The sequence below is a fragment of the Daphnia carinata genome, chromosome 9 (genome assembly GCF_022539665.2).
Source record: "Daphnia carinata strain CSIRO-1 chromosome 9, CSIRO_AGI_Dcar_HiC_V3, whole genome shotgun sequence".
Classification (NCBI taxonomy): domain Eukaryota; kingdom Metazoa; phylum Arthropoda; class Branchiopoda; order Diplostraca; family Daphniidae; genus Daphnia; species Daphnia carinata.
The window spans coordinates 3,927,780-3,992,821 of NC_081339.1; the positions used below are offsets into that span (position 1 = coordinate 3,927,780).

General features: G+C 39.7%; 10 protein-coding genes and 5 long non-coding RNA genes across 26 annotated transcripts; 7 read left to right on the plus strand and 8 right to left on the minus strand.

The window, feature by feature from the left end:
- The first annotated feature begins 1,939 nt into the window (after positions 1-1,939).
- On the plus strand, positions 1,940-3,571 carry LOC130688344 (uncharacterized). Of its 3 annotated transcripts, XR_009000418.1 has the most exons (7): positions 1,940-2,068; positions 2,303-2,497; positions 2,579-2,752; positions 2,815-2,997; positions 3,061-3,183; positions 3,311-3,367; positions 3,430-3,571. It is a non-coding gene; the product is annotated as an uncharacterized LOC130688344 (long non-coding RNA). The 3 variants fall into 3 exon arrangements; XR_009000417.1 differs by having other exon boundaries at positions 3,061-3,367; XR_009000416.1 differs by having other exon boundaries at positions 3,061-3,571.
- A 564-nt stretch (positions 3,572-4,135) lies between these two features.
- Positions 4,136-6,746, plus strand: LOC130688316 (5'-nucleotidase domain-containing protein 3-like). Its single transcript, XM_057511297.2, has 9 exons — positions 4,136-4,342; positions 4,478-4,653; positions 4,722-4,955; positions 5,042-5,173; positions 5,242-5,399; positions 5,489-5,675; positions 5,744-5,884; positions 5,980-6,131; positions 6,250-6,746. Exons 1-9 carry the CDS (start codon positions 4,189-4,191, stop codon positions 6,452-6,454), a joined length of 1,539 nt encoding a protein of 512 aa, XP_057367280.1. The 5' UTR covers positions 4,136-4,188; the 3' UTR covers positions 6,455-6,746.
- Positions 6,241-8,368, minus strand: LOC130688325 (heparan sulfate 2-O-sulfotransferase pipe-like). Its single transcript, XM_057511309.2, has 8 exons — positions 8,232-8,368; positions 7,903-8,151; positions 7,705-7,824; positions 7,522-7,632; positions 7,311-7,459; positions 7,122-7,251; positions 6,893-7,053; positions 6,241-6,832 (listed from the first exon to the last, which is right to left on the minus strand). Exons 1-8 carry the CDS (start codon positions 8,306-8,308, stop codon positions 6,669-6,671), a joined length of 1,161 nt encoding a protein of 386 aa, XP_057367292.1. The 5' UTR covers positions 8,309-8,368; the 3' UTR covers positions 6,241-6,668.
- Positions 8,369-9,271: 903 nt separating this feature from the next.
- Positions 9,272-13,477, plus strand: LOC130688307 (ATP-dependent DNA helicase Q5-like). 2 transcript variants are annotated; one of them, XM_057511282.2, is made up of 12 exons: positions 9,272-9,444; positions 9,531-9,724; positions 9,802-9,926; positions 9,984-10,148; positions 10,211-10,387; positions 10,456-10,638; positions 10,721-10,938; positions 10,998-11,243; positions 11,300-11,500; positions 11,561-11,771; positions 11,842-13,261; positions 13,327-13,477. In XM_057511282.2, exons 2-12 carry the CDS (start codon positions 9,616-9,618, stop codon positions 13,407-13,409), a joined length of 3,138 nt encoding a protein of 1,045 aa, XP_057367265.1. In that variant the 5' UTR covers positions 9,272-9,444; positions 9,531-9,615; the 3' UTR covers positions 13,410-13,477. The 2 variants fall into 2 exon arrangements, with proteins under 2 accessions (XP_057367265.1, XP_057367266.1); XM_057511283.1 differs by lacking the exon at positions 9,272-9,444 and having other exon boundaries at positions 9,452-9,724.
- LOC130688324 (palmitoyltransferase ZDHHC15B-like) lies at positions 13,400-37,504 on the minus strand. Of its 3 annotated transcripts, XM_057511307.2 has the most exons (10): positions 15,634-15,917; positions 15,536-15,562; positions 15,372-15,466; positions 15,186-15,306; positions 14,894-15,120; positions 14,698-14,827; positions 14,515-14,641; positions 14,004-14,171; positions 13,758-13,888; positions 13,400-13,679 (listed from the first exon to the last, which is right to left on the minus strand). In XM_057511307.2, the coding sequence occupies exons 1-10, from the start codon at positions 15,761-15,763 to the stop codon at positions 13,642-13,644; spliced, it is 1,194 nt and encodes a 397-aa protein (XP_057367290.1). In that variant the 5' UTR covers positions 15,764-15,917; the 3' UTR covers positions 13,400-13,641. The 3 variants fall into 3 exon arrangements, with proteins under 3 accessions (XP_057367290.1, XP_059352953.1, XP_057367291.1); XM_059496970.1 differs by lacking the exons at positions 15,536-15,562; positions 15,634-15,917 and adding an exon at positions 37,499-37,504; XM_057511308.2 differs by lacking the exon at positions 14,004-14,171.
- On the minus strand, positions 16,355-19,251 carry LOC130688311 (medium-chain acyl-CoA ligase ACSF2, mitochondrial-like). 2 transcript variants are annotated; one of them, XM_057511291.2, is made up of 13 exons: positions 19,091-19,251; positions 18,794-18,971; positions 18,609-18,737; positions 18,302-18,549; positions 18,119-18,236; positions 17,943-18,038; positions 17,731-17,879; positions 17,479-17,647; positions 17,302-17,409; positions 17,097-17,245; positions 16,890-17,031; positions 16,706-16,816; positions 16,355-16,632 (listed from the first exon to the last, which is right to left on the minus strand). In XM_057511291.2, the coding sequence occupies exons 1-13, from the start codon at positions 19,210-19,212 to the stop codon at positions 16,513-16,515; spliced, it is 1,839 nt and encodes a 612-aa protein (XP_057367274.1). In that variant the 5' UTR covers positions 19,213-19,251; the 3' UTR covers positions 16,355-16,512. The 2 variants fall into 2 exon arrangements, with proteins under 2 accessions (XP_057367274.1, XP_057367273.1); XM_057511290.2 differs by having other exon boundaries at positions 16,359-16,632; positions 18,794-18,980.
- LOC130688349 (uncharacterized) lies at positions 17,799-19,748 on the plus strand. The gene is made up of 3 exons (XR_009000424.1): positions 17,799-17,921; positions 19,488-19,603; positions 19,671-19,748. It is a non-coding gene; the product is annotated as an uncharacterized LOC130688349 (long non-coding RNA).
- Positions 19,696-22,494, minus strand: LOC130688310 (medium-chain acyl-CoA ligase ACSF2, mitochondrial-like). The gene is made up of 13 exons (XM_057511289.2): positions 22,359-22,494; positions 22,061-22,247; positions 21,872-22,000; positions 21,559-21,809; positions 21,371-21,488; positions 21,183-21,278; positions 20,975-21,123; positions 20,751-20,919; positions 20,576-20,683; positions 20,369-20,520; positions 20,163-20,304; positions 19,956-20,066; positions 19,696-19,888 (listed from the first exon to the last, which is right to left on the minus strand). Exons 1-13 carry the CDS (start codon positions 22,475-22,477, stop codon positions 19,763-19,765), a joined length of 1,857 nt encoding a protein of 618 aa, XP_057367272.1. The 5' UTR covers positions 22,478-22,494; the 3' UTR covers positions 19,696-19,762.
- On the plus strand, positions 20,493-23,883 carry LOC130688343 (uncharacterized). Of its 3 annotated transcripts, none has more exons than XR_009000415.2 (10): positions 20,493-20,730; positions 20,819-20,932; positions 21,009-21,498; positions 21,600-21,788; positions 21,843-22,166; positions 22,239-22,331; positions 22,397-22,511; positions 23,131-23,247; positions 23,338-23,427; positions 23,500-23,883. It is a non-coding gene; the product is annotated as an uncharacterized LOC130688343 (long non-coding RNA). The 3 variants fall into 3 exon arrangements; XR_009421806.1 differs by having other exon boundaries at positions 21,600-21,691; XR_009421805.1 differs by having other exon boundaries at positions 21,605-21,788.
- LOC130689260 (uncharacterized) lies at positions 26,672-27,167 on the minus strand. The gene is made up of 3 exons (XR_009000689.1): positions 27,054-27,167; positions 26,839-26,979; positions 26,672-26,777 (listed from the first exon to the last, which is right to left on the minus strand). It is a non-coding gene; the product is annotated as an uncharacterized LOC130689260 (long non-coding RNA).
- On the minus strand, positions 29,438-31,643 carry LOC130688982 (uncharacterized). Its single transcript, XR_009000599.2, has 5 exons — positions 30,829-31,643; positions 30,472-30,764; positions 30,209-30,362; positions 30,003-30,130; positions 29,438-29,914 (listed from the first exon to the last, which is right to left on the minus strand). It is a non-coding gene; the product is annotated as an uncharacterized LOC130688982 (long non-coding RNA).
- LOC130688981 (carbonic anhydrase-related protein 10-like) lies at positions 35,213-48,128 on the minus strand. Of its 4 annotated transcripts, none has more exons than XM_057512005.2 (11): positions 47,969-48,128; positions 47,838-47,884; positions 47,710-47,778; positions 40,395-40,442; positions 38,803-38,939; positions 37,191-37,388; positions 36,568-36,663; positions 36,438-36,504; positions 36,211-36,365; positions 35,809-35,940; positions 35,213-35,648 (listed from the first exon to the last, which is right to left on the minus strand). In XM_057512005.2, the coding sequence occupies exons 3-11, from the start codon at positions 47,738-47,740 to the stop codon at positions 35,577-35,579; spliced, it is 936 nt and encodes a 311-aa protein (XP_057367988.1). In that variant the 5' UTR covers positions 47,741-47,778; positions 47,838-47,884; positions 47,969-48,128; the 3' UTR covers positions 35,213-35,576. The 4 variants fall into 4 exon arrangements, with proteins under 4 accessions (XP_057367988.1, XP_057367987.1, XP_057367986.1 ...); XM_057512004.2 differs by having other exon boundaries at positions 40,395-40,445; XM_057512003.2 differs by lacking the exons at positions 47,710-47,778; positions 47,838-47,884; positions 47,969-48,128 and adding an exon at positions 43,202-43,770.
- A 557-nt stretch (positions 48,129-48,685) lies between these two features.
- LOC130688572 (N-acetylgalactosamine kinase-like) lies at positions 48,686-50,850 on the plus strand. The gene is made up of 8 exons (XM_057511557.2): positions 48,686-48,820; positions 48,890-49,031; positions 49,102-49,269; positions 49,334-49,641; positions 49,711-49,868; positions 49,927-50,182; positions 50,236-50,428; positions 50,494-50,850. The coding sequence occupies exons 2-8, from the start codon at positions 48,901-48,903 to the stop codon at positions 50,660-50,662; spliced, it is 1,383 nt and encodes a 460-aa protein (XP_057367540.1). The 5' UTR covers positions 48,686-48,820; positions 48,890-48,900; the 3' UTR covers positions 50,663-50,850.
- Positions 50,851-51,032: 182 nt separating this feature from the next.
- Positions 51,033-54,331, plus strand: LOC130688570 (sodium- and chloride-dependent glycine transporter 1-like). The gene is made up of 10 exons (XM_057511555.2): positions 51,033-51,171; positions 51,244-51,340; positions 51,424-51,729; positions 51,790-51,926; positions 51,988-52,232; positions 52,296-52,486; positions 52,659-52,786; positions 52,875-53,087; positions 53,433-53,585; positions 54,085-54,331. The coding sequence occupies exons 1-10, from the start codon at positions 51,076-51,078 to the stop codon at positions 54,289-54,291; spliced, it is 1,773 nt and encodes a 590-aa protein (XP_057367538.1). The 5' UTR covers positions 51,033-51,075; the 3' UTR covers positions 54,292-54,331.
- A 67-nt stretch (positions 54,332-54,398) lies between these two features.
- Positions 54,399-59,959, minus strand: LOC130688575 (leucine-rich repeat-containing protein 15-like). Its single transcript, XM_057511560.2, has 7 exons — positions 59,501-59,959; positions 57,524-57,741; positions 56,607-57,009; positions 55,609-55,665; positions 55,338-55,438; positions 55,025-55,232; positions 54,399-54,767 (listed from the first exon to the last, which is right to left on the minus strand). Exons 2-7 carry the CDS (start codon positions 57,671-57,673, stop codon positions 54,415-54,417), a joined length of 1,272 nt encoding a protein of 423 aa, XP_057367543.1. The 5' UTR covers positions 57,674-57,741; positions 59,501-59,959; the 3' UTR covers positions 54,399-54,414.
- Between the last annotated feature and the right edge of the window lie 5,083 nt (positions 59,960-65,042).

Here is a 65,042-nt window from a genome sequence, read left to right on the forward strand (position 1 = left end):
ATAAACACCAATCAACCAACTCACTTTTATTATTGCTCATCTTCTACAAATTTTCGTAGGCAAAAAAAAAATTGAAAAGAAATTTTTATTTCCATTTGTTGGGGCGTTTGTTCTTTTCACTCCCTCAATTCAATACTTTTGCATTTTAGAGTTGTAAACGGCATATTTTCACAAGGGCTATTGTGATGTCGCTCCGGGGAAAGTTCTTCTTTTGTCGCTTGAACGATTTAACATCCGCATACATAAGTTGCCTCCAGTTCGCAAGTTTCTTTTTTTCAGTAGCGGTGCAGAGAAATGAACATAAATATATATTTGGAAGCTTTAAATGATATCTAGCAAGATTTATTGTGATAAATTCACTTCCTATAATATTGAATATTGAGGAAAATTCTACGAGAAAGAAAAACTGTTATTATTGTATTGCCTGTACAATTCACGCAAAATCCCGTTTGCTGCGTTCACTTGGTGGCCATTTTAATACACTTCACTAAACTGCACGCACGTCGCTCCCTCTAAACAACGGTGGTGAATAAACAAGACGTGCCACACATACCAAAAACTAGTAAAAAGAAAAAAATCTTGTACATATACATCCTTCTATCTCTTTGTATTGGCTATCGTGAATGATCGAGCGTGACTGTGGTCACAACATTCCTTTATGCAAGGACAGCGTTGGTAATCGATTACGTCATTTCCCGTAAAGCAACGTAACGTACGCATGAGTGAGTGCCTCCTTTCTTGTCAGATATATTCATCATCCAACGGCTTATGTATCCCGACTGTATCTTACATCACGGTGAGAATTAGCACTCACGTAGTCAAACTTGTGTGCCAACGATGCGCGTTCTGCGTGTGTTTTATTCTCCGACAAATAACCCATTTTTGGGCTTCACAATGCGGACAAGAGCACAATGGCCAAGTGATTCAAACACTTCCTGTTTGCGTCCCTTCCATTTCCGGAATGTAGGGGCGTGTGTACGAACCGAAATATGTATATCTCATCATTTTTGCGTGAAATTCACTGTTTCCACGTCTTTGAACATCGTTTACCTGAAACCTTTGCATCCTTCGATGAGCCATCAGTTTCTCTTTTGAATATTCTTTCTTTTCCGGCGGATTTTTGCAGAACTTCGCCTTAGGAAATGCGATGGGATGACAGCACTTTCTCTCAACTTGTCGTGAATTTGAGAACAATGTGTGACATAAAGGGGATTGCTACAAATTGATTGCGTATTCGTCAGTCACATTCTGCCATACGTTCCCGTTTGTTTTCACATATCCTTTTTGAAATACGAAACAGACTTGGAAGTGGAAAACCAAAATTAAATGTAGATAAAATAATCTTCGTCAAGTTATTTTTCATTTATGTACGTACCCATCTACATCAAGTTTCTCGTAACTCTCAAAGTATCACGTTTCCGCTATGTTTCGATGCGGTCAATGAATTCATCATTTCGTCGAAACGGTATATCAAATTACATGATTTTTAGGTTTCGTATATCTACATTAGTACTATTGCTATAACTGTAAAGTTTAGTTAATCTTGTCATTGAAGAGTCGAAGTTACATGGTCTCACCGTTGTTTTACCCAATCGTTTTGCCGTTAGATGTATTGTGAGATGAATAAAACAAGCGAAGAAAATTTAAGGAAATCGAACTACTTGTTCTCTTGTTATTTAATTGTTTTTCTTTCGAGTTCGTAATTTATGTGATATTTTTTCAATCTCGATGGGATTGCATTGTAAAAACAGCGGCAACGTCGTAGCTCAAATTCTCTTCTGCTTTTTAGTGTTCTTTTCCTGTTGTCAGTTTTTCAAAATCTACTTCGAGGTAAGTTTATGTATCCTAACGTTCGTGCATGCAGTCTATTTATCTTAAATGACAATTCGTACTTTTCGTGAGCATTTGTTTTCTCGTATTAATGTATTTCATCGTCGAATCAAGGTAGGATTCAAGATCTTGTCGTGGCAGTGTACGTAGCTATGGTTAAAACGCGAGGCTTATTAGTGTCCAATTGAGTTGCATGTGGAGTTTGAGGAGGACGCAATCTGGTTTACATAGACAACAGGTATAGGCTTTTAATTCCTTAATCACCCAAGCAAAACCCTAGCTTTTTACTTGTTGTTTTGTGACCGATAATTTATAAACCATGAGTTTTTTTTATCCTCTTCCTCTTTTCCTCCTCCACCACCCTTCTTGCCTTTATCAAGTGATGGTTCATTTGGGGAGCAATATGTCTGCCATATGCCAATAAATGCTGTACGTGAAGTATTTTTATCAAGAATGATTTTATCTTGAGCAGGGGGAGCTTGGGATTTTTAGAAACAAACGTCAGATTACAACACAAAAATGTGAATCAATTTTTTCTGGAATCTGGTTCATGAGAGAACAATTGGCTTTGCCCTGAAGTTAAAGATGCTACAGAAGGAAGTTAAAAAAAAAAAAAACCGAAAAAGGGAAAATAGTGCACTGACATGTCTGAAGTGGGAACAATAAAGTAAGTAACTGACCCTTTTTACATTAAATTTTTATCCTTTAACTGGTTTTAACAGCATTGTTAATAATGATTGACTCGTAGAGCTGACAATCATCAGTAAATACCAATTCTGGTGTGGCTATTTCTCGATCCGCAAGTGAGATGGAAACAACGGGCTAAAAATTCAGTGCAGGAATCTTTACGTCAACCAGGAGGAAAACCAGCAAACGGACATCGATGGAATTAAACATAAAGGGCACAAACAGTTTCGCCGCGGTACTTGAATTGATGCGATTAGGCAGATGGAACTGCAATTAATTGTTATTTAAATTTAATAGGCCTTGTGTCACTTCCTGTCGGCAAACTAAAGGAAGTACGTTAGATTGCTTTAAACTACAAAAAGAATAATCGAGAATTCATGGAGTATCTGCTTACCGAATAGCAAATACTCCGTTGCGGCGTAACTGACATCAGTACTTAGAAACAGCCCCCTGATTTTTGTAAAACCACAGCATCGATCGGTAAATGCCTACCTATAGGATTTTGTTCACGATAATCACAGCTATGATATCTTTTGTTTTCAGATTTCATCATCGCCAGTTTCCTATATTTTGCTACGATATCTCAAGTAAAGCATCGAATTGGAAACACACTACGCAACAAGGGGCAATTACAATTTAGAACAACAACTGTAAATCCAGGCCACTGTATGTTACAGCAAATCTAAACCAGCTATTTCTTTTCTAATGGTGCCTATTGTTCCAAATTCCCTTCATCGTTATTATGTTTGATCAAACATATTATAATTTCCGGCGCGTTTCTAATACGTATTAGCCATTACCATTTTCAACATTGCGGATACTTGAAATAGGGAAAAATGGAAAACTTTGAGTGGGTTTACCATCATACAAGTGAAATTTATATAACCCATTATTTTGACTTTTGTTCAACAGGGCAGTTTCCGCGGGACCCGTGTTATTTGTTTACGGTCTATTCCCCATATCAGAGGGAGCTAGGACCGGCCTTGCGCTAATCGGGATGTTGTTTTGCCTATTAGGGGAGGCATTTCGGGGCGGGGCTTTCGGGGTGTGTTGCATTTGTGTTGCCTCATACACGTTTGGTTTTAATCGGGCTGCCTAATCGGACTGCGCACCGCAGTTAAAAGCTATTGATTATTTATGGAGTGTAATCGATCGTCTCCCTAGAAGTGACCTTATTGGTTGTTCCTTATTTCAAATGTGGTGCCATTTATTCCGCAATCTTTTAAAAAGGCGCTGGGGCTCTCGATTCCATCACTAGTCTGCCGAGATCTACCCTGGGGGAGGAATAATCCCGCCGATCGGCCCCGGTTACTGTTTTTGGGGCGGGGTGTGTTTTATGAAGACCTCCATACAGCCAATCAGAACCGTTCTTTATTCGGAACAGACAAAAGCATTAGATGCGCGCGAAAATCCAAATAAATTTTTTTTTTCATTGGTGGGTACCATCCTTATTTGTTTTATTTTTAAAAATACCGTGTATCTTGGTTATTGCAGAGGATTACTGCTTACAAATTTTAGGTCTTATTTTGGTTTTCTTGTATTTTTTTTCTTTAAAAAATTTGAAGTTTCCTAGTAAACAGACGTTTAATTGATCAACTTGGCAATAGCTAACATAATCTCAGAATCCATAATATCCGCTGCCACGTTGATTTTAGTTTTCTTTTCAAAGAAATGTGTAATCTAATGAAAAACTTAATGTTGAAAAACCCACAACTCCTCAACTACTTTTCCTTACCATCAAGTTTTTCTCTGTCCCAAAAATCTTTTTTGTCTAATGTGCCATCTTTAGAAAATGCATATGAAAATGCCAAAGCATATTGCAAAGGTAACTGGAGATCTAGTGTTATAGTGGAGCTCTTTTCTCATAACATATTATATTACATTCTTTCATAGATGTATATTGATTGCATTGAGCAGGTTCTTACAGCAGCGTAATTATAATTAAACCTATTACCTCCAGGAAAGAAACCACCGCCAGACGTTGATGTTGATGGAGTATTTGCCACAAATGAACTAGACTTAAAGAAAGTGTCTGTGTATGGGTTTGATTATGACTATACCCTGGCTTGTTATAAAGAGTCAGTTGACCACCTTATTTACAACCTCGGCAGAGAAACACTTGTCAGGAAGTTAAGAGTAATAACACAACATATTCACTACTGCAAGATTCTTTTTACGCTTAATCAATAAATTCTCTCATTTAGTATCCTTCAGATATCATGAAGCTGAATTACCAACCAGGTTTCGCTGTAAGGGGTCTTCACTTCGACATTGGAAAAGGATTACTTCTTAAGGTTGATTCCTTCCATCAAATTCAGTTGGGATGTGTTTACAAAGGTCTTACACCACTCTCTGATGAAGATGTCCTGAACCTGTATGGACAGCACTATATTCCAGCAGATTACCTCGAGTCCAATGTTCACAATGGTTCTCATCAGGTTCGGGTCTTGTGTTCATTACTTACAAAAATAATATTCTTGTGATGTATACCTTCTTACATTCATATTATTTGTGTGGTTTGTAGAGTTCATCAAAAATGGCCCATCTTGCTGACCTGTTTTCGGTGCCAGAAATGTCATTACTGTGCAATACCACAGAATATTTTGTGAATAATAATTTAGATTACCATCCTGATATTCTCTTCAGAGATGTTAAAGTACTCCTAAATATTTATCTCAGCTATGATGCTCTACACGATTCAAATACTTCTGTTGTCCTGAACAGAGTGCAGTGCAGAGTATTCATCCAGTTATGCATCAAACTGTGCAGAAAAACCCTGAGGATTACCTAGAGAAAGATCCTAGGTTGGAGCTATTCTTTAATAGACTAATTTCTGCTGGGAAAAAGCTATTTCTTGTTACCAACAGCCCTTTCAACTTTGTGTAAGTATTTTTGTTCATAAAATGGTTTTTCAGGTATTTATCCTTTAACAATAAAAAACCACCTGCATTTCATTTGATCTATCCAACAGAAATAAAGGTATGCAATATCTTATCGGCGAGCATTGGCGAGATATTTTTGATGTAATAATCGTACAAGCACGAAAACCTAAGTTTTTTACTGATGAGAACCGCCCGTTTCGGGTATACGATCTCCATCAACAAGATCATGTATGGGATAAAGTTCGCAACCTCGAAAAAGGACGAGTTTATTGTGAGGTAAGATGATCACAATATTCAGATATAATATGAAGTATATAGACAAACGTTAAGATATTTCTCCCCAGGGCAACGTCAGACAATTACAGGCGATGACCGGTTGGAAGGGAAGATCAGTGCTTTATTTTGGCGACCACCCCTATACTGACTTGGCAGACGCTTCACTAGTTCATGGCTGGAAAACTGGTGCAATCATCAAGGAGCTTACCGTAATGTCCTACTACTTCATCGAAAGACTGCCCTGTGCTTCTGTGAAAGTACTATACAAACGATAGTTATTAAAAATATTTTCTTTTCTATACAGTCTGAGATTAAAACGCTCAATCAACCAGAGTTCAAATGGCACGTCAATTGGCTTCAAGTCTTACAACAGTTGATTGAAGAGCATCAAGACGCCGAAGACGAACCATCGCAACAACTTGTTAAGCAATGGATTGTTGAACGCGACGAGCTTAGGTGAAGTTCTTTGTTTATTTGTTTGTTTCTTTCTTTAAAGAAAATTATTTTTTTTACTGCCTTTAGTCTTAATGAGACGTAATTTATTATTTTTTGTTTACTTCTTTTGTTATTACAGGAAAGAAACAAAACATGTGTTCAACAAACAGTTTGGTAGTTTGTTTCGAACTTACCACAACCCTACGTACTTCTCACGACGTCTTTTTCGCTTTGCCGACGTTTACACGTCAAATGTGACTAATTTATTGCGTTTCTCTCCCAAACACACTTTTTACGCTAGACGAGGTGCCCTACCGCATGAATACCGATCTTGGTTCGTCTAAATGACGAAAACTAAAGCTCTCTTTTGACTGGACCCAACAAGGTCTTCCACACTCACACGAAGATGCCACATTTGCTGCCCTTTACCCCCCCTTATTTTTGGTGCAAAGAGCGAGGTTATTCCTCACTCTGATGACTTCTAATTTAAACTTCCATGGTTTTAGTTAAAGCAAATCTGTGTTCTTGCAGCCGATCAGAAGTGACTTTAACTTCGTTTTAATGCGTGTTGATGGTTTGCTGGTATTGATGATACAATCGCTGTTGACAAAAATCGTACAGCTCGTACTCGTCCGACAGCGAATCTCTCAATTTCGCCAACACCTGGTCGCTTAGAGCCGGCTTACTCTTAATGTAACGGTTTTCGTGCCGCCGGCCGTAACCTAAAGCAAAGCAAGGCTATACCCATTAAAGCGCAGTTATGGCTCAACAGTTTCGCTTACCTCTACTATAGTAGATCTTTGCTGAACCTGAGAAGAAGCGCGGTATATAGCGCTCGAGGACATGTAGCGTTTCGTTCATTTTATCCAGGATTCCCACTACCGAGTATTCGTGTTCAATAATGAATTTAGCTCTTTGTAGGGCCCACCGGCTGCGAGGGACACTGAAAAACGAGAAAAAAAACTACAAATCGTGTGTCGTGATTACTAATAAATTTGTTGTAGTATTTACAGGCATCGAGGATCCTGGCCACAAAAATATGGGATCGCACGGCTGAAGGTGTACTCGGACGAATTGAAGGCACACTCCTCGTCCTCATCGAGAATGCAGTCATCAAATGATTTCGTGTACCATTCCATCCCTACATCAATGAAAATATCAACACTGATGGACAAGAAGATGCATCTTTCGATCACCAACCCGTTCCAGCGCCGGCTGCATCCCTTCGTTTGATCTCCTGAGTGATCTGAAGTGGATCCTGCGACCTCCTTCCACGAAAAGCCGAATATTCTCGCTCAGCTGGATCACGCACAATGTTCATGTAAGTGGGCCGGAGATTCTTAGTATACCTGACATTTTGTTAAATAATTGACATATGTTTCTTTTTCAACATTTTCAATTAGTTACAAACCGCTGAAACCGAGTGAAATTGACATGGAGGAAATGGCGGTCATAGCTTTTTGCTTGGTGTTGATACTCGAACCACGTAACCAAATTTTTCATTTCTTCTTCAATTAACAACCTATGCTGATTTAAACCGTAGGATCCTATAAGCAACAGTATTTCTTCTTTATTTTTGTTAAAGATATATCACCTGTTCCAAGGAGTCCTATATTGATGTCGTTGGTGGGCAAATCTGTTAACTTTAGCCAATTCCTTCATAAGGAAAACCATGGTCAACCCACCGCATCTCGGTACTCGGTTATAAATTAGCCTGAAAATCAACGAAAATAACACAAAGAAGGTATTAAAGATAAATAATTCATTTTTTGTAGGCAAGTATTGACTGCACCAAATGGAGGAAGGGTGTGTGCGGTTAGTTGCTGTTCCCTCAATTTCCGCTTCCTCCAAGTTCTCTAGAATTTTCCAGTAGCGTTGGTTGTCCATCTCGTCTTTCCCTATCGTGTCCACAGCCGTTACTGTCATTGAGGAATCAGCTGACAGAGCTCCCATTCTTTGCGGATGGCTGCGCTTATTGGACGCTAGCAGCATCATGACTATCAGCTTCATGGCCACAAGACTAACAACATAAGGAAGGAATCTGCGAACAGCGATCAATCAAATGCTCTATAAAAGACCTGGCGGTTCTAGCTGTGTGACTCTAAAATGACAAAGACTTACTTGTTCTTTGGGGTGATTCTTCGAGGGCTGCTTTCGCAACGTGAATTCCAACACCATCTTCGAAACGCTAAAATCATTGCCTTATTGGTAAATGCGTTGAATTCCAAAACACTTTCGGAAAAGCAACAATAATAATGAGAGAGACTAGACGCGTCTAGCAGGATGGCTGGCGGAGTATCCTCTGTCTGGAGAACGACTGCCGCCGACGAGCAACAAGACCAAGAAAAGAAATAAAGCTCCAAGCAAAACGCCAACACAGTACGAAAGGTAGAACGCCGGCTGATGGAGTGGAAGAATAAGCGCGTTCGTGAGCCATGCTACACGAGGTGAGTGACCACCTGTTTCTATTCTTTTTCATCGTTCCGTGTAGGGGGTAAGGAGGAGGAAGAAGGCGGTAGACAGACTTTGAGGAAAAGAAGGTTCTTCGAGCGTAGCGACTGAAGGTGAAAAAAGAAATAAGACTCAGCGGGGTCTATACAAATGTAAACTAAACGAGCGCGCTGCGGGTCGCTCTTCATCTTTTATTTAAACCAGACATAGTTCAACAGCCTCAACAACCATAATGTTGGCGAGGCTTTTCCTCTATCGATTTACATTTTGAATCGATATTCTCTCTGACAAAGAAGGCAATCTCGTTTGTTAATTTAAGATTAATTTCCCTGTGATTTTTTTTGCGTCAAAAAGAAGTCTAGTAGATCTCATTGTTACATGTACTGTTGAGTCTCGTTACGCTGCGTGACTACCCTAAAGCGACGCCTTATCACTTTAATTGGATTCGTTCCTGGTTGAATTACGTTCCAAGACATGGCCTCTCCTAAATCTTTTGCCTAGTTATAGTTGTTATTGGAAAAAAAAGAAACCTTTTCCTTGGTCCTGCAATAGTTACATCGGTTCCTTCAACAGAAATCGTCTCTGCAATTTGCAGTTGCCAAACCGTAAAGTTGTGCACCTCCCGCGTGAAAAGTGCATTAAACCAAAATCATAACATCTGCCAAAAGAAGATGTGGTGGGTCAAAAATGATTTCTTTTAAGAAATGTTCAATTGACATGTATTAATTGTTTGTATGCTAGACGTAAAAGCTAAGAAATTCCGCATAATTTTTTAACCCAAACATCTAGCAGACGAGAATTTCCCTTGCGGAATCCAAACAGCAGCATGGGAAACACTGCTGGCCGACTTAGGATTTCTTTTGGATCAAATTTAGAACGCTCGGTATGAAATCCTATTGCCCATATTCACCATTATACTGATTGAGAATTAAAGAATGTAAATCGTATTCTTTATTTTCACGTCCCAAGTCTACCTCCCAGCCTCAAGAGGAAAGCACTGGGACGACGTAAACAACGTTCATAATAGTCTAAAACTGCTCAGTACTTAGTAGCCATGGGAAACGATACTTTAGAGACTGTCCATAAAACTCTCGAGGAAAAATTTGGTCACACTGAGTTTAAGAGTACCCTTCAAAAAGATGCAGTGTTGGCTGCTATCGAAGGTATGTAGTTAATTCATATTAATTGTGACATTTTTGTTTACCTGTAAGAATATTTAAAATTTCTGATTTATTTTCAGGGTCGTGTGATGTTTTTGTATCAATGCCGACTGGTTCAGGAAAATCACTTTGCTACCAGCTCCCTGCTGTGATAAAAGAAAGATGTGTTGCTGTAGTTGTATCACCCTTATTAGCATTGATAACAGTATTCATTTCTTTAGATTTATTTAAAAATTACCAATTAACATTTTTCCATTTCCAGGACCAAATTGAACATTTAGTGAAAAGGAAGATTGTAGCAGAGACTATCAACTCCAAAATGTTAGTGGATGATAGGAATAGGGTCTGCAATGATTTGAAAACCAAGTGCCCTAATACTCAGCTCTTATACATTACTCCTGAGCAAGCTGCTACTAGTAGTTTTCAGGTAAATAAGATATTTTGGGCTGTTAAAATTACAAATAATAAAACTTGTGTTTCTTTACATAGGAAATATTAGCTCATTTACATAAACATAAGCAGCTTTCATATTTTGTTGTTGATGAAGCACATTGTGTAAGTCAATGGGGCCATGACTTTAGACCTGATTATCTAAAATTGGGGTCACTGAGAAAAAAATATATGGATATCCCTTGCATCGCGCTTACAGCCACTGCAACAGCCCAGGTAATAATGCAATTAAGCAGCCTGCATTAACACGGCCATATTTTAGAAAGAATTTATTTTTTCTGTAGGTAGAAAAAGACATTTACGAGCAACTCTCTCTCAGAGCCCCTGTAGCTCGTTTCAAGACTTCCTGTTTTCGGCCAAATTTGTTTTACGACGTCGTATTCCAGAATACGTCACCCGACCCGGAAACAGATCTTGCTCTTTACGCGTCCGAATGGCTGGGAGATGATTGGGATAGTCAACCTTTAGTGAGTAATCTGTCTCGCTGTTTAATTATCTTAAACGTTTAGTTTTTTCAGCAAATTTACTATGGTTTTTTTTTTATTACAGAAAACGCGACCTTGTGGAATCATTTACTGTCGGACACGAGAAACTACTTTTACCCTGGCTGAAATGCTTACGACCAAGGGTGTTCCTACGAAAGCTTATCACGCTGGTTTGAAAGACAAAGAGCGTGCAGCCGTCCAAGACGACTGGATGACAGGAAAGATTCCTGTCATTACAGCCACAATCAGCTTCGGTATGGGAGTAGATAAGGCATCAGTAAGGTAAGACTTTAAATCAGCTATTTTACCTTCTCATATTTTAACCGCTGGAGTCTTCGTAGGTTTGTTGCGCATTGGTGTATGCCACAGAGCGTTGCTGGTTACTATCAAGAATCCGGAAGAGCTGGCCGCGACGGAAAACCTGCCGGCTGTAGGATCTTCTATTCTCGTAAAGAACGTAACTCTGTGGAATATCTTCTGAAACAAGACATGGCTAAGAAATCGAAAAAAGGGAAAAAATACGAAAAACAAGCACAGCTTGCCATGAAAAGCTATGAAGCAATGGTTCGCTATTGCGAAACCCCCCAGTAAGAACTATGACACACTGTCCATACTTTGTTTCAAGTTGTATATCTTGCTACAGGTGCCGTCATGGGGTTTTCTCCGCGTATTTTGGTGACAAACCACCAGATTGCAAGAAAAAGTGTGATTTCTGCCAAGATCCTAAGGGTACTGAACAAAAAACTCAAGCCTTCTTCTCTTCTGACGTTGGGAAAATTCCGGCCCTTAACTTGTTCGACGACGACAGTGATTTATACGGCGGTGGGCGACGCGGACAGGAGAAGTAACTAGTTTAACCTTGTGCTTTCGGAATCAATCAAATAATAAAATTTTGAACATATAGGGAAGCGGATTACTATCGCAAAAACAAAGAAGACAGTGGAACAAAGAAAGACAAAAATTCTTTAATTGCGAAACAGTTTTCGATTCGCCGAGGGAGTGGCGGTAGTGACGAGGCACCTCAAATTACGCCCGAAGAACTTGAAGCTATTCGGAAATCCGTCTTAACAGCTGCGGAATCTACCTCAATCAAAATAGCGGGTTTGAAGATCACTGTAAGTTGAGTTAGTAGTCATTTAATAGCATTTCCCACTTACTTAAAAAAATGTTTTCGTGTTTCATAAGAGTCGCGAAAGCTATTTCAAGCTGTTGCAAGAGGCATTATGGAAAAACTACGTCCAAGCCCGAAAAGTTGAACCCGATCTGCCAAATCTCAGTGAAGATGAAATAACGCTCCGTGCATTAGAAATCGAGTACGCGGTTTTCTCGGCCACGACGGTTATAACAATATATCGCCGTAAAATGGCATTGCTCACAAGCGAGATTAAAAAGGAAACTGACAAGTCTAACTTGTATGTGCATGCACCTGACTCGGCTGTTACAGTTTCCGGGGCTTCCTCTGATCTGGATACAGAAAACAGTAGTTCCAGTTTCGTCAAAGCTTCCGAAATAATGTTAGCAACTCCAGCTGATGATAAACCTATAAAAGCTGAAGTTGTGCAAGACTCCACAGTTCAAACTCCTGCCTCGCCGGTGGGATCGAGTTTATTTGGGAAGAAACGGGTCTCGAGACTCGTAGCAAGTGAGAATGGAATTGTTCCGTTCTCCACGCTGCCTCCTCCACCGAAACCTTCAAACTCGGAGTCAGACCTTATAGCGAGAGCTAAAGAAGTGGAAGCACGGCTGTCGACCCAATTAAGCTTTATGAGCAAATCTACAGGCGCAGATTTGACTGTAAAGCAACCAGATTCAACAAGCGGCCAAGATCGTTCGAATAAATCAAGAAATGGGTCGGGCAAGGAGTCACCGAAAATCTCTTCAAAACGAACCTCTCACAAGTCTTCCAAACGCTCGCTTGAGAGCCAAACTAGCCTAGACCGCTTTTTTACCTCCAAGAAGCAAAGATTGGAGTCGCAACCAGATAATTCGGAAATTGACACGATATCAACGGAAATAAAAACAGAAAAACAAACAATTCAGCCTTCCACCGAATCGCCCAAAAAGGAGAAACACAGCCATCGGCATGAAAAGCCAATTAAGCATGAGTCTGGCGTTACACCTTCTAAAATTGAAAAGCCTACAAATAGTAGGACCGATGAAAAAATGAAACCGTCCTCGAAAGACGACCAAGAAATAAGTTCGTCACTCACTCCTGTTGAGAAAGCGGAGAAGCCAAAAGGCATGAGCAGCTCTGCGGAGAAGTCAAGAGGTAGCAGCGCTTCTGCAGTAAAGTCAAAAAGTAGCAGCGGCTCTGCCGAGAAGCCAAAGAGTAGCAGCGGTTCTGCAGAAAAGTCCAAAAGTGGCAGCGGTTCTACAGATAAGCCAAAAAGCAGCAGCGGCTGTGCGGAAAAGTCAAAAAGCGGTTCTGCGGAGAAAAAGAAAAGTACGTCTTCTCCAGACAAGAGCAAGCAAGATATAGCCAACTTGGTAATCCGATGCCTTATGCCTCACTATGCTGAGAAAAAAATCAGTTCACGCGACCTGTTTAAGGCATTGGCTCGTCATTTGTCGCACGTAGTACGCAGTCTGAATCCGCCGTTGACAAGTAAACTAATGTTTCTTAAACAATTTTAACCTACGTGTCTAAATTTTTACAATTATCTTCAACAGGTGAAGCTGGTGTAAAAGAGTTTATTGAAAAATTCTTCCAAGAACGAGGCGGAAAGATTAATTCAGAAGAGGATTTTAAGTAATACTTTAATTGGGTTGTAATATTTATCTACATCACGCATACACACACATACACAAAAGAAAGCAGGAACGGAATCATTGACAAACTGAAATTGCACGTATGAACGCGTGAAGCCGTCGAAAGTCGGACAGGAAAAAACGCCATGATGTATTTCTCCCAATCAAAACACAAATCAAGCTCGTGTATGATGGGATGAGAGAAAAAAACCGCCACATTCCATTACAAAAGAATCTTTAAGCTGTTTGAACTAGAGGATCCAAGTTCACTACATCTGATAAAGGAATGAGAACAATGAGTATTTTAAATCATGTTGTAAAATTTTGAGGTGATATAGGTTCTGCAATCTTACGATAAGGATTATTTTCGAGACGCGTGTTTTCGGCGCCACCTTCCTCTATCCAGCGTTGGCTTCTCACACCCAACAGCGAGTCCTCATCTTCATCCATATGTCGTTGTGGGAAAGTTACTCCGTCACCCATGCTAAAAGGCAAAGGTAAAGAATTTTGAGTAATCCCAAATTACGAATTAGATATAGAACTCAAGAAATTAAAGGCGGGAACAACAAGCATGAAAACAAAAATAGTGAAAAGCGTACTTCACAGCTATCTCCGTCGTGCGCTGAGGGTCGGGATTATGAGAAGATAAGGTGTGAACAGTAGCAAGAGGAGAGCTATCTTCCATAGAACTGTAGATTGTGGTGGGCGTGGAAGCTACTATAGGCGTGGCCAGGTGACAACTTTTATAAATAATGCCATCGCCCAAACTAAAAATTTTTAATAAAAAGATGGAATAAAAGAAAAGCAAACAGTAGCCAAATAAGATAAACAAAACAATAAGCAACTCTAACCAAATCGCCCGCTTTATCTACAGGGAAAACAGATCTACTCTCATACTAGGTAATCCCTGATTAAACATATATGTACGACACAGCCTTTCTCCAAAATTAGAAACACGAAGAATCTAATTCCACGCACAACATGGACTACAGAACGAAAACGATAAAAACATATAATAACGTAACAAACATTTAAAAAGCATCTGTTCCCAGATCTGCGGAATTTAAGTACGTAAAGCCAAGCGTTAAAAGAGAAAAGTTTGACATATACCTTGTAAATATTGGTAGAAGCCAATATGATTTTCTGTCACCGAATACTTCGACGAAGTTGTTATACTTTCCTAGGTTGAAACCGTCCTTATCAGGGCCACTTCGGAATATGGGCGCACGGAACGCCTCTGAAAAAGTAATAATTAGTCAACGTTCATTGTAAACGGGGCTGAAAACAACCTACCGAGTGTTGATCGATTGTGCAATACAAGGTAGATATGATAGCCCCAAAGGGAAACCAACGAAATAGAAAACATTATCGATACGAAGAAAAGAAACAGAACGTGGAATCTACCAGTGCCCGAAATTTCGTTCTAGAAATAAAAAAAAGAATTTAAAATGGAAATATCGTTTCCATGACCATTTATGGCAAGTATTACCGGTACTTTCCAGAACTGAATGAAGTAGGGCAGCGAGGTAAATGCAACGAAAATACAGTAGATGAATGCATAGCCCAAGAACAGGATGAAGAATTTATAATTAGTGAATCCAACACAGTTGTTCACCCATGGACAATGATGATCCATTTTTGTAACGCAAACACCACAAACGCTGCAATGGTGGCAACGATCTGGTTTGATATGAACGCATTTTTCACAATACCTTGCTAACAAATATTTGGGCACTGTTATTTTCATAAGATCTACTCACTTATAACCAGAATGAACTTACGTCCAATTGGTGTTCTTGTCAAGGCAGGCAAATTTCTTGCAATTTGTTCAAGAATTTGCTGATGTGCTTCTAAACCTTCCGCTTGTTCGAACCTTTCGAGGTCTGCAGCTGACAGCCTGAACTATTTATTAATGATAAATTTGAGTAAATGTTTTTTATTTCAGCATAGTGGGACATAGTAATTACCTGTTTTGGAACTGTCCCAACTGGCGAAAAAATCGTTTGCCAGTAGGACCAACTGAGCATCACCAAGAGTACATGATATATCACAAGGTAAAAAACTGGGAAAAAAGAAGTGAAATTTATTGCATGTATATGAGAAAGTCTGTAATGTCTGATTAAATTATTACCTTGCTGGATAACAGATGCAGAAAAATCTGTATTTAAAAAAATCAGCGAAAATTTTAATTTACTAAATAAGTTCCCAGACGTTTAAGAGTGTACTTACTGAAGCAAAGTTGAACAACGTACGCGTAGTAACTCCATACTATGACAGTAACTATAAAAACAACCGGAATCCATTTTAGGGCATTACCACACGCCACACAACTATTGACGAACTTGTTCACTCCAGCCATTTCTTGCGAATTCTAATACTAATACAAATGCTTATAGATGAAAAACGTGATGAAGGTGGACACATTGATATCAATATTTTCCAGTTAATGAATACAAACAGAAAACTGACAGTTCATTTTGGTGCTCCTCCAACACTAGACTCAATAATACATGCAAGAAATCCGCATAGTTGCCAGATGACAATCAAACGAAATACGCTCTATGAACACGAAATTTCATAAGGTGTCTGCAATGCGAGCTCACAGCCTCACACCTGTGTCTCTGTCCCGTAAGGGAGGTTATTCTAAGGTCGCAGTCCTTTGGATGATGAAAAGAATTAAAATGGTTGTTAACCTGTTAGAAAACTGTTAAATCACCATTTCGATGTGATTTTCGAAGGATACGCTGGTTGTAGCGAGCGATGTTTGGGATTCAGGACGATTGTGAATAACACCCCTTACCTGACTCGCGGATACTTTTTCGTTTGAACACGTGGTTTGAAATATGTTTTCTGTGTGCTTCATGGTTAGTTAACCAATAGTCTTTATTAAGTTTCTTTCGTTTATTCCTAGCTGTGTCACTAAATTGTAAGCCTTAACGTCTGAATAATCGTAAGTGAAAATTATCAAAAAGTAAGTTATTGCCGTGTTTCTGTCGTATGCTTGACAATTCAGTAAATTATTAAGGCGATCGATGATAATGTTATTATTTATGAAGATAGCGTTTTAACCTCTGTACCATTGTTTTAGATTGCACATTTTTCCTAGAATTAAAGACCCAGCTCTTTAATGGAAATGTCTTTCATGATAAACTTCTGCACTTTTCCAGTCACAGTGAGGGGAAATTTGTCCTTAAACACCCAGTATCGAGGAATTTTGAAATAGGCCATCTATGTTTCATACAGAAGGTGTGATAATTTAGCTGTTATACAAAATTTAACAATTAAATAAGTCAATATTTACCCTTTCAGAACAAAAATTCTTCAGTTCAAGAGGATCTGCAGTAGCTTGGGATTTGAGTCGAACCCAAGCACAAATTTCTTCACCTAGTCTTTCATCAGGCACCCCTATAACCTAACTCATTAAAAATCGAGCAAGCAGAGGTAAGATTTCAACATCATATTGTCTCGGGGTAGAATTTGCTAACCTGTGCCTCCTGGATGGAAGGGTGGGTGTGAAGGATCTCTTCAATTTCGCGTGGATAAACGTTCTCTCCTCCACGTATAATCATATCCTTAATCCTTCCAACAATTTTACCATAGCCATTCTCATCGAGTACTCCTATATCTCTAGAATCGTCCAAAAAAAATATCAGTTAAAAATGGCGCATCTTTTGTGCAAAAATTGCTTATACCCGGAGTGTATCCACCCGTCCTTGATAACTTCGTCAGTCTTGTCTTGTTGATTCCAATACCCTAACATAGTATTGTAGCCTCTTGTACAGATTTCTCCTGGGGTGTTAAGAGGCAGGATCTCATTTGTGTGTGGATCGACGATTTTCACCTTAAAATAGAATTCATATTGGTCAAGTTAATTGGACGTTAGAACTTGCATTTTACTTCGACGTGTTCGCAAGGGTAACCAACTGTAGAACAGCGCAATTCGAAACTGTCCGTAGGTAATGTCATGAATGTCGTCGGGCTGCATTCCGTCATTCCATATAAAATCTTTGTAAAACTATCGTCATTAATAATTATTCTGAAACACTGAAGCATAAATTTTTTAAAATTAGGTACCGCAAAATCCTTCATGTTTAAGTCAGCTACGGTTCCTTTGGCTATTTCTTCTGGACATGGTGCTCCAGCCATAATACCAGTATACAGGCTTTTTAGATCGTATTCTTTTAAATTATGGAGATTGAGGACGTCGACAAACATTGTAGGGGTGCCATACAAGGCTGTACATCTTGGTTGTTTGTTTTTTCCCAATTAAAAAATATATATTAATTTATAAAATAATAATGTTGTTTGATTTTCAGGAATACCAACTTTTCGTTATGGATTGCTTTGACTGCTTCCTTTGCGCTAAAGACAGAACTTGGAAAAACGCAAGTTGCCCCATGTGAAGCTGCAGTTAATACGCCAACCACACATCCAGCGCAATGGTACAGTGGGACAGGGATGCAAATCGTTTGGAACTGAATTCAACATAATCTTGTTCCAGTTAACAAGTTTTTCTGGTAAATATAAATTTTTTTTACTTTTTTGTCATAGCCTAATCTCAGTCCGACAAAATAAGAATTGTTTACAATATTGTGATGGGAAAGTGTTGCTCCTTTTGGGTTTCCTGTTGTTCCCTTGTGCAACAAGAATGAATCTTCCCAAGTAAACAAACAAAGCGTATCTATTTGAAAGCCAAGAGGCGATAAAAGCTTACCGAAGTGAATTGGATGTTAGCAGCTTCATCAACCTGAATTTTTCGTTGAAGGTTGTGGACTTCAGCGATCTGAGCTGGATTCGCCATGTTCATCAAATCTTGCCAAATTATTGCCCCACTAGGAACAAGCAAATTGTGATTCGTTTACTAGGCCCATTTGCCCATTATTTGTTGAAAATTGACCTGTATTGGGGTTCATCCGATAGTATAACTACTCGTTCAAGGCTTGGTACCGCAGCGCTAGTAACGTGGATTTCATCACTGGAAACGTTATCAGTGGCACCTTGTCGTTCCAGTTGCGGAACCAACTTGCTTAAGATATTTATGAGGTCCGTGTTACGAAAAGTTTTTGCCGCTACCAACGCTTTAACTTCAACTTTTTCTAGCGCGTAACGTAGTTCTGCAGCTTGATATGCGGGATTCACGTTCACCTGGGATTTTCCAAAAGAATTATACTTAGGTCAGGAAAAGGGTAAAATTGCGCATTTACAAGAATCAGTCCTGCTCTTGCTGCTGCCCATTGCGTTAATAGCCATTCATAAGAATTAGGACCCCAGATACCGATCCGATCGCCACGTTTCAATCCTAATGAGCGTAGTCCAGCCGCTATTTTATCGGCCTTAAAAATAATAATGATTTCCAATCTTTTTTCATATTCAAAGAACATGATCCTACTTCAATCAGCACTTGATGAAATGTCTTTCTTATGTTTTGATGAACAAAAACAGCAGCTGTTCGGTCTCCAAATCGGTCCGCAGCTTGCTGAAGCAACTGGCCCAAGGTTAGCCTAAGCAAAGGAATATGGCGTGGCCCACTCAAATAGCTTGTTTTGAGTTTTTCATTTTGCTGGCGGCTGGATGTCCTTGGAGTTAAGGGCAAAGTCAGTTCCCAATACGTATTAGAACTCTTTGGAATCGTTTGTTTTCCATCAATAGCTAAACTTGGGTCGGGATTAAAAGCTTTTACGCGTACCTTTCATTTGTGTAGATAGATCTACGTTTATTTCCATCCAATCCAATCCTTAAAGGAATTGAACTTGTTGTTTTTCTTAAAGAGATAAACCTCTCACTGCCACGAAGATAACCCGTCAACATGACGTACTCGGTGACTGCGTTAGCAGCAACTGGTTGGATTTCATGTTTACAAACAGCTTTTCCCAACGTTCAGCCATACTAACAGTATGGTTTTGCAACTTTTATTCTTAAATGCCTGTGCTGGTAGCACTTGGTGGTAGTTGCTTAACCTTAGGCCGCAGCGACACTTTCGTGAATATAGCGTTTGAATTTTGTATATGAAATCGCTAAGTTGTTAAGTCCAGCTATTTTCTGATACTTAATCTTCTTTTGTTTTATGCTTTGTATTTAAATAGATGCCTAAATATGGGAAAAAGAGATTTATTTGCAAGGAAAGCAGAAACAAGGACGGGCCGCATCCTGGATCAAAAAACATTTTCCGATTTTATTGGTTCGGGAGGGACCAAGTAGGGTAAAAGATTGAAGGCAAAAGTATTCCTTTTCTCGCTAAATAACTCAATATATATATATTTTTTTAGGTTTCGTCATAATATATAAAAAATCCTTGGGAACAATTTAACGTGACAATATGACAAACCAGAAAATTCTTTGTACCTGTAAGGTCTACCTTTTAATTTTTAAGATTTAATTCTTTTATAGAAATCTCTCTCATAACAAATTTTTGTACTTTTCCAGTCACAGTGAGGGGAAATTCCTTTTTAAACATCCAATATCTAGGAACTTTGAAATAGGCCATCTATCATTTTCAACATAAGTATTTGTATAAACTTGTGATACAATATCAGGAGGTAATTAATTATTACCCTTTCTGCACAGAAGTTCTTCAATTCGATAGCATCCGACTTCGTCTGGGATTTGCAACGGATCCAGACGCAGATTTCTTCCCCCAGTCTTTCGTCAGGAACTCCTACAACCTAGTTCATAAAAAAAGAGCCAACACAGGTAAAAATTCACATTATCGATATTTATGTAAGGCTGGACAAGATACTTGTACGAGACACTTTGTTTACCTGTGCCTCTTGGACTGAAGGGTGGGTGTGAAGGATTTCCTCAATTTCGCGTGGATAAACATTCTCTCCTCCACGTATGATCATATCCTTAATCCTTCCAACAATTTTACCGTAACCATTCTCGTCAAGAAGTCCTATATCTCTAATTTTGTCCAAAACAATCAGTTAAACGAGGAAATTGTTATGCCAAAAATGGCAACCCACACCCGGATCTTATCCATCCGTCCTCGCTGATAATTTCTTTAGTCTGGTCTGGTTGATTCCAATAACCTAACATAGTATTGTACCCTCTTGTACAGATTTCCCCTGGAGTGTTGATAGGCAGGATTTCATTCGTGGCTGGATCGACGACTTTCACCTTTTGATTTTAATCGTTATCTATGAAGCGAATTGGATGTGAAGCAGCATATTACCTCGACGTGTTCGCAGGGATAGCCAACAGTGGAACAGCGTACTTCAAAATTATCTGTCGGTAACGTCACAAACGTACCTGGACTGCATTCCGTCATTCCGTACAAAATCTGTGTGGAATATTTCAGCCATTAGTCTTCATCTACGACAAATCGATGTAGGTATTTAATAAGACACCGCAAAATCCTTCATATTTAAATCATTTATAGCTCCTTTGGCTATTTCTTCCGGACATGGTGCACCAGCCATAATACCTGTGGACAGGCTTTTCAGGTCGTATTGTTTCAAATCCGGCAGGCTTAGGATGTCGACAAACATGGTCGGTGTACCATACAGAGATGTACATCTACAATGAAATAGTATGTTGTTATTCTGCCTTTTCTTATTATTAAATTTGCAACCTCTCATAATGGACTGCTTTGACTGCCTCTCTAGCGCTGAAGACAGGACTAGGGAAAACACAAGTAGCCCCATGTGAAGCAGCAGCCAGTACCCCGAGACCGCACCCAAAACAATGATAGAGTGGAACCGGAACACAGATGGTATGCGGCTGATGAAGGAAGCTATGGATTAAAGATGACTGTTAATCAGTCTCGTAAGCATTTGTACCTTTTGGTGATATCCGATTCTCATTCCAACAAGGTAGGAATTATTGACAATGTTTAAATGGGAAAGCGTTGCTCCTTTAGGATTTCCAGTCGTTCCCTTACATAGAAAAGGAGGAATTTATTAAATTAAACCTGTCCAACATGGTAATTCATAGCAGCCAAAATGGTAAACAAAATACGATGGCCTACCGATGTGAACTGAATGTTAGCCGCCTCATCCACCTGAATCTTTCGCTGAGTATTATGAACTTCAGCTATCAGAGCTGGAGTGGCCAAATCCATCAAATCCTTCCATCGTAAAACTCCTCTATAAACAGGTTAATTATGATTCATTATATTTTACGTAATTCAGAATGTGGTAACAACTTATCAATAACCTATTTTGTAACTGATCTGACATAACAATCACTCTCTTTAGAGTAGGTACCAGGGGACTTGACATCACTAATTCATCGCTAAGTCTTTGTTGATCACTGGTGCAGGATGTATCGAGCTCCGGAATTATCTGACGTAAGATGTCCATGAGATTCGTTTTTCGGAAGGTCTTAGCCACAACCAAGGCTTTGACTCCAACTTTATTTAATGCATACTGTAGTTCTGCAGCCTGGTAAGCCGGATTTATATTCACCTGAAAGTTAACGAAAATGTTATATTATTATAGATTCAACAAAATGAAATACGAAGGGTTACAAGAATTAATCCTGATCTTGCTGCCGCCCATTGCGTCAAAACCCATTCATAGGAATTGGGGCCCCAAATTCCAATTCGATCTCCTCGTTTTAAGCCCAAAGATAATAGTCCGGCAGCTGCCTTATCTGCCTGAAATGTAAAACCTTTTTACTTATTTCGGGTCCAGTTCAAATTTTCTACTATGCTTACATCAGTCAGCACTTGATGGAACGTTGTTCTGATGTCTTGGTGAACAAACACAGCAGCTGTTCGATCTCCAAAGCGATCCGCAGCTTGTTGCAACAGTTGACCCAAGGTTAGCCTGAGCAAAGGCACATCTTGTGGCCCAATCAAATAACTGGTTTTAAGTTTTTCTTTTATTTGACAGCCGAATACCCTTGGGAACAAAAATGCAAAGTCGTCTGCGTTGTTAACAACATTCCCCAGATTATTGACACCTAAAGGAAGTGAACGTATAATAGTATGGAATTTTAATTGAAGAACAAACCTTGATGTGAAGTAAGATCTAATATGATTTCTTTTCAGTTGCAGACGCAAAATGTTGGATCGGCCCAGTTTTATCACCTCGAACATTACCATACTATTTGCATTACCACACGTAATCATGGTGTTCCAGTAGGACAGCTTTGCAGCTACTATAGTGAGTTGTAAAAAATATATAAAATGTGTTTACTATCTTATATTCTAAGCCCCTCCTCAGAGCTGTTATCTGGCACTGCTTATCAGAACCCACGCTCGCACATATTGATTTCAGTGGTGTTCAAACAAGCCAAAGTTCATATTTTCCTTCCATTTAAGTGGAAATTCTCAGATGCCAAGATCATGCGGAGTATAGGATTCTGGCATCTGGGCATGTCCGGTTCAAAGTTAGATGGGGTTTTTTTCCAGTAAATTCCGCTCCCCAGTTCAAGCGTTGAATTATGTATGGAATGCGGTAGATTCATTGTCGGTTAAAACATCAAATAATAAGCTTATCAGTACGTAAAGGAAATATCTATGCTACCAAAAACGAAGAAAACAGTGCCTTTTACCTATAAGAAAGTTCGACACTGAATGGATTTTGATTCTAATTTCTCAATTGAACTAGCTTAAAATAAAGAATAGAAAATGATAACTTAAGATTCGAAATACCGTTAAAATCAATATATGAAAACATGAGTACTGGTAAGCAGCGCTGGGTTTGGTGGAGGAGGTGTTTGGAATGCTTTGTAATAGATGTATGTCTGTTAATTTTTTTTTTTTTTTAATTGCTAAAATAGTTTCAAAACTTGCTAGAACATTGTGTGTTGTCATGCAAACAGTATGGTACTCTGTGACATGAAGGAAGTGCCATGTATTAAAACAAAGAATCCAATCAGATCTCTTATTGTAACAAGGTTAGTTCTGCATTCAAATTTCGAAAAGTTTTATATTGATTTCTTTTTAAGCCTTAAACTGTTCGATGACGTTGATGATTGTTGAGTTAGATTTGCAACAATGGTGGTGTCTGAATATTCCCAATTATTCCGTTCCGGTGTAATGAAAGAAACTGTAAGGGATAGCAGATTTGAAAAGAGGTATTCGTAAAATTCAAAAGTGTAGTTTAGTTGATGGTATGAATATGTTGAACTGGCCATACTCCTTTACAGTCATATTGCTTGTCTATGCCATTAGCAAAGAAGACGCTGACATGTTTGGCTAAGGTTCCTAACTTGAAATTTATTTGCCGTTCCGAGACGCTAAGTGGACTCGCGTGAAAAAAAAAGTTGAATGAGAGTAAGTGAGTGCTTTAAAGAACTTTTCAATGGCTATTGAATTTTATTTTAGTTACAAAAACAAAACATGTTACAAACAAATTTATAGTTGTTTTTGCTTCTCCTCCGTCTTTCCCTTCCTTTTTCGAAATCACCATGTAAGATTGTCTGTTAACAATGAAATGCATTCCTCCCTCCGTCTCCAATGCATTGGTAACTGCACCTTCAAGAAAATATGTGGAGAATAGTTAATACAAAATGACACAATTTGTAATGAAACCTCATCTAGCGAACTGTAAACACCTTGTCCTCGCTCGTTATCAGCGTAATTGCACCAGTAAGTATTTCACCCTGGCTATGGTCCATAGTTACTGCCAAGTAATTGTGCGAAGTCCCAGTTCAATCCATAGTTATATCCTAGCAGCCAGACTAACAAATCACTGCGAAAAATATCGCCGTTTTCGAGATCCTCACATAATTTGGGTGGAGCTTATGGGTCAAAAGAAAAATTAAATATCGCACATTTTGTCAATTCTGGTTGTTCGCTAAAAATAATTCGTTCAAGCCCTACATGTTATAGGAATTCCGAATGTCTGATTCGTTTTGTTATGTGCTTCGTATTTCTGAAGTTACTGGATACTTCCGGTGTACTTCCGTAAAATTTGCATAAAAATACGTTAACTTAAAAATCAAGTCGATTATTCAGTGTGAGTGTATTCAAATATTTTTTCCCTAAAATTCCTTTGTTGCGCTGCTTAAAACAAAAACCCTTAAGGTTTAATGCTACCGTCGTCTGTCATGTCCGCCATTAGCTATGTAGACATGGAAACATTTTTGCTCTGTTGTTTTTTAAAGTTTTTGTATTGTTTTGTGCATTTTCTTCAACAAGTAAGTTACATTTGTTCACTATTCTTATCCAAGCATTGTTTTTTTGCTTTATTAGCAAAATTAGGAAGGTGGAAGTCTGTTATGCTAACAAGCAATGATAAGTTGAACGGATATAGCAAGCAAGTCAATGCTCAGATTGTGCTTTAATAGTCACAATCTTCTAATTTCTCTGAGTTTAAGTGTCTCTCACCTCTTCTCCACAGCATAGTGGAGCATTGGTAATTTAATGCTAGAATATTATTTTGCAATGAGTTTTATGAATAGAATTGAGTTGACAAAAATTGGCTAGATTGTTTCAAGCTTAAGCCCATTTTTTGAACTCTTACTATTTAAGACATCTGTCTTAGTCATCTATATCTAAAGGTTCATGTGGTTTATTTATTCTTTTCATCTTTATATTCCACATCATGACCTTTTTTGGGTGTACTAAATGCTCCCTTATTTGAACAACTCGAATCTTCACCCAACTAGTAAATTGCTGTCACAATTGTTTGGGATAAGTTCTTTTTGTAAAGAGTTAAAGGTAAAAAACACTTGATGACTGTTTAGCATACAATGTTTTTTAGGAAGAAAGGCTGTTCTACAGAAGTAGTTTTCTCTTTTCAGTCAGCTTCATCATTATGGTCCTAGTAATCTCTGAAAATCACCCGAGCTAGCCTTTTTTTTTACTTGTCATTTTTTAAAATCCAACCAAACCATAGGCATACTTTAATGTCTTTTTTATCAAATGTTGTTGTTTGGTCTGATTTATTTACATCTATTACGCAGAGTCAATGAGAAACTCCTGGTTGTCGCCTCAACGCCGTCTTCGACTTTGCCATCGTCTCATTGCCGTTTTTCCTTTGCCTCATCACCTTCTTGGCCATCTTCGCCTTTGTCTCATCACCGTTTTGGTCGTCTTCGCCTTCTTTATCTTCGTCATTGTATCATCGCCGTCTTGGTTGCCTTCGTCTAATCGTCGTTTTCGTACCCGTCTCCATCTCATCGTCGCCTTGGCCGTCTTCGTGTCCATCTCATCGCCGCCTTGGCCGTCTTCGTGTCCATCTCATCACCATCTTCGCCATCACCGTCTTCGCCATCACCGTCTTCGCCATCACCGTCGTCGCCATCACCGTCTTCCCCATCACCGTCTTCCCCATCACCGTCTTCCCCATCACCGTCTTCGCCATCACCGTCTTCGCCATCACCGTCTTCGCCACAACCGTCTTCGCCATCACCGTCTTCGCCAACACCGTCTTCGCCAACACCGTCTTCGCCATCGCCATCTTCGCCATCGCCATCTTCGCCATCTCCTTCTTCGTCTCTGCCATCGCTATCGCCTTCACCATTCACAAAAAATCGGCTACAATAGGGCGCGGCTCATCAAACATCCCACGGCGATGGAGGGAGTTCATCGTGGATCGTCTCCGTGGTATTATTTTATTTTGTAGTGTATAATGTGTCTAGTATGTAAGTTAACCCGTTGGCTGCCACGCCGTTTGGTCCCATTTTTTTTTGTAGATGTAGGGACTTGGGCGCTGTTCTCCTCATGGCCATGGGGGGAACAGTCGCCATTGCGCCTAATGGCTTTATGCCATTAGGCGCTAGGCAATGCACCATTAGGGACTTCTCTTTGTCGGCACGGTGAGAGATATCCTGGGGTGTGCATTACCAGAATGGACTCTTTCACCGTGCCAGCCCGGGCTTGTCTTCGGACAAGCCCCACCTTGGTCGGGGATCCTTCCGACTCGACGTGTAGCGAATGTAGTTTAAGCAACCTACGGGTTGCATGGCGTGGCAGCCATCGGGTTAATTTAGTTAAGTGTTTGTATGTATTTATGTATGTATTTGTATGTATATATATGTGATGTAAAATAGTGGTGGAATTGAAGGGTGGAGGTGGGACAATAAAAATAATTTCAAATTTATATAATTTTCTCGTGTATTTCATTTTACTTTATCAAGTTAGTTTTAATAGTAAACACTTACCATGTATATAAATGAATTCAAGATGTTGACAATATTTAGTGAACAGCCCTTTTCACAGTCGAATAAAGACATTTCCTTTTTGTCTACAAAAAATCCAAAAAGATCTTCACAATGTGATAGACTTGACTACCCACTAGGGAACCTATACAAGGTTCTTCTGGAACTCCTCTTTGTTTCTTGTGTGTGGAAGAATAATTCAACAACACAACAATGGTACTGGATGCCTTTTATTACAGTAACACAGAATAATAATGATATTTATTTCTTTCCCAAAGTGATTCTGCGGCCACTACAGCATCCTGGTAAATCACTAGGACCTAAAAGAACAGTAACAAAGCTAAAACGATTAAATTAAATAATACCATCACTTAACACTACCTGATATACTCTGGATTTAAGACATGCAGGCTGTGATATCGATTGCAAAGGATTGTCTTCGTGTAGCACCCTTGGTCCCAAATGGGTGTATTCGACTAACCGAGATCAAAAACGTGGTGGCTAAGCCAATCAATGCTGCTCCTTTGAATAATTTAAAATGTTTTACAGAATGCTTTTGGACACCAATAGTTGCCATAATACCTTTACTAACTTACTTCACCTTTAAGCACAGATTCAATTCACGAAATCCAGGTCTAAACACGATGAAATCAACGGTAAAATTTCTAGAAGGAAGACGTTCATTTCATGCTTCCATCCTCAGCCAGACGCCACGCGAAATAAAACAGCTGATAGAATAGCGTGAAAGAACAGCTGACGTGGTGGCAATGACAATGGATCGGAATTAGTCACTTCTCCACTAGATGTCTTGAAAATATGCAACATAATTTCCAGCGGACGGTGCTGCAAGTTCACCAGCCTCTAACGGCTGAAATCGAAACTGTTTTTTGACATTTGATTCTCATTGTTTACTTTGTTGTTACGTTGAAAGCGTGTATTTGAGTTTACTTCGTCGGAATTGCTTGTTGTTTTTACCTCCACCACTATTAGTGATGTGCAAATTTTACGTTGCTTCGTTACAAACACAAAATGTAATCTTTTGGGCATAGAACAAGGTAATATTAACGTACTTTTGGAAAACCAGGTCTCATGTTGTATCATTCTGGATAAAGCCATTGTTACAAGCGTGGTAGCATTCATTTCTCAATGCAACAAAATATTCACAGTCTGTAACAGAAGATTTTTTTTTATTGGAATAAACCTTCAAGAAATTCTAACAAGATGTGCTATTTGCCATCAATATTCCGCAAGAATTGGATCTCCTGTTTACTTTTTTCTGGTAAGAACCTTATCTGTTCCACTATGGCCTTAATTCTGATGGCTATCAAATTAAGGGGATGGTTTTGAAACATTTGTTTTGATTATTATGTGTATGGTAGTGCTTTGAAGTGGTATACAGCTCGTACCTGAAAACTGAACTTTACGAACTTTGAAAGGCCATGTTATGTTAATTTACTATAGTTTACGACTGAAACTATGCAGATCTTGTGTACCTTGTAAAGGAAAACATAGTTCATTTTTTAAATTTGCGAAATTTTAATTTTCGGTATAACTTCCGGTTTGAAATTGCTTAATAACTCACTATCTGTTGGTCTGAATGAAAAAAGAACCACATTTTGGTAATTCTCGTGAAATTTGGGGTCGATTCCATGTGTCAGTAGAAAATACCCGAAAATCGTCAAAAATCGCAAATTTCCCTTAGTTCAGGAAAAATCGCAAATTTCCCTTAGTTCAGGAAAAATCGCGATTTTGGCCAAATTGGACTTTTCGCCAAAAACAGGTCAAAATAGGTTAGACACACCTTAAATTTCACGAGGATCACGAAAATCAAATTTGTTTTGTTGTGGGCCCAGTATTTCTGGAGATATAGTCTACTTCTGGTCACTTCCGGTAATTTTTTTTTCAATTTCGCAAAAACTAAAAAATGAACATTAATATGCCAAACATTTTAAGCATTATGACCATATACAAAATGGTGTAGTGGCTTCTTTCGTGCTTGTTTGTTTATTTTATTGTTGTTTGAGTTATTACTAATGACACTACTTCGTTAACAGAGAGTATTAGCATTATGTATCACGCTAATGGGAAGGTATACCTGGTAAATATAGATCATAGCATGAAGATATACCACATACTATTATTATAACCTTATCATACACGGCCATTTGATGTACAGTCAGGTTTAAAAATAAACCCGACTTTTTCTTATTTTACGTTACGCTGTAACTTATTAGCACGCTACGGGAAATTATGTAATACTAATAGCTCTGAGGTAGAGCGTCTGACTACGAGCATCAAAAGTCAAGAGTTCGAATCACGTATGGATCCTCTGTGCCAGAGGATTGAGTTATGGTTCCCACTGTAGACAATATTTCTTTGTCCAAAAACTGAATTACTCTATTGTATTTATAGGTGACATTCCGAGACGGAAATATTAAATTGAGTTGGGACGCACAACAATATTATTACAAGTGCAAATAGGTTTCCTTCAAAAGACATGGAAAAATAGTTACCTACTTGACAAGACTCATGGCTCTATGGTTGAGCATCGGCGTCGCACGCCAGAATTCAAGGGTTCAATTCCCCAAAGAGTCAAAGTGAAATTAAATAAATATATGTATCTCAAAATGTCAATTTAGACACACTATGTATGTATACAATTCAACATCATTAGTGCACTAAAAGTTGTAGAATCTCCATGAAGTAAGATTAAAGTGCATCGTTCCATAAATAATGAAATCGCATAACGACGAAATATTCTCCCATAAGGCGCAGCAAAAATTGAAAATATAACGTGTATGTGCATAAAATGACATTGCGAATTAAGCAAGGAAATGTTCACACCAGTAAACAGAGAAACTTCACGAAAGTAAAAAAGATAAGTTTCGATTTTTTTTTAAAGAATTTGTATTGACAATATTCAGCACAATTTAAACACTTGCAAATTTGAAAGGGCAAAATAGCCGATTTCAAAGTTGCTGTCAACCAAGGTAGGGGGAGACACTACCTCAGTTGACTCACCGGGGAGATTACCCGGTGCGTGGCTAAGAGAAGCCGGAAGAAGAGCGAAGGTCGCGGACAAGCTTTTACGTGAGCGATTAACCGTTAATTCGGATTTTTGGGCAGCCCCACAGCCCTCCAATGATATCATCGAACCATGGGGACCCCCACGTCCCCTTTCCGGACAGCGCACTCACAACCGTTTACTGCTGATCACAGTAGGGGCATGACCCCCTACGGGCTTATTAAAAATTTAAGGGAAACGGGGCCACAGAAAAGAAGGGAGCCCAGATATGCACTTCAATTTATATAACTTTTAATACTTTGTTTTCGGGCTGCAGCAACGACTGAAGATAATGGGCAGGAAGCATTTTTCAAAAATTCCTTCGGGCTTCCAACCGTTATTATGAAATTTGGTTCGACTGGATACCTCTTTTGATTCAGTATGATTCTTAACCTATTTAAAGAAAACGAAATATGAATCAATTTTTAAATGTTTGTCTATCAATATATATTCAATAAGGATCTGTGCAATCCTTCTTTACCTCTTGTTTTGGTGAACTACTGGTATTAATTGTATTCGGCTAATGGTTTGACAGACAGTGCTTGCTTGGATGGTAAGTTGACGGGCAGCGAAGAAACTCATCATTAAGCGACTTCCATTTTCTAATACCTATGCAAATAACACAATAAATGGCATTTTAATTAGTTGTAATCATGGGTTTCCAGGCACAAAAAAAAAAAGACAGACTTATTGGCTGAGACGGTTCAAAACGTTCCAACTTCTTTCAGGACCCCTGCATCAGAATGACAGACTGAAGATGAGTTCGGAATTCGCGAATTGAGATAGCGAATTTCGGTAATATACTTGATCTCTTTCATGCTAGGCATGTAATCTAAATTTGCTGTACAATGTACAACAAAAAACAAAGCAGTAAAATAATTCTGTATAAAAAATTTATAAAATTGCATTTTGTTACACCTATTTGGCTTTGTTAAGTGATAGTAACTTACAACATAGTCCTGTGAAGTTGGTCACCGGGCATGACAAGCAATACATCTTCGATATAAACTGAAGCAGTCTGATTCAAGAATGCTTCCGTTGTCCAAACACACTGCATAGTGACTGATGAAACAGCAGAAAATCAGGATGTAGATTAACTGATTTTCCAGAAATAAGTACTTTTGACGTTCGAAATTCTGATCAACTGTTTTTGCAGTTCGCATTTTTCAAAATTTTGAGCACATACTTAAGGCCCCCACAGCACAGAATTTTTTCCAGTTTTGCAAAGATACCATCACATCATCTATGAGGAATAGGACATGTTAAAAGTTTTCTTTCTTTAAAAATCTATTTATTTCATAACATACCGTGATAAGCTCTTCTTTTGTAACGGGCAGCCCTCTCTAAGTACTTGCATAAGTAATACTTCAATACTAGGAACAGCTGAAACAAGTGGTTGTGATAAAAAAAAGTATCAGCACCACTGGCAAGAATGTAAACATGAAGACTTGTTAGGGAAAATATCTACAATTGGTACAAATGATAGATGGGGTGAAACCACAATATGACGAAATATCCTGACGACGCAAAGTACGTTACAGCGCTAGCGCGATGCAGCAGAAAAATTCGGTGAGTGTATGTAGAGAATTACCTAGAAATCTGACCGGGAGGTGGCGAGAGCAGTGAAACAGAAAAAAAGACTGATATTTTTTTTGATTTTGGGTAAAACGGATTGCCATACCCATACCTTCTATTTAAAGTTAAGACACCTTGCCCAATTTACAACAGGTTTAATTCTTACTTGTAAGTTGTTATTGCAGAAAAATGTAGCGACGAAATCCGCCGTCTTTTTGTTGTCGACAAAAACGATAGTCTTGGCATCACCGAGATCTTGTAAAACTTCGATCAGCTTAGCTCTCTTATCTCTTTTCGAGCACTGAAAAACAGCTGTTCAACATCCGGATTGGTGCCACCGACAATGCCTGTTGTGACGAATATGTAGTCTTCCATGTACGCCGCAGCCAGCGCTTGTACTTCATCTAGGAATGTAGCCGAACACATACAAACACGACGGATTCCCTACAGAGAAACAAATAGTATTACATCAGTTCGTTAATTTGACGTTCGTCTTCCGACTTTGTGCAGCACCATTGACTCATCTTATCAATATTATTTCCAAAATGTATTTATTCCCGCTTAAAATGGTAAAAAAAAAACCGTAACGTCGAATCCTCTGAATAATGCATAAAGGAAAGCAAGATTGAGGTTAAGTTTGATGGTGATGAGACTTATTAACTACTTACTAGTCACGGTCTTAATTGCTTGCTTTAATCTTTTACAGTTTTGATAAAATGATGGACCGTCAACATTATACTGAAATTCTCATCACAAGAAAACAATTTCGCATAATTGATGGCTGTGGAAGACTCCTCCCTAACTGGAACATTTAAAACTTCTGAAAAGAAATCTGATTAAATTTTAAAGAATATTAGTGTAGGAATGTCTTTTTTATGTTATTGTAATTTAAGTTTGTCTTACCAGATGAAACAGGCAAAATCGTCATAGCTAGTGGTTCTGATTTGCCAACATTTCGCGATTCGGTTAACTTAAAGAGCATTAGATTAGCAGCCTGGATCATGGCGAAACTGTAGAAGATACAGGAAATAAAATGGTAACTCTGAAAACTTTTAAGTACCGTAAACTAGCATTTCTTCCTACGCTAGATGTCATCTGCTCCCACACAAACATACGAAAGTCGTTGTTTCGCAGCAGTTCATCCTCAGAAGATAAACCCAAACTTTTGGGGATTAAACTTGTGCTTTTGGCTTCGCAACTTCGTCCCACATGAAATAACTATCCAGAGCTTACGCAAGATTAGTTGAATTATTAAATTAGAGAATCTGGTACAACTAAGTCAAATGAACTTTGAAACCATGCGATGGACGCCCGCTCGCCAGTAGGTACCTACCACATGGGCACACGTTTCTTTTTACAAGCGGCAATTTGAGTTTTCATGTCCACACTGTCATGTTCATCCAAAAACTTTAGTCACACAATATAACACTAACTTCAAGGTGTCAGAGCGATCCTGAAAAAGGAAAAAAAAAGAATGAGAAAGACTTTAGTTTCAATGCCACTCAACGATGGCCCTTCATCTTGAATTATCTTTACCTCTCAGCTAAGGAGGCATGATTCAATCGTATGCCTCTCGACGTGAACGTGGGCTATCTCCAGATTTCTGGGTAGACATATTCGAATCCATATATATGTGCACCAATACAACACGGCAAAGAGGGACAATTGAAGAGAGTGATGTAAAAATCTGTAATACAAAAAAGGCATAAGAAAAGAAAATTGTACCATACCATCGCTAGTGGGGAAGACAAATTGAATAGACGCATCATCTCCAAAAAAAATAAAATAAAATCTACGTTTCTCTTTCCCTGAAACGATATGCATGCATAAAAAGGTGCACTTGATCGGTGCTATACTTTGCAGTGCGCATTATTTTCGTAGGCGATTGCGTTTGATCGTTGCAAACAAGTACGTCGATGCGGTCCATCATGACGACGCATCGATGAACAAATTTAACGAAGGTGATGTTACGAAAGACACAATAAAAAGAAAAAGGTCCATAAAGATTGACGTTATCAATTGCCGTGATAAAGGATGATTGGCGTGCACATCAAATGCGCTCATCCGATAGATTGAGGCTGTAGAAAAGAATTCGCTTTTGTTACGCGTGATGGAAAGACAACTTTAAGAGACGTTGATTCGATCGCACAGAATAGAAGAAAAGCAATCGAGAAAAGTGTTCACTTTCTACACGCACACGGATGACATCTTACATATAAATGCAACAGAATGCGACACAATAACAGTTGGCCTGTTAATCCATCAAAACCCTATAACAGCTGGCAGTCCATCTCTTGCCCCCCGAAGATATGGGGCACAGTATGTGTGCTTTAATACATAAAAAAAGGGGGGGGGGGGGGTAGGGGAAGAACTGCGTGAAAGAAGAAAAGTTTTTGTTCGCGACGATCAGCGAATACGAGACAAAAGTTGACGATGCCGGTCACGTCACAAGTCAACTGCCAGCGGGAACACAAACTTTTCAAGAGGTTTTTCTTGTTATGTTTTGTTTCTTTTTCTTGTTTAGTTAAAAAAAAAAAATGGAAGAAGATCCTATCGATATGTCGATACATTTTAAAAGAGGAAGCGGGAAAAAAATAAGGTTGAAACGCGAAAAGATAAAAGGAATAAATTCAACATGTTAGGCAATTGGGTTACGACTCGACCGGAAACAACGCGCTCCATCCGACGCTCACCCGATGATAAACTTGTTCATTTCATTCACGTCGCCTCAAAATGTGCAACTGCCATCGCTTTTATTTTTTTGAAAACAAAAACAAAAACACGCACACAACGAAAAACCTAAAACAAATAGACATAACCTAAATAAGAAAGACAAGCTAACCTCAACTAGCGCAGAAAAAAACCGGTTGCAGGTTAAGCTTCTTCTTTATTCCGTTCGTCGTCTATTATAGAAATCGATTTCTACACACGCATTATACTCTTAAGCAAAGAACTTAAGTTTTCAAAAAGACTGGACACCGATAACGCTCCCGGAGCCCTACTTTTTTTTCCCCTTCTTCACTACTCAAGTCAATAATAAATGACTGAAAAGGTCGTCAACAAACCAAACATGCTAAAACCATTTTAAGCCGTTTCGACAATGTGTGTACCGCGGGAATTCCCTTTACCTTCAATATAAATAATTCTGCATAAAGCCCCGCCCTTTTTAAATGGGGGGGATCTTTTACCCTTTATTTTAAACAAGGGAAAGGTTTCAGTTTTTTAACTATTATCTGCGTGACTCTTCTTTCTTAATTCAATCTGTTTTTTCGTGCTACCTGAAAGTGTTTGTGGCGTGTTGGGGAACAGAAGTTTTTTCTCTTTCTACAGGGTACTACTGTCGACGAACTCGTGTTTTACTTTCTTTTTAGATATATATTTAGAAATGATAAAATGCTTCATCACGTTTTTTTTCACTGGGAAAAAAAAAAGTTTCTTTCTTTGAACATTTCTCCTCCTCCTTTGCGACCAAGAAGGATCGTGCGGGAGTCGGGCAAATAATACATATTAAAAAAAGAAAGAAAAACAAGACACAGAAAAAAGTTGATGATAACCACCATCTCATCACCTTTTGCTTTTTATCGCCGCGTGTTTTTGTTGAGAAACAAAAAAAAAAAAACGGACGCACCCAAACTCTGTTTTCCCTACTTTTGTTTCTAATGTCACACATCACACGCTATACACGAATGAGAGCCGCATCACGAACAGTCCATTGATCTTGAAATGTTACCATCCTAACTCGACACCGTACGTAAGCATCAAAGTTTCGAGCATTAGAATAATGGATTCCCTCAACCTACACAGTTTGTTATCAAGCGGCCTCGTATAATCGAATTCAATTTCGAAACGAAAAAAAAAAAAATAAATAAATAGTTCCGCGAAAAGGATTTTCAAATCGTACGTAATTGTAGGGTATCAAATTGGCGCTTACCTTTTTTTCCTTTCGCGATGAATGGCCCGAGGTAGCAGACGCTAGGTGTTGATGCTTCCCGGCACCTGTCAACCAATCGATACAGAAAATAGATGTAGTATAGTGTGGATATATGGAAAGCAAATACTTGACACATACACACAGCAAGGAATAGCAAGAATTTGATAAGATAGGCACCGTCAAAGTGAGTGAGTGAGTGTATGTATTGTAGATATGTACAAACAGAATGAGAAGAAGGAAAGTGCACACAGTTAGACAAATAAAAGATTCTTTTTTTCTTTTGCAGGAGAAGAGGAAATAGAAGGAGATGACGTCGTCGTATTATTGCAAATTATCGATTCCCAATGAATGAAGGAAAAAAAATAAAAGGAAAACGTACATACCAGGTACCAGCCAACAAAAGACAATTTCAGCGCAATTAAATTGACTTGTAATTGATCATAGTCTTTCCCCTTTTTTCTGAGTTCAACGAAAGAAGATGATGGTACTCTAGATTTGGGAACAACTCCCTCTCCGCCCTAACAGTTTCACTCCTGTAAATAAATAAGATCACGTTGTGGCGATGTTCCACGAATTGGCCTTGTAGGACAAGTCGGATTTCATCGTAACACAGCCCCGTTCCTGGCAACAACACAACAAATCAATTTCAAAATGTTTCCAACCAACGCGATAAACATCTAAAATGGGAAAATTTCGAATAGACTATCGCTACTTTAAAGTAGACACGCTGCACATAAAAGAAAAAAAATATATATATATACATATATAAATAGAGACGTACCATTGCATTGGTGAAATCGATGTTGGTTCTGACTGTACGGTGATGGAGCGGCTGGAGCGCCCGAACGTTGTTGCCCAGTGCGCCTTTGGGCGTTTCGCTGTCCCCTTGTACCAAACGACGAAGGGCGTACAACTGTTATTTATTTTCCCCAGTTGAAAATTACGATTCGTTCCACGGAAGAAAAAAAAAAACGGCGTTACCCCGCGGAAAAAGAAAGTAAAGGAGGAAAAAGTTTTTTAATATGACAGATGAATGGCTGCAATGCGCCTTTTTTGGGGCTGACACATATTCAACCTGGTTAGTTGAATACGTGAATAAAACATATAATAGATGGATAGGGGCGTAGGCGTAAAATCCTATATCCGTTCCATTGCATCGGCAGGGAAAACCTGCTTTCCTTACCTCTTGGCGGGTGATGTAAATAGGTTTGTTGAAAATGATCCAAGACGTTGTCTCCCAACAGCCCGGATGCGTGGTAGAACCCTCGTACGTCATGTAATGTTCCGTCTCGGGTAGGAGGGCATGAAGAGAGACATGCCGCAATTCCGCCGATTGCCCTAATTATGTAAAACAACATCAAAATTTACGTGATTCATCGTTCTAAAATTCAGACAAAAAAAAAAATAAACCTCGATAGATGACTTGGCCGAAAAGAGAAGATAACGAACGCAATTCTGAATTCGGAGTATCGCCAATCTGAACAATAAATAAATTAAGGATAACGCAGACAACAGTTAAAAAAAAAAATGGATAGAATACCTGGACCATGACTGCGATAGCGACAAGTCCTTGTGATTTATGACGGGCCTCTGACGCGTTCGCGTATAATTCCGCATTGTAGCCGTAAAATTGAATCTATTAAAACACACAACAATATTAAGCCATTCATTAACAATTAAAACACGTTCAGTTTTGCCAACAATTTCCACATAGGGTGTAAAGAAAACATCCGTTAAGTTCAGATATTAATCCGCTTTTTTCTGCTCGCTTTACGTGCGTTAGTGACACTCCATCTCTAAACGCATCGTACCTTTTACCACCACCGCCACCCTTCTTCAAAAGGACTGCAACGGCAAATAAATAAAATTCTCGAGTTGATTACACGTCACTTTCTACTCCCCTTTCAAAGAGTTCGCCTTTGCTGGATACCTGAGCACGTTCTTCTACACACAAGAGGTAAGGTACTCCAACGCCTTGCTCTTTCATTGATTAAGTACTAGGGAAATGAGGGGCGCGTGGCGGATCAAACTGATTATTACATTCTTTTTTTAAAAAATACTTTAGCGTTCAATATTCAAATGGTTAAAATTTATACTCTACTATCTGCAGGGCCGAGCGTGCAAATCGTTAGCGTGAACGAAAAAAACAAAGGAAATTTTTACCTCGGCCGGGAACGCGTTGCCCTGGATGCGATGTTCGGATCCGTGCGAATTGTCCGTCCCGTAGTGCAGAAAGACTTCTTCAATTTGGTAGCGGTAGGCCAACGGGCCGGCGGAGACGTTGACGGCCAGCGAATGCTTGGGACCCGTGTCCGGACGGAAGACGAGTGACTGGCCCGTGTTGTGCAAGACTCCAGAGACCTAATACGCACATCATCATCCATAAATGAATTACATCATAAAAAGTATCCATTTTTTTTTCTCTCTTCGTTACAACGAGATTGCTTAACACAAGACTGATTGACTCAGACCTTGCTGGACAAGTCCCCACGTTCCTGTGTGTGAACAGTTTCCTCACGTTCCTCACGTCTTTCCGCCCTCCCTCAGTTTTTTTTTCTTTTCATTAAATTATTTTCATTTCCCGCGTCCCTTCACGCACGGCCATCCTCACCAGTTCCTGCAGAGGAAAAATGTGCGTGTGTACGTATAAAGTACGTGCCCGGCGTCCCTAATGTCTCACCTCTTGTGATCGAGTGCGGCTGTTTGAGAACCCTCGGACTACAACAATAAATCAACATTCGACGGCAACAGCAAAGTAGACACAATTTTTACTTATTCAATTATTCCGCGGCGCCATTTCTTTTTTTTTTTTTCGAAAACACGAGAAATGGAAGAAAAGTTTGGGGGGGAAAAATGGTGACGTGGCAGAGATAAAGATTTTAAAAGAACGTCTTTATTGTACGTATCAGCAGAAATTGGATTCTCGAGGTCTGATAAGCGAACCAGGTGATAAATCCTAGCTGATAGGATAGTTATAAGTGAACGACCTTCCTCACAAGGAAAAAAAAAAAGACTCATCGAATCGCTTTTTTTTAAAAAGAAAACAACGGTGCAATCGGCTTGATTCCAAAAGTGTGTGTCCCACCGCTAAATGGAGAAAGATAACCCCCACGTTTTTCAGGTCATACCATCGTCCACCGCAATCTCATTTTAGATGGGATCGTGACCCCGCAGCTGGGTAGGGTTTTCTTTTTTTTTAAACGTCCTCCCCCGATTTTCTTTTGGCATTAACCTAAAGGATTTCTACCCCAGATTTCGTGAAAGAGAGCCATGTCTCACTTTGGTGTGTTCTCTTTGCCAAGAACGGCACCACTGACGAGAAATCAAAATTTTTATTCTTACACGAACGCTGGCGGAAAAAAAGGGGAGGGGGGCGAAAAATCGTGATCTCTCAAAAAGATTTCAAAGGTCAGAGCGTCTCTTCATCCCCGTCAAACCTTCAGCGATCGGAAGTGTCGATTATTGATTCCTCCCCCCCCCCCTTTCCCTTTTTTTTTTCGTTATTTGTTCGAGTGTCTGAGGCTGGTGCCACGTCAGGGAATTTTAACACAAGATTATCTAACACGCGAAAAAAAAAACTTTCTTTTTCTAGTACAACCAAACCTCTGTCACTCCCAAGATATTCAAATCACTTGAGCTCTTTGCTTTTCAACCCTAACAAAAAAAGGCGCGTGACTCGCATGGTTCGTGCCGGTTAGGCATGGCATTTTTCTTTTCCGCATCCAAACATTTAGAAACTAAATTATTCATTAACGGCTGTGTGTTGAATGCGTACCTTGTGCTTGTCGACGCTGAGCGGCCTTAGATTCGGGTCGTAGAGCATCTTGGCCGGCTCGATATCGATGGGCGACTGGCGCCGTCCCTTGTTGCACAGCATCCACTGCGGGTTGATCAACCCCCAAAATGACGGACCTGCGTTTAAAAACAAAATATATATGTTTTATCTTTATTGTAAAAATAAGAGGGAATGCAGCAAACCACAAGCACTTTTCTTTTATGGAGCAGCATGTTTTTTTTTTTTTTAAAGATTCTTTGAATAAAGTTATTAAAACACGCCCACTCACTGCGTTCTTCAAATATTTCATCAAGTTTTGCGAGGACTATTAATGCGCCAAGAGGTCCAGGGGGGCGGTATAAGTAAAAATGGGAGAAGCGTGCGCAAAGTAGGGATTTATATACTTAAAAACTTCTTTTTTTTTCCATCTTCGATCTCTACAAGAATCGAAGAGGAAATATTTGAACATCGTCCGCCATTTTTGCATAGAGAATATTGCCCACGTTATTATGCAAACATGTATACACGTTTGGGCGGATGGGCAAAGATGGGGGAGGAGGATTTTGTAGAGATATCCTGTTGAGAGTTTTGGACGTTATGAATCTTCTATAAATCCAGGGGGAAAAAAAGGACATTTTGAAATCAAAACATTTTTTTTTTGCCGTTCTATGCATAGCGTATAATATAACGATCCCTATAGACTGTGATGATGATGATGATCGAGAAAGCCATCATTGAGTCAAAGCCAGTACGCAAATCTTTTCGTTTTTTTTCTCTCTCTTTTCATTTTTCAAAAGGTTCTTCTTCTTTCAACTACTCCTCCTCTTTTGTGTAAGGCCACCCAAGAAAAAAGAAGGTGGGCAGGAAAAGCTTTTGTGAGCCAAAACGGTAGGGAATTAAAAAAAAAAAAGAGGGAATTTTGTGTTGGCAGCATCTGCTTTTGCAGCATCATCATCAAAAGAAATGAATAAAAAAAAAAGCAAGAGGGATTTGGGGAGGACCTCTTACGTGTATAGTCACGTGCGAACCCCCCACCACCCATGTCTTTTATTATTATTTTTCTTAAACCATTTCTTTTCGCAATTGTCAACCAAGACTGAAAAACCAAGGGAACAATGCTCTTGCCAACAGCATCGGGTCGTGAAAAAGACCAAAGACGACAAGAACAAAACAAAACAAAAAATAAAATATTCACTCGTGAAAAATAAAAACACACACAAAAAAAAAGGGTATACGTGGCAAACAATAGAAAACATGTTTGATGTGTCAATAGCGACAACGGAGCCATGACACACCACCTCCTCTCCTAGCACTATCTGATACGAGCCCTTTCTTCTTTTCCTTGTTTGTCTTGTTTATGATTAACAAAACACGAAAAAAAAAATTTGGCAGAAACAAGGATTACACTTTTAATCATAATCTTTTGCTGTTTGGGTTTCTTTTTATGTTTAAAACTAAGACTGACATGACATTCAGCATTACTTTTTTGCCCTTTGAACTTAACGACACGCCACACATGGACGGTTCGAACTTGACTTTTTAAATATGAAACACCAAGAAAAGTTAAAAAAAGAAAATGTATATATATTTACCTGAAATGCCGTCATAAGTCCACCATTCCTCCCAACTGGCCAACGATCCTGCTGAGAATAAAGAAAAAAGAAAAATCATTGAAAGAAACTGTTCAGATGTGCTCAGGCGGAAAGCAAGCCGTGTAACACAGTTAGAGCAACGGGGAAGGAAACACGGGTGGATTAATTTAATAATTAAATCCTCAGGGTGCGACTAAGTACCGGGGGGCAACAGAGACGAACAAGACGAGAATAGACAAACAGCAGTTGGCAAAAGCGAGTAGGAGGGATAAACAATCACCAGGAGCTGAATCATTTGGTTGTCCTGGATTGTTAAAGGTATGCTCCCCTCCCTTCTTGATCCAATCAAACATTGGCAAAAGAAAGAAAAACTCTAACATTATTCATTCCCTTCTAAATGTCAAAAAAAGTTTCAAGCTACCAGTAAAGATGATAAGAAATAAAATAAAAGATGCTTCCAAAATACTCGAGGGATAAATACCAATCAGCAACTGTGTGTGTGCTGAAAAAAAAAAAACTGCTTACAGCTTTGGCTTTAACCTATAAAACTGCCCTAGCAATAATACTGGAGAGTGTGTAAGGGGGAGGAAGAAAAAGAGCCCGGTACTGGATTTCCGTCTTACTGATCTAAAGAGAGAAATAGGTTCGACGAAAAGTTTACGAACAAGCATTGAGAGAGAGATATAGGGATTTATTCGGGATAAATCCATATACGGACTCGCTATCTCTCCGTGTGTGTGCGTGTATTGCTATAATGCTCTATTCTGTCCATCTTGCTCCCTGCCCGCATATAAGCGCATAGAAGGTGATACACTAGACTATATATAAATGTAGTACTAGTAGTTTCTACGTGGGTGAAAGATCAAACGACTTTTCACAGACACTCGCCGGCGGCAAATGGCACACAAGAACTATCTGCACTACCCCAACGCCAAAAAAATAAAATAAATAAAGTTTTTTTTTTTCTTCTTCCACACATCACCAGCAGCAGTGTAGAGAGTAATAGCATAACACTTTTGCAGCAACACTACTAGTACTAGTAGTAGATTTTTTTTTTTCCAAGCGCATTACAACGAAAACGTCTTCCATTTTACTTCGGACGTTCGGGCCGGGTCGGGACTCCCATTTCCATTTGATTCCCCAAGCGGATACAGTGACTCTACAGATCCTGCGGCCTTCTTCTGGCGATGCCGTCAATAGACGGGCACAAAATGCAATACCCACCGGTCTTTCCATCTCGCTCACTCTTTGTCTTTCTCTCTTTTTCTTTTTTCCCCGTGTGCGTTACCTTTGATTTCCTGCAAGACCAAGGACGATATTTTATCTACTCGAAAAAAAGAATAAGAAGAAAAAAAAAAGTTACATATAAACGAAAAGCTCTTAATCGGATTCGCGGTATTCCCCCCTTCTTTCGTGTGGCGGATGCGCGTTCACCTTTTCTGTTGTTTCAATCGGTTCTGCGTTTGATTGTCTCGATATTCAATCCCAGACCTTTTGCTCTCCATCTTGCTGCCGCATACACTGCTCGCGTAACACGAAATCCCCTAACTCGACATCATTGACGAATGAGAAAGGAAACTCGACAAGAGTCCTCCGCACATGGGGGACAGGATTTTGCAGAAGGAAAACACAACGGCTGTTGCTTATTTTCAACCAGTAACAAAAAAAATAGGAATAGGAAAACACGCGTTAATGTGATTGTAGGCACGCCAATCTGCCATGCATTAAAAGAGAAAAAAAAGGGGAACGTAATAGGGACGGAAGACATACAACATTGGCGCATCTCTTTATTTTATTAGGGGACGATAAAAAGAACGCACACGCCCACCCAACGCAAAGAACAATTGTTAATGATGAAAAACGATGAGGTTCTCTCCCATTTCGCGGTGAATAAGCGTCGCCCTTTTTTTTGTACGTACACGATCTATATCAAATGGTGCGCTTTCATCTATAACCCATCGACCTTTGCTTATTCCTCCGGTGTAGTGATACTCCCTCCCGAAACAGAAAAAGGAATAGTCGTATGGCAGCTAGTCACTTTAATTGAAGATGAACGAGGAAGAAGCCAACATATCGCACTAGCCGACGCCCTTGATGGACGGTGTTGATTTCCTTGACGCCATTGTGTCTAAGAACGACGGCTGTATGGACGCATCCGTTTCTTAATGACGTAAAAGAAACATTGATTAAGTGGGGCAAGAAAGTTGTACCACTTCGGTCAATGATATGAAGAAAACCTATCCGATCATCATCATTACGAGATACCACAGAAATACTGGACATTAAAAAAGAAAAGAACAAACAGGTAGGGAGCTTGTCGTACTTGCGCTAACCTACGATCGATGATTGAATCTTTTATAGACAGAAGAATAAATAACATTTCCAAGCCCATCTTCTAGGATAGACATCAAACGTACAAAAAAAAATAAAAAGGATGATAGATAGAAAGGGCAAGAAATTATAGGCCAGTAAGCTAATCTAGTAGCGCTGCCTCGGTGAAAAAAGCTTTTAAAATGTACGATAAAGAAAAGAAAGGATTTGCTGTGGATGATATGAACCCTCGCGGATGATGAAAGATTACGGAGATTACGTCTATAATTCTTTAGTATACTTCGGGGTTTCTACATCGAGTTAAAGTTTCATGCAACTTGTAAAACGCCAACTATTCTTCAAGAAAAAAAAAAGAACACGAGGCTAAGACGTACACATCAACCAGGTAAATGGATGACATTCAATAAGAATCTCCCAATAAAAACGCCACGATCGATGGAGTGCCGCCAGTTAGACGTGACGCTCACACCACTCACCTGGCAGTACGAGGAAGCAGACGAAGGCTGTCAGAGATTTCATGGCCGGTTCTTTTTTTCGAGCAAGGAGGGGGGGATGATACGGCACGATCACGCGGGAAAAATCACACGTGCTCTTCTTTTGCCGCACCGACACACGAGACACGCAAGGACAAGCAAGGGGATCTCCCAGAAAAAAAAAGGACACGTAAAAACAAAACACACAAAAAAAAAAAGATGTCGACCAATAAAGTGAGAAGATTCGCTACACCTGGTGCTCACGCACGCACGCACTTAAGTGGCAGATCACTATTCAAACGGACCTATTTTGGGCCATTCTGCAAACAGCAAAAGGGAGCAATCAAATGTCCAATAAAAATTCAAAAAGGGCCGACAAACGTAATCTTCTAAAAACAATTATTGGACATGTGTCGAAAACGCGGGTAATCTGGGACCAACTTCATCCATCACACATGGGAAATCATTTACTTGAAAGAGAAAAGTACCTCGCAAACGAGAAAACTGTAATCGACTGTAGAAAGATTACGGTGAGGAGGGCGAAATAAAATAAAAGATGGAGCGGCGTTGTGTGTTACCCTGTCGACGACGTCGAGGATACTGATGGCCCACCGTGCAAGATGCACGTCCTATAGACTCTCGCTAGTACACGGCAACCCGAAAAGAGTCTATGACGGGTGAGGAGGTAGTTTCTATAGAAAACTGACACGCAGGTTCCCTTGTCTGAGACGCAACCTCTGGGTTGCGGTGGTCTACGTTCGTTATTCATCCAGAACGGTAAAAAAAAAAAGGAAACGGAAACAAAAATGAAAGCACGGACATTCAGATGGCAGGGCAGAAAGATCTAAATTATGAGTTAGGTGTAGCCATCATACGTATTTATGATTCATAGCGATTTCTCGATGGGATACCGAAGGGGATTAATAGTCATCCAAGTAGGCAATACAAACGATTACGATACTCAATTCGAAAAAAAAAACAAAAAAAAACAAACAGAAGAGATGGCTAAGAACCGATTTGTTTCATTGACCTTCCAAAAAAGAATCTTTAGATGATTGTCGTGTTTTCTAATCTTTAGTTACCGATCGCGAATCAATGTTGGAAGCGACACGCACATCATCAATAGATTATCCCCTTTGCCCTTTCTTTCGATAAAGAGGCAACAACAAAAAATCCGGAATAGACAGACCCGAACGAGGAAAGAAAAATGAACATCCGCGATTGTGTACGTTCGTCACGTCTACACCATAACAATATATATATACACACGACTGTATACATATATATAGATAGTTTATGAGATTGAGAGGCAAAGACAAAAAGTTGATCAAATGTGCGGCTGCACTATTTGGGCGTGCCGACTTGCAAAACAATAAAATACTACAGTTGGTTGCTGTGGGTCGAAACTACCGGCCTATAGCTAATGACTTGGGACCGTATTTTTCTTTGTGTCTGATTTTCTTTCGATTTGAGATTCAAAGCAAAGTGCTCCCAAACGGGCTCTTTTTTCCCCTTCAACTACGCCACGTTGTCTCGAGACAAAATATATATAAAAAAAAGCGAGAGATTTTCGGAGTTTGATGGATGCCAAACCCTTACGACCCATTAAGGAGCGGACTAAGCAATCAAAAGGTCCCAGACATTTTTAATCAAAAGTGAAGCTTCTCGATGCGCCCAGCGTCAATGGGATTACAATAATACAAGAACGCGCAAACAAATCAAAGTTCATAGTTAAATACATAAAAATATTCTTTAGCTGAGTTCGAGATCAAGGGAAATGTCACGACGTGTTGACATTCGACTAGCTATTCTTCAACAATCTTCTACTGAATCTATGAAATCAGAAAAAAAAAAGAAGCAACGGGGGAAATTTTTTTTGAATAACTAGACAAAAAAGAAAGGCCGCACCGGTGAAAGACGAAACAGCTGTTCAACACATAACGGTGTGTATACAGATCGACGTGTGTTTGCCCTGACGCAAAGATCGCCCGCTGTGTTTTGTCGTCAAAAAAAAAATAAAATAAAATAAAAATGTTTCCCCCCTTACTCAAAAAAAAATATCTTTGGCAGGTGGGGGGAGAAGGTCACGTGACTGGAACGGAGGCCGGCACCGATTGTGTGTAAGCAAACTCTATACGCAACGGACTGACACTTCGAGGGCAACTCTACGGGGTATCCCAACTTAAATTCCATTTTTTTTAAGTGTTATTTATTCCTCACGGACTAGTACACACACACAAACTGTAAATAAAGAAAAGCCAAAAAAAAGAGTCGAAGGGAAAGAAAAAAGACAAATCATCGGTTATTAGTCACGAGAGGGCCGCGGGGGATCGTGTGACGGAGCAAAATGCCAACCAACCAAATAGAAAGAAAAGGAAACGTCAAGAGTACGCGGAACGAATTCGATTCCGGAAACTACATCCCCTCCCCTCTCCTATCTCTCTTTGCTTTACTGACGAACGATCCATTTAGGCAACTTTCGGAAAAGGTGGCAAAAACACCCCGCGCGCACACCTTTTCTTTACAACTTGCGTAAATTATCTATAGGTAATCTACCGGATACGCACTGACACACACACACGTGTGTATTGAAAAGAAAGCTCTTTCCTCTCGTTAGATGTGTCACCATTTTTGTTGCCTTTTGGGAATAAGATCCCAACACCTTTCCCGCGACAACACAAAAAGTGGCTTTGATAATACTAGTGAGATAGTCTATAAAAAAAAAGAAAAAAAAAAGTTTGCCAGTCAAGTAGATACTCGCAGTGCGCAGACACAACAGTGAAGGGAAATCTCTATTCGAAAATGGCGATAGTCGGCTTTAAGTGACAAGGTTTGGCTCTCTACTGTGTTACAACCAAAACTTTTGGTTGGAGGTAAGTGAGGACGAAGCGCTAATCGTAACGGATCACAATGTGACAAGGGCAACAAGATTTGAAAAAAAAAAATTTTGCATTTGTTTTATGTTAAATAAAAACAATTGCACATTTCAAGTTGGGATAGAATCAAAGCGATCGTTACTCTATTAAGTATAATATTAGACATTTGATTTTGGACCCTGCGTTATGTTGCCCGAGCGATGTGTTATGCATATCTGTGCGGTGAGAGTGACGTCCATAGCCGGTAAACCAAATAATTGGAGCGTCAATAATCGATGATTGGCCGCGGTGGCCGGGGATGAGAAGAGAGAGAAAAAAAGACTCACACACAGAATACGTTCGGTGAACGCGACACAACCGAGAGAAAAGAGAGTCGAGATGGCCTGCCAATATATTGATTGGAAGGCAACTTAAATCCTCGTTGAATCATTAAACACCGTGGCACGGGTGACGGTCCTCGAGTTCTATCAATTATTACCCGTTGCCCGCCCCTTGCTCCATGTTCGGTATACATAGAGTCAATGCAGCAAACGGTGAGGATGGAGTATGTTCAGCACTAATCATTTTAAGAATTAAATGGAAGATTCTATCTGCAACTGCTAGCGTCGCGCTCGTTCGATCGTTGCCCACACACACAGAGACATCGTATTGCATTTTAACGAATGCAGAGAAATTCCTATCGTCTACGACCAAACTGGAAGGGCAACCAATCAAGAGACAAATCATCTCCAATTTTGTTGGGTCACACGAAAATTGTGCCTTTTCTGTCAAACGGGCGAAAGAGAAAAGAAATTGGGAAATATATTTTTTTTTTAAAAAGGGAGACGAGCAAATCACAAGGAGGAAAATGGGACGGCGAGTGGATTCGGTACATGAATAAGTGATGAAGTCAGCTAGAGACGATTCGTTATGTAAGTGGCGGCGCCGCGCTACTCGGCGCTTTTTTTTGACACATTTTTCCCTGATTCAGTTACGGTCAGCCAGTCTAGCGGAGGAACGACCAGCAACACAGCTGTGTTCGCTAGCGAGAAAAAAAGTCGAACCAGCCTGGCAGGAGAAGACAAGGAAGAAAAGATTTGAAAAAAAAAAAGGCGGCGCTTGATCAAAGTCGGTGAATCATAGAAGATGAAGAAAAAAAAAGGTAGAACCCTACGCTTGGTGATTTACATCGAACGTGTGTTACTGGCATAGACAAAGAAAGGGTTTTTCTATTCCAGCTTCCCTTCCCTTCTTTTCAGGAGAGAAAAGTCTCTAATCAAAGATTTCAAAGGTTCCAGCGGCAAGCCGGGCTTTTGTTGATAGAGCTAATCTGTTGTTTTACGAAACACAGGAAACGGATTTTTCCTGCTATCTTGGTTTCTTTTTTTTGCCTTTTCATCTCCATACTCGACACATTGCAGGACTTTTTGTACGTTTCCCTTTTTATCTTTAATTTGATTGTAAGGCACGCGTCTTTTCCCCACTGTCCTTAGTCAGTACTGTGCCTTAATTTTTAAAGGGGAGTATAACACGATTACACAGTATCCAACTTGGCAACCAGGTTTAAAAAGCACAAGTTTTCACACACTCACTTCGCAACTGAAGGTTAAAGGTAAAAAGATGTGCAAAAGCTGTAGGTATTTTATGATGGCCTACCTTTTGTAAGCGTTCCTTGTCCAACATTCATGTGGTTCACATTTGTCTAGAGGAGTACCAAGGTATCTACTATGAATCAGAATAATTAATCTCAATCTATATCATTTTATTACAAGTTCATAGCTTACGTGGTGTTTCAGCGGATTGGGAAAGGTCAATGGTGTCCCCACATTTCCTGGTTCCATAAGTTGTCACGCACAGATAAACAAAAACAACCGTATCAATTGAAAATTTAAAACAGATTTATGACTTTTTATACCTTAGTGTGATGGCGATGTCATCGGATAATGGTGGATGAACAAGCATCCAATCTTCGCTGATATTTGGGAAGAGTAGAGTAGGCATCGAGGAATCAAACCTCGAACACGTGTTCACTCGCTCGAACTGTAATGGAAATGTTTGCTGTTTTCTCAAACAATTTTTGCTTAAGTCACTTCCGTGATAATCACAAGCCATTTGCATGATTTAGTCAGAATTATACTAACAAAACACTTTACTAAACAACGCACGATTGTGACTTAATTTCGAGTTAATGAGCATGCATTACGAGCATGCGACTTACATCTACAGCTTCAAGGCAACCAGTGTTTCCATTCCAGAAGGATGGGATTGGCCGGAACATTGCCAGTTCAGGGTATCAAAACCCTAGATTTCAAATAATAATTATTATTATTAATACTTACGAATAATAATAAGAATTAAAATACTAAATTAAATTACAAATTAAAAGCACACTTTTTTTCGAAATACTAAACAACTCCTGAAGAAATCATAACTTGCGTGAATATCTCAATTTAAGATTGTTGAATTATAAGATATTTATCAGAGACGCTAAAAAGGGTTTAAACTTTAGTCGTATAAATTCCACATGCAACAAGCAGAGTTAAAGCTATTTTAGCTTTTTCGTTCCGGAAATTCGAAAGATTCGAATATATTAATCAACGTCATCTAGCGGCCCTTTTTGACACTGTTTGAATTTGGCAACAATGTCTCCTCGTGAGTTTGTTGACAACTAGATGACATAAAAACACGTCACCAAAAAAATGTTTCATTTTTAATTTAAACTGTGTAGTGGTGGAAACGTTTTACTCCCGTCCCATTAATATCTAAGGTAACAAAAGGACTCGTTTGTGGTCTCCTTAAAACTATTTCGCCCGTGCCTCTGAACGTTTCTTTTTAGTTTGTAGGAAAATGGATACACCTCCAATTGTCACAGTAGATACTTTGGAAGGCTCACTTGTAGAAAAGATCAACTTACTCACCAAAGATTTCGAAAAGAACTATGGTTTTCCGCCCGAATTTATTGCACGAGTGCCTGGAAGGTATAGAAAAAGAAAAGTTTATTTTATTAGTGTGAAAATCCTAAAAATTCATTTCATCAAAACAATTTAGGGTAAATTTGATTGGAGAACACATTGATTATTGTGGTTATGCTGTGTTCCCCATGGCAATTGACCAAGAAATCTTGATGGCAGTTAAACCCAGACAGGATCAACATTTAGAGCTTACAAATGTCAACCCAGCATATGAAGATCACAGCTGTGAACTCATGAACTTTGAGTATGACAGCAAACAGTAACCTAAATCAGTAAGAAACATTTGAAAATGATAGCTTTTCTTGCAGCATTGATAAAGGTATACCCCACTGGTTCAAATACTGCTTATGCGGAGTCAAAGGCATCATGGAGAATTCTTCCAAAACAAAAAACGAGCTTAAAGGTTTAAATGCCAGAATTCATGGGCTGATACCTCCAGGTGCTGGATTGTCCAGTTCAAGTGCAGTAGTCTGTGCAGCTGCATTAGCATTTGCCCACGTCAATGGTCTCGTCTACAAGAAACAAGAATTGGCAGATAATTGCGCACGGAGTGAGAGATACATTGGTACTGAGGGTGGGGGTATGGACCAAGCAATTGCCATGTTAGCCACGCAAGGTACTTTCGAAATAGAATACGACAAAAGTCGATACCTCGTTAATAAATTTTTGGACATCATTCGATTAGGTACTGCCAAATTAATTGAATTCAATCCGCTAAGAGCTCACGATACAAAACTACCGACGGGAGCGGTGTTTGTCATCGCTCACAGTTTAGCTGAGGTAAACAAAGCAGCATCGTCGCTTTTCAACTGCAGAGTCATGGAATGTCGTTTGGCAGCCAAGGTAAACGAGAGGCCTAAAAGATCAAAAGACAACTAGGAAATCAAAGCAATCTGTTCAGGTACTGGCACGCTTACATGGAATAAATCCAGATTCGGTGACGCGCTTGGCAGATGTCCAGTGTTCGCTCAATAAGACGCTACCGGAAATGGCTTCCCTCGCAGGGCTTTATCTTCATGACGATCCCTACAGCAAGGAGGAGGTGTCCAAGCTCCTAGAGATGACAGAATCGCAGCTGGAAAATAAAATCCTGTCTGAAAATACACGAGACGTCAACTTGTTCAAACTACGGCAAAGGGCGCTTCACGTCTTTCAAGGTTGATCGTTTCACATGGCCATGTGATCAAAATAACACACCTTTAAATTGTAGAAGCCCATAGAGTATGGCAGTTCCGCGACATTTGCAACAGCGGTTCGGCGACAGCATTGCAAGAGCTAGGACAGCTGATGTTTGATTCGCATAGCAGCTGTCGCGATCTGTATGAATGCAGTCACCCGCAGCTCGATCATCTCGTAGAAGTATCTCGTAATCGTTGCTTGGGAGCAAGACTGACGGGAGCAGGGTATTCCATTTCAATATTTAATTGGAAAATTTGCAGTGAGCTATAATATCTGTTGGTCCTTTTAGATGGGGTGGCTGTATGGTCGCATTGGTGCCTGAAAATGGAGTTAAGTCTTTTATTGATCATTTGAAAGAAAATTATTACAAAAACTTGCCGGCTGCTCGTGATCGCGACTTGAATGAAGTCCTCTTTGCCACCCAACCTGGTTCCGGAGCAGCTATTTTCAATCTCTAGATGCATCACAAAGTCAATATTTGTTAGTTTATTCGCCTTTAGTGCGCCGTTTTGCCTTGAAATTCTAACTGGTATGCCACAAAAATAGTACAAGTTTCTGATTACCCTTTATCACTCCGGCATCACAATTAATTCCGTGTGTTTTTCAGACGTTTCCATTCACCCTTTGTTAAACGTGTTCACCTTTACCTTTTCACATGCACAGGTGTTGGGATTTTCTTGTACCCCCATATGCCACGGGGAATTCCTTTTAAATACAACGTGGCGATTGGTTAAAAAAAAATCACATTAACGTCTGTTATTATTGCCTGAAGGGTAGGGTTGCTGCGAGGTCATGGGTGGTCGATGAATTTGTCTCACAGCCTCTTTGATAGATTCCCATATTTCATTGCAGTTTCACCTGGGCTGCAGATATGTTGCCAAGGGCGCGTCTTGCTGTCGAGCGCAACACCTCGACGTTGACTCTCACACCAGTGTCACTGCCAAGGCGATCAAATATTAGTAGACTGGTACGTTACTCAACGTTGATGACGCATATTACGAGTGAATCATTCTTGAATGTGGTTTTATTGTTGCTGTAGAATCAATGGGAATCACCTGTTAAAAGTTCCGCAAAATGTAGTGTACATTGGAAATGCAAATGGGATTTTTACGTCGCCATCCTCAGTTTTGCTTTAGGTAATATTTAAAGATACCGGAAGTTCCAAAGTAGAGTAGACAGTAGAGTTTATTTTTCTTTTCGTTGTCCATGTGTAACACAGATTCTGCTAGTTGGACGCGGCTGACATCATCATGCATCGAGCATGGTGGGGCGGCATATTTGGTGGCTAGAGTGATTTCCATAATGATAGTTGGTGTACCTCTTCTCTTCTTTGAGATAAGCATAGGCCAACTGAGTGGCATGGGCCCACTCAAATTTTTTGGCACCACCAACTTGAGACCAGTCTTCTCTGGTGTGGGTTTTTTCCTCATGCTCACCAGTGTTTACAAGGCTATAGGTGACACTGCATCTGGAATGTGGCCAATATCCAAAACAATCACCTTGATGTTGGGTGATGATATTAAAGGTTTAACTCGTTAAAACTCAATTAACAGTAGACATTTTATGACTCTCATTTCCCATTTAGGCTTGAACAGTACTTTAGACCTGCAAGAAAATATGTATGGTTTTACTCAGTTGGATGCCTTGACAGTTATTAGTTTATCAATTACCTGGGTGTTTGCAGTCCTTGCTGTTATTTGTGGAGTAAAATTTATTAGCAAGGTACTAAATATCGTCTAAGAATTCAAATATTAAAAAAAAATTATTTATTCTTTTTGTACAGGTTGCATACGTTACTTCAGTAGTACCTGTGATACTTATCACCACCCTTGTGGTTAGAGCCATCTATTCAGATCCATTACAAATGTATGCAGGATTGGCAGCCATGCTTGCTCCCTCATGGCATAAGTTGCTTTCAGTCCCCTTATGGATAACAGCCATTGCTGATACTGCACTTTCACTGAACTTGGGCTTTGGAGTCATTACGTTCCTGGCAAGCTTGAACACACATAAACTGAACTGTCTTAAGTATTAAATATTTATACCTTACCTGTTCTTTTGCGGGTCTAAAATTGCAGTTGAATTGGCCAGGTCAAGCATAGTTCTGGTGACTTGTCACACTGTTACTCTAGCACTCATGTTAGTGCTGAGCTGCTCAACCGTCATACTGTTCCCTAATCGATCAGAAATGATTCTAGAAGCTATTTCTACTGGAGTCAGTGAACAACATCCGCCCGGTGAAGGATGGACAATTATCTTTTTCGTTGCTGTTTTTCTGTTGAGTGAGTTACTGTAACACATACCCCAGGAGAAAAGGCGCGCGCTTTCTCAATATTTAAACAGCTGCCGACAAGTTGGCAGAGCCATCTGTGAATCATTACAATAATAATAACTTTATTTTTCTTTCATTCGAAATCCTTTTCCCTCAAAACGCAAAACGCTGTGCGCCGACAGATTTGGACACTTTGATTTTTATCTGCAACATGTTAGCTACTTCGTTTTCTAATTCGAGTTGGCGACCCGTCTTAGCCGTTTTGTTTGGTGCTTTCCTCTACGTCATTTGTTTACCTCTGGCCACGCAAGTAAGTCATCATCGACTCATTCATCAACATAATTTTTTATTTTGTTTTCCTTCATATTTTATGATCTATCCCCTCCCAACATACACAGAGCAGAGAATTATACATAGCCACGATTGAGACCTTCACCGGCTGTATACTACCGTTGGCAGGTACGTTCCTCGTCCTGGTGGCCACCGTGTCCAGCATGAGACCGAGCAGCATGGTAGACATGGTCGAATTCGCCGGCCAATGCAAGCTAGCCTTCCGAGGTCAAAGCTACGTCTTTGTCGCATACAACGCAATCCTACCGCTGATGTTGCTCGTAAGTCGTTTCCTTTTTTTTTTTTTCTTTCTTTCTCTCCGTCTATTTTCGACGATGATCCCCGTGTTCCATATGGGCACCCAAAGTTCTATTGCCCGCAACAATGGGATTAGTCGATAGATTTATTGCTGTACAGCACACGGTTGTATACACACACACGTACATAAATAGCGGGAAATGAATAAAACTTTACAAGGGGGAGGGGGGGGCAGGAGCAAACAGAAATGCGAAAAGAGCACGGAAAAGTACGTTCCTCTAAATGTAATTTTTGTAAACATGATTTGTATATATCAATTGTAATCGTACCAGTACGCCATACTGAAAAAGAGTAAATGCCTTCAACAGATGTGCATCGTTGACGCTGGCGTGCGGACGGCCGACAACACCAACGTAATGGCCATCGTGGGCCGATTGCTGCTATGCTTCCCTTGGGTTTCGATCCTGCTGACTCCGTTCTACTTGGTCGGCCGTCATTACGGCCACTTGCCCAGCACCAAGGTATACTCTCTACAACCAATCTATATGTATAACTTTAGTAGCCCAGACGCAAAACTTGTGGACGAAGTGGAGCCGTGCCATAAAGAGAGAGAAAAACAAAAGAAACACGAAAAGGCAGCAGGCGATCTCTATAAAAAAAAAAAAAAAAAAAAAAACTCCAGCATCATAAATGAATTGTCGCCGATGTGAAGGGGGATATCGTGGCTGGTATCCGTTGGTAAAACGACAGTAGAAAAGGAGGGTAGAGGTCAGTTGGCTGGACAACTTTATACCCCCTCCGCTTGTACCAACTGTTCTTCTTTGACAATGAGATAGAAGAACGGAAAAGAGCAATAGAGAGAACAGAGAGAAGGATGAATGATTCACTGAATCCGATCGAACTAAAGTTTTTTTTTGTCCAGTGCGTGTGTCTTCTATTGGCAGACAATTCGAGGGAAAAACAGAACAAAAGCCAATCGCGTGATTTGTCCTTTTTTTTGTTGTTGTTGTTGTTGTATAGAAGTGGCGAGAATTATGGCAAAAGTCAGACTATGAGGACTGGCTTTATCGGCGTCCGCAGCTTCCTGCTGGCGCATCCGACGACGACAGCAATTCCATCTACGAATTGCCAGAACGCGTGTCCAGCAGCCGACCGATTTCCACCTACTATTCTAGCGCGACTATCCTGGCCAGCGATTCGGCTGCCGTCTACTCTGCTTACTATTGATCACTTTCCTTCTTATTGTCGGGTGATTCACTTCCTTTTTTTTTGTTTGTGTGTGTGCGTCCTGATTGTTTTTGGCCACGTCAGGAATATTCAAATCCCGAAGTGTTTCACTGATGGAATTATTTACAACTGTACAAACTGTTGGAACAATAAATACAATGCGATTACAATAGTCATCGATTCGCTGTTCGTCGGCGAACGACCGCAACTGTTGATGAACAAAGTCGATGGTTTGGTCGTTTCCAAAGCGACGGTACGCTCTGGCGCTGCGTCGTCGCTCTCACATCCACCAAAGAGGTGAGCTTCTTCCGCAGCAGATTGGATGGATTTGCCGTGCACTTCGTACGGTGAAATGCAGTAATTGTTGGCCATCATGCGCTCGCGACTCTGATTAGCGAACATGGCTGATTGCATCCAGCTGACGACGTGGCAATCACAAGGGAAATGATTGTTGGATGCATTCACAACTGGCACACCTTTTTTTTTTTTTGTTAAATAAAAGAAATGACTTTTTGCTGGCGTTCCACTATAATCTACTAAATAGTGGAACATCACTTTGACACATTCAAGAACAAGCCCACGGTAGGATTATGTTCTTTTCAGCCCAACCGAAGGGGGATCAACAAAAACTCGTTGCCCAAATAAAAACGGGACCTCCCTCCCGAACGAGAATTTATGTCTCGTATAACCCGCTCTTATGTAAAAAAAAAAAAAAAAAAAAAAAAGGAAATACCTTGTATGTGGATAGCGCGGCCGTGCGGAAGATCCAGCAAATGATTGCCGATAAAATGGAATTGCCGGACGCGGTTATCGGCCGTCAATTCGAGCGAATCGATCCCGTCGATTTTGTTGTTGATGAAACTAACACGACCGATGCTGGTCATGTTAACAAAAACGCCAGGACGGATGATGCCCAAATCGCTTTCTTGGATGCTCAACAACTGTGCGAAAAGGATTTAAATATATTTTGTATAACGTCCTTTTTTATTTTATTTTAGAAACATTTTGTTCTCTTTTATTGGCATGCATTTGATGGCCATTCTTACCTGCACATGCCTCAAGCCTCGAAAGACGAAACTATTGAGGGACTGTAGGTCTAAATGGGCCAGTTTTAAATGCCCAATCATCGACAGTCCGCTGAAAGCATCTAATATTTAAAAGGAAAAAAAAAAGATCAGCGGCAAGCGGCAAAAAGGAAACAGGTAAAAATGTGAAAAGAAAAACATGGTGGAAATCATTTCGAATATTACATTCCCTTTTTTTTTTCTTGTGTCTTAGGTATTCAATGGAACGAATCAGTGGTGCAGGATTATTTACCTTGTTCCAGGTGGCGGACTCCGGCCGGTAAATAAATCATTTGAACGTCGCTCAAGCCTGCATAAACAAAGAGAGATAAAAGCCGAATAGATCGAATTGTTTTTTTTCCCTTTCTTAAGAAAAGAAAAAGCTTTCACATAGTCAGGCCTTCGCTAATCCATCAGCTTTCAGCTTTATTTTCTGATATAAACAACAAAAAGAAAGGAAAACAAAAAATTCCATCTACAAAAGATCCGTCCCTTATTAGACGTTTACTTACGTATAGTTGAGATGTACAAACAAATGAAAAACGCCATTGTTTATATCATCAGTCACGCCCTCTTTCCCGAACAACAAGGTATTTACTTTCCAACATTTTTCTAACACGATCAAAAACGAAGGTTGAAACGAATCAATCGATTCATTTGTTATTTTAAAAAAAAGCAAACAGCTTCATTACGATGTTAGGATTAGATACGCACGATTACGTAAAGGATTAATAGTCGCCGGGATAAGGGTTTCGTGTTTCTTAATCTGATCCGTTTGATCCCACCAGCACCACTCGATATATATATTTGAAAAAACTTGTTTCACTGTGCAAGAAGTGCCTTTGTTATTTATAAGCTACTTATACACGGATAGGGGCCTTTCAAACAGCACAAAAGAAGATAAGAGAGAGAGAGAGAGAGAAAAAGTTAGATGGTGGGGGGGGGGGGAGGCTTTGTCATTTTGACGGATCGTTGCCACCCCCTATTTTCCAACGATATGTTGTTACGACAGAAGATTGCACTCTACCTTTTCCTTTTCGTACGAAAAACTATTAGAGGAATATCAAACGTAGGGGGCGTTTCTAGCTTTACGTAATTGAATAATGAGACCTTCGTGGCGATATAGGGTCGCACACCAAAAACTTTTCCATCGTAAAGAATAATTGAATTAAAATTGCTTAAACTCATATACCCCCCCCTTTTTTTTAAAGACATTGACTATAAAAAAATAGAAAGTTTGCCGATCTTTACCAGCAAAAGCGGATGAATCGATGCGGACGGTCGGATTGTTGGTGAGCACCAGGAGGCGGATGGACGAAGTGCCAGCGAATGCGTAGCTCTCGATGCGCCGTATTTGATTGTTGGCCAAGTAGAGGTGGCTCAAATTATGCAAGCCGGAGAAGGTGAATTGTCCGAGCCTGTCGAGCGGAGTATTTTGCATGGACAGCTCCTGGAGACGGCCGAGGCCGCGGAATGCGAACGCCTGCACTTGATTGATGGCGTTGCCGTCCAAATAGAGTTTACGCAACGCCTTGTAGCGCTGGAACGCGTCCGTCTTCAACTGGCGGATGTTGTTCTTGATGAGCGAAAGGTGTTCCACGTACGGTGGCAGATCGTCGGGGACTTGGCTCAGTCCTCCGCCGTTACACAGCACCTTTTGATTTTTCAAAAAAAAAAAAAAAAATGCGATTCACCAAATGCAAATATTTCAAGAATAAAAGGCCCGTCTTTTGGTGCGTCCTTTTTTCACACTGTGTTATTGATGCAAATTTGTTTTCTTCACGAAAACGGATAGCCTATCCTATCAAATGTCTGGTGGCTGGTTCAGAGAACATTCACCAAGTTTCACTATCTTTTTTTTTTTTTCCTTGTTTGTTTAAGTTTCCTTTCAACTATTCTTTTTATTTAAAGGAAAAGAATCTCTTTTATTAAATGTCGAGAAACTAAATGTAAAAAAGAAACAAAAATTTAGCATTCAAAAAACCGCTCGATCCTGAGAACAGTGACAGCCTTATGTCATGACTAAATTTAAACAGTTTTCTTTTGTATCCGCAAGAGCGCTCACGCGTGAGTAAGCCGTAATTTCTTTTTTTTTCCCCTTCTTATTTTGTCAGTTGTCAATTGTTTTTGCTCGTACACAAAAGAAATAAGTGAAAAGTGGGACTCACTTGCGTCGATGATAAACAAATGCATTGCTTCGGACAGTTGTAAGGTTGCTGCGTTTGCTGTTTTTGTAATTCTTGCATTGCGTCACAGCATCGCTGAATCAGCAGCAAAATTGCCAAAATAATCCGGCCGTTGTTCGCCACCAGCCGCATCCTCTTTTTCTCCCTTTAAAAAAGAAAAAGGAGAGTGATCCAGGCTATCCGCTTTTAACCGTTGCGGCCTGCATGAATCACGTGTCAATCATTAGTCTTTGCCAACTAACGAGTCTTGTTAACACAACGAGTTTGTTTATTATTTCTAGCGACCTTTAAGGGGAGCAAGTGGAAGCCGTTGAACGTGAGGGAGGGAGGGAGGTCAAACGCTTGTTATGAAAATGAAACCGAATCATCGGTGAAGCCATAAATTTCGGCCCGTCAATTTCGATACGTCTAGTGTTCCAACGAAACAGCACAACGTGTATAACATTTCTCTTTTGCCCATTGATTCGTTGCCCTGCGTGTGGGGACAAGTTGCAAATGGCCTGATGGAAAGATATACGGTACAAGGATGAAATTAAATAATATACCCACCGGGGAGGGAGGGAGTGGATTTAGGCAATCAGATACATACATAATCACACGCTAAGTTGAGCACAAAAAATGCCGCGATATATTATTAACGACATTTGAAAGAAATTTAATTTTTTTTGAAAGTTGTTTTGTTTTTTTATCATCAAACTTGATAGCGGCGTCTATAAATCGATGCCAGTTGTTGTCATTTCGATTTTCCCTTTTTGTTTTTGTTTTTTTAAATTCCTCCCGCTTTTCGATTGGTCGTAAAAGGGCAACTGTGTCCCAGCAATGAACCAAAAGTTTACAATCCGCTGTGACATGAATTATTTAACGGACGGACGCATCTCCAAATCGGATGCGATGGTTCGAAGCAAAAGGATGAACAGAAGAGGGGGGTTCTTTCAGTACATTTGTTTTGATTATGTGTGGCAACTCTATAAAGCCATTTGACATATGAGGAGAAAATCTACAAAATCGTTTTCTAGTACGATGACTTAAAAAAAAGAGAAACTCGTGAACGATATGAACGATAGTCGTCTGTTGAATCAATCAGATTGAAGTAGGTCGGCACGCGCTCCTAATTCCGAATGGCTTCTTCTATGTTTCTTCTTTCTTTATTGAAAATTGATTACATTTAGGACGCACTAATAAGAAAAAAAAAAAACATCGAAAATAGAGTTGGGGTGTGTCAAACACGAAAAACAGAAACGTGTTTACTTGATCGATCTCGAACGTGTTCGCCATCAAAAACAGAAATTCACTTTACAAAGGCAATTCGTAGGGTACGGTGTAGGGCTAGTGCGATAAACAAACGCATTGTTTATCGTTAGCGAAAAAAAAAATGCCTCTAGTCCAGGAAACATCGATTGTTTATTGGCGATTGGCCAGGCTTTTAAAAACCAACAAATGAAGATCTAAAGCGGCTGAATTTTTTAGTCCGCCATTTCACTGGAATTCGAGAGTCACGTTAAGGCAATGCAACAAGCTTTTTAGTCTGAAATATATATTTTTTTAAAAAATCTCAACTCGTCGAACACGCTTTAGAAAGCGTCCAGGGGGGGGAAGGAGTAGTTACAACAATTTTATATTTGGCCAAGCGCAGACCTTATTTGGTAGAACCTCCACTATATAGCGGGGAGCCCTCTTGCCACTTTCCCATTCAAACAAAAATATATGGCAACATTCCCAAAAGTTCTTCTCCTATTTTTTTTTTTTTTTTTTCATTTCACATCAACTTTCCTTGATTGTTATACCACCATACATTTTGTATTTCCGCTAGGGGCTTCAACAGCAAAACAAAGTATCGACATCTAGTATAATCACGAAAGACCCACATTTTATTTTTTTCTTTTACGTCTTAAGTCGTTAAAATTTTGATTCTAATTTGGCATAAACATTTGTTAAGCTAAGAGATTGTGATATCTTTACCGTTCATTTGTCCCAGTCGTTTTTGTTTTAAGAGCTGGCCAGCTGTTGATGACGTAAAAACGTTCTCGCGGATGGCTGGAAGGTTTCGATGACCCAACAGGTTGACAGCTGGTGACGCGTGCCCACACACACAAACGTGAAACGAACAAGCAAAAGAATGCAAACAGTCAAATGAACTTTGTTGTTGAAGACGTTCGAATTTAAATTCCCGTTTTGTTATTGTTTCAGTATTTAAAAAAAAAAATACAACACGTAAAGCACTTGACGAGAACTTGGCGGGAATTCAAAAACACATCACAACAAATTGAAGAGCTTTTCTTTTGAAATTTAAATAGTTTTCTCCTAATTTCAATACACAGTTTTCTCTCTTCCAAAACAATATTCAAAAAATATCCTAGCTTTTGTTTTGTTTTTTGTGTTTTTTTTCGGGAAGAACACGCGCAACACGCTTGCGATAGCTACGGAGTCGTCTGACCTTCTGGCAGTTTGACGGGACTGATCGGGCCCTTTTTCTCTCTCCTCCTCCTCCTCCCCCCCTCTGTTTTTTTTAAAGGTCCTGAAGCCGAACCGTATATGCTGAATAGCTGTGGGGACTTTTTTTTTTTCTTTTTGCGCCTGCGCATCGCAACTCCGCCAACGGGGGCTATCGCATACTAGCTACTATACTAGTGGGACATTTACATAAAATTCACGATTATTTTTCAAATAGCTAAAAAAAAACTTTTTCGATAGCCGGAAGGGGAACTTGACGTCAGAAAACTTGGTGGGTCGAAATGACAAGGCGAGTTGCCTTTGTACTTTCAAAAACTGTCAATAATCTACAGCTAGCGTTCTATTTACCTTTCGTGAATAGTCTCCACCTCCTCCCCCTTCCACCGTCTCCTTTTCATAAAGGACTGTTTATTTGACAGCGATGATGACGAGGCTGCAATATGACGATTTTCAAAATTGAAAGCCTTTTGTAAATACGCACAATAAAAAAAAAAGCAAACGTACACGCCGAGGAGCGCGCGATATCGTTCTTGATTTCCAAGAAAAAATTGTTGGGTCTATTCATAATTCGTTAAAGGAAAATGATCGTGTGATGTCATCGACAGCCCCCCTTCAAGGCGTGGCATTTGGCAGATGTTTCCTTCATTCCGATTGCAAACAAAAGCTTTTGCCATCGTGTTTGTCCCATCTCCCCTCTTTCCACTTATTTCAGAGAATAAATCGAGAGAGAGAGAGAGAGGGTTGCCTGTGCGCACTTGATCATCAATTTTGGGCGGCTTTAAACGGACACACCCTGTACTTTTTCGTTTTTTTTTGGCCAGAAAACGAAGGGTTCACGCTCGAAAGGTTAATGGCGGCATGTTTCATTTGAAAAACATGTAAGAAAAGGCATCTTTGTGTTGTGTACCGCTTGCGCAAGACAGCAGAAGATTAGAATCTCGTTGACATCATCCAGCTCCGATGCGCGTCAAAATGAATAATAAGCATATGCATGCGCTTTAGCTATTTAAACATTTTCTTTTTGTGTCTTAAAGAGCTAAGCGAATGGAATAATTAATTCATTATCGTGTCTAATTTTTCCTGGAAGATCATCATGAATATTAATGAATTTCTTTCCTACATTAGCATAAAAGGCTTTATTTCAGAGACAATATGTGAATAATAATGAATAACAATACTAGTATGGAACTAACCCTTTTCACCTTACAAATGCGGAAGCCTTGCAGCAGCAAAAAGGGAGACAAATTACTCATAAAAATAGAAAAAGGGGGGAAAGGAAAACTCTATAAAATATACGGCCGATGGGCAGGCAAATGAGTTATTCATCACGCAGTGTGTGTGTGTATATTATTCCTACGATTATGGTGATGAGTTATACGACTCGACCGAGATTACTGACACTGCCACCGAGTTTTTCTCTTTCTCTTTTTCAATGGAATAGTTTCTATTTTTTTAACGACATTAACCGCGAGGGTGCCACGATGATAATGACGTAACACATCATCAACAGCCGCCCCAACTACCGTGCACAACCGCCTTCTTCCCGTCAGTTGACGCCCTTTAGATCTCCTACACCCTTAAACTGAATCTTTTTGTATCGTTGAAAATCAATGATCGAAATTGCCATACCCACTCGGCTTTTTAATTATAAATGCATAATCCTCATATTGTTATTCCCCTTTTTTTCCAAAATAAAACGCCTTTTATACAATCAACAAAGGAAATATCGACTTTAAATGGGAAATGCAGACGCAGCTCCACATATTTTTAGAATTCCCAAAGTTAGGGCTTTTTTATTTTAAACCAAAATTTTGTAAATATATATTTATAGAAATGACGCCTAACTATATACGAAAAGCGGCGAGAAAAAAGGCGGCAGAGGTAAACGACTTATAGATCAGCAGTGGCGCTGTCACGTTATCTGCGGCCGACTGATTTCCCGAACGTGATTGCCGTGATGATGTGACCGACGCATAGCTTTATCCTACCCCCCCCCCCCCAAACAAAACAAAAACGGAATGTTATACGTGTCCTTTTCTTGATGATGTTAATAAGATAAATACATCAAAAAAGAAACTTAAACTTCATTCGAAAACAGAAAGAAAAAAAAAAGATGATTGTTAAAATTCGATAATCAGTTGATGGATGACAATCAAGGGACAACGAGCATCATCCCTTTTTTTTTTATTGATGAGCGCACGCGTCTATGCATTAAAAAGCTCAGCTGATTGTCTACGATAAATGATGGATTATATTTTTATTTTTTTCGAAAGTCTGCGCACTCTTTTATGTAGACACACAAAAGGACCCATCATCTAGCAAAATGTTTTTCTTACGCTTACAATGCGAGTGCGTTAAAAAAGTTCAAAGGTGCTACTCTATATGCATCCGTGTTGTTGTATGCTGAGGGGCGGACCAGCACAAACAATGTCGCTATTCATACGCGTAACGATTATTAATAGATTCTTCTTTTTTTTTTTAGGGAGGGTGAATGACGCTTTGCTGGTCGTTTATTTATTTTTTTTTTTAAGCCTCTCTCTCTTTTTTCTATCCACATATGAAGCCGCTCTTTGTGTTTAGTGGGGAAGCTACGTATCGCCTAGCGTGGATCATAAGTGCTGCCTTAAGAGAACAGCTGTCATCAACACTTGAAAAAGGAAAAAGGAATTTCGATTCAAAAGTTAATCCGAATTTGCGGATAAACAACTCGCAAAAGAAAATAGAAAAAGCTGAGAGGAATTAACTAATAAAATTTTAGTGATATTACCGGAACCAGGAAGCGCGCTGGAACACACGAATAATAAACACAGCAGCAGCTATTTTTTTCTTTCTTAGTTTTCGTGACCGTAAACCTGTCACTATATTATGCTCTTCCTTCTGGAATAGCGTGAGTGTGTGCGCACACTCACGGTGAATTATGGCGGCAGCTAGTTTATTCATGTCTAGCATATCAGCACGTAAATAGCTGAACACACAACGCACAAAAAATAGCCGACCCTTGGCGAGAAGATGTTTTCAACTAAATAATTTCTAAAACGTAAGTGATGGAGTTGTCGCGTCTCTTTTCTTATTTCTGCACTCAATTGTTTTTTTGTTTTGTTTTTTTTCCCGCTTGTGTGTCGTTGAAAAAAAAAGAAAAATTCCAGCAGAGTGCCCCTCCCCTCCCCTTCCATGTGTCTGGAAGATTATTACCACAATGTGGTAATGTATTTATTATGACGGGAAAGACGTGTAACAAAAGGACGCCAATTTATGTATGAACGTCCCGCAAGACGCCGGTGACGAAGAAGGATTTTAACCCCATCTGTTGATAATGGTAAGACTTAGGTCATGGTGCCGTTTGATTCCGCCCGGATGAATGAAAAATTAGAGACCCTTGGATCATTATTTAGTATAACGTAATGCGAATTTTTAGGGTTCCCTGACGTCAACGTGGATAGGAAATTCAGATGTTCTAGTCAATTCGCTGGAAAATCCAATTAGCTACGTTTCAACATTATTAGTGGAATTGCATAAAATTCTACCTACTTCCGGCGTGAGTAAACATTCAACAGAAATACTTAACGATCTCTCCGTAACTGGATCACGTAAAAATTCAGGGAATTTTAAACGAAAACGAACCAATTCGAACGACCCGTTATTCGGTCATGAATCGTTTCGAATGCCATCTAGCGGCGTGAAAAATGAAGACGGAGCGCTGCGCAATGGGAGGAGCCGACACGTGCGGCACCTCCAAGTAGAAAAAGAAAGTAATATCATAACAATTGTAATCCAGGGGCAATAAGGAGGCGCAAGGCAGACAAGTCACGTACGCGAGCATCAAGAGAACATCTTCATCCAATTTTGTGTACGAATAACTGGCTGCGGAAAAAAAAAGAAAAATCTTTTGTAATATACACTTCGCTTTTAGGAACGACTATGCATTTTTTTTTATTTGGATTGCTGGTAGGAAAACCATAAAGCAAACGCCTGGCAAATACACGAACGTAAAACCTAAAGGGCGTGTCCCAATTGCGTGAATTGTCAGAAGCCAAAAGAAAAACGGCTTCAATGATCCTCGCTATGTAAAAAACGGTTGCTAAAAATAAAGAATTCAAAATGAATTCGTACCAATGGATTGTCGATGTGATGGTTAAAAAAAAAAAAATACATAGCAACTAAATTGGTTTTAACTTTTCACGAGAAATTGAACGAACGTGAATCAAATTGAACGCTTTTAAAATGCGAAAAACATTTGCTAATTCATTAGAGTCATAAATGACTTTAATTATTCGAAACTGTTCAAATTAATGAGACACCTCGGCATAGAAAAAAGCGGAAATTAACTTCGTCCAGCTCACTCCCGCGTGTAAATTTTATTTCCTCCCGAAATGTATACACTTCATTAAAAAAATCATTTCAATTATTTTTTTTTAAGTACATTCCTGTCTCCCCTTTTTCAGTGTCGTACTGTACGCTGCTGTTATCGATCCGTGAGCGGAAATTGGCCGGGAAAAATCGGGAAAGATCATTCAAGATGGACGCGCACGTAATCGTGGAACATTATTACATCCGATGTTTGGCTCTTGTGCACACAAACTGAGCGCCAATGGATCCTCCCTTTTTCTTAATATTAAATAACGAACTTCTACAACACCAAAGCAAAAACATGATTCCCCAATTTTGAATGTCGGTTTCGCCCAGGTCCCGCCGCAGGTCACGGGATATTTTGGCGCAAACAATTGTCGTGTTTGCCGAAAGAGATCCATCTAATGTACCGTATAACAACACAACTGCACTAACTAAAAAGAAAAAAAAAGGAACTGCGGAATGCGTTCCAGATGTCGTAAGTTCACCAAAGTGAATTTCCATGTTTCTTTTTTTAGATCGTAAAAATACGCGCAAGTTAGTTAACAATCATCGGGATTACGCTCGATTGAGACAGTCGCAAAATGACACAATTCAATGTGCTTATCATAAATGAGACTATTCTTTACTTCTTGCATCATTTCTTATGCACGGTGATTGACCTTTGGCCTTCGTCTATTCACTGGCTTTTGAACATGAACGA

What these genes read in the sequence shown, in the direction of transcription:
- LOC130688307 (XM_057511282.2), top strand. Translation starts at nt 9,616, where the DNA reads ATGGGAAACGATACTTTAGAGACTGTCCATAAAACTCTCGAGGAAAAA. An exon ending in CTGCTACTAGTAGTTTTCAG is followed by an intron (nt 10,149 to 10,210) that starts GTAAATAAGATA and finishes TTCTTTACATAG; the next exon opens with GAAATATTAGCTCATTTACA. An exon ending in CAGCCACTGCAACAGCCCAG is followed by an intron (nt 10,388 to 10,455) that starts GTAATAATGCAA and finishes TTTTTTCTGTAG; the next exon opens with GTAGAAAAAGACATTTACGA.
- LOC130688316 (XM_057511297.2), top strand. Translation starts at nt 4,189, where the DNA reads ATGTGTAATCTAATGAAAAACTTAATGTTGAAAAACCCACAACTCCTC. An exon ending in CAATCATCAAGGAGCTTACC is followed by an intron (nt 5,885 to 5,979) that starts GTAATGTCCTAC and finishes TTTTCTATACAG; the next exon opens with TCTGAGATTAAAACGCTCAA. An exon ending in GTTGAACGCGACGAGCTTAG is followed by an intron (nt 6,132 to 6,249) that starts GTGAAGTTCTTT and finishes TTGTTATTACAG; the next exon opens with GAAAGAAACAAAACATGTGT.
- LOC130688981 (XM_057512002.2), bottom strand. Translation starts at nt 43,244, where the DNA reads ATGAAATCTCTGACAGCCTTCGTCTGCTTCCTCGTACTGCCAG. An exon ending in GCAACGCGTTCCCGGCCGAG is followed by an intron (nt 36,664 to 37,190) that starts GTAAAAATTTCC and finishes GTGTTTTAATAG; the next exon opens with ATTCAATTTTACGGCTACAA. An exon ending in TTTACATCACCCGCCAAGAG is followed by an intron (nt 35,941 to 36,210) that starts GTAAGGAAAGCA and finishes AATAAATAACAG; the next exon opens with TTGTACGCCCTTCGTCGTTT.
- LOC130688325 (XM_057511309.2), bottom strand. Translation starts at nt 8,308, where the DNA reads ATGATTTTAGCGTTTCGAAGATGGTGTTGGAATTCACGTTGCGAAAGC. An exon ending in ACACACCCTTCCTCCATTTG is followed by an intron (nt 7,825 to 7,902) that starts GTGCAGTCAATA and finishes GTTGATTTTCAG; the next exon opens with GCTAATTTATAACCGAGTAC. An exon ending in GGCCAGGATCCTCGATGCCT is followed by an intron (nt 7,054 to 7,121) that starts GTAAATACTACA and finishes CTCGTTTTTCAG; the next exon opens with TGTCCCTCGCAGCCGGTGGG.
- LOC130688324 (XM_057511307.2), bottom strand. Translation starts at nt 15,763, where the DNA reads ATGGCTGGAGTGAACAAGTTCGTCAATAGTTGTGTGGCGTGTGGTAAT. An exon ending in GCACAATCGATCAACACTCG is followed by an intron (nt 14,642 to 14,697) that starts GTAGGTTGTTTT and finishes TTACTTTTTCAG; the next exon opens with AGGCGTTCCGTGCGCCCATA. An exon ending in CTTCTACCAATATTTACAAG is followed by an intron (nt 14,172 to 14,514) that starts GTATATGTCAAA and finishes AAAAATTTTTAG; the next exon opens with TTTGGGCGATGGCATTATTT.
- LOC130688572 (XM_057511557.2), top strand. Translation starts at nt 48,901, where the DNA reads ATGGATACACCTCCAATTGTCACAGTAGATACTTTGGAAGGCTCACTT. An exon ending in ATTGCACGAGTGCCTGGAAG is followed by an intron (nt 49,032 to 49,101) that starts GTATAGAAAAAG and finishes AAAACAATTTAG; the next exon opens with GGTAAATTTGATTGGAGAAC. An exon ending in GGCGCTTCACGTCTTTCAAG is followed by an intron (nt 50,183 to 50,235) that starts GTTGATCGTTTC and finishes TTTAAATTGTAG; the next exon opens with AAGCCCATAGAGTATGGCAG.
- LOC130688311 (XM_057511290.2), bottom strand. Translation starts at nt 19,212, where the DNA reads ATGTTGACGGGTTATCTTCGTGGCAGTGAGAGGTTTATCTCTTTAAGA. An exon ending in TTCATCAAGTGCTGATTGAA is followed by an intron (nt 18,738 to 18,793) that starts GTAGGATCATGT and finishes ATTATTTTTAAG; the next exon opens with GCCGATAAAATAGCGGCTGG. An exon ending in CTAACATCCAATTCACTTCG is followed by an intron (nt 18,039 to 18,118) that starts GTAAGCTTTTAT and finishes TTGTTGCACAAG; the next exon opens with GGAACAACAGGAAACCCAAA.
- LOC130688575 (XM_057511560.2), bottom strand. Translation starts at nt 57,673, where the DNA reads ATGCGGCTGGTGGCGAACAACGGCCGGATTATTTTGGCAATTTTGCTG. An exon ending in GAGGCTTGAGGCATGTGCAG is followed by an intron (nt 55,233 to 55,337) that starts GTAAGAATGGCC and finishes CTTTTCGCACAG; the next exon opens with TTGTTGAGCATCCAAGAAAG. An exon ending in CCGCGCTATCCACATACAAG is followed by an intron (nt 54,768 to 55,024) that starts GTATTTCCTTTT and finishes AAAAAAAAAAAG; the next exon opens with GTGTGCCAGTTGTGAATGCA.
- LOC130688570 (XM_057511555.2), top strand. Translation starts at nt 51,076, where the DNA reads ATGTTGCCAAGGGCGCGTCTTGCTGTCGAGCGCAACACCTCGACGTTG. An exon ending in GAGTAAAATTTATTAGCAAG is followed by an intron (nt 51,927 to 51,987) that starts GTACTAAATATC and finishes CTTTTTGTACAG; the next exon opens with GTTGCATACGTTACTTCAGT. An exon ending in GCCACTTGCCCAGCACCAAG is followed by an intron (nt 53,586 to 54,084) that starts GTATACTCTCTA and finishes GTTGTTGTATAG; the next exon opens with AAGTGGCGAGAATTATGGCA.
- LOC130688310 (XM_057511289.2), bottom strand. Translation starts at nt 22,477, where the DNA reads ATGATTACGTGTGGTAATGCAAATAGTATGGTAATGTTCGAGGTGATA. An exon ending in AGATCTTACTTCACATCAAG is followed by an intron (nt 22,248 to 22,358) that starts GTTTGTTCTTCA and finishes TTTGTTCCCAAG; the next exon opens with GGTATTCGGCTGTCAAATAA. An exon ending in CAAGATCAGGATTAATTCTT is followed by an intron (nt 21,810 to 21,871) that starts GTAACCCTTCGT and finishes GTTAACTTTCAG; the next exon opens with GTGAATATAAATCCGGCTTA.